This window comes from Suncus etruscus, chromosome 11 (assembly GCF_024139225.1).
Source record: "Suncus etruscus isolate mSunEtr1 chromosome 11, mSunEtr1.pri.cur, whole genome shotgun sequence".
Classification (NCBI taxonomy): Eukaryota; Metazoa; Chordata; class Mammalia; order Eulipotyphla; family Soricidae; genus Suncus; species Suncus etruscus.
The window spans coordinates 2,507,023-2,577,829 of record NC_064858.1 but is presented as its reverse complement, the minus strand read 5'-3'; the positions used below and the strand labels follow the sequence as shown (position 1 = coordinate 2,577,829).

The following is a 70,807-nucleotide window of genomic DNA, read 5'->3' as shown; positions in this document are numbered from 1 at the left end:
CCCCAGCAGCCATCAGACCCCTCAGCTGGCTTCAACAGTGCCCAGGCCCCAGCTGGGCTACTACTGGGGCTTCCCCAACCCACTGCATGGTCCTTGAGCTGTGTCCTTAACTTCTTGAGTTCCTGCTCACGCATGTGCCCCACATCCTGGTCCCAGACTGCACTGCAGAACATGCAAAATTCTCAATGAGTTTATGCTAAAGACAGGCCACAGACAGTCTAGTCGGTTGCAAGGACCTCCAAAGACTCCTGGAATATACATGAGCAGGGAGAACCCTTGTTTTCCACTGGACCTGCAGCCCCCGAGCATGCCCCCAGTGTAAGTGGTGCTGAGCATGGGGTCCTTTGCTTCCACGACACTTTCAGAATAGTGGCCACAGTGGCAGGGGACCCAAGCACATGGGATCAAATTCGAGGTGCTCTGGGCTAACCTGAGCTCAGGGATCACACCTGGAGGAGCTCAGGGAACCATATGGGCTGTTGGAGACGAAACCCAGGTCCACAGCATGCAAGGCTAGTGCCCTCCCTGGTGTCCTATGGCTCCAGCCACTGCCTTGTAAACAGGCCACTAATCGCTGATTTAAAAGTAAGGGGGCTGGGGGCCAGAGAGATAGCACAGTGGTAAGGTGTTTGACTTGCACGCAGCCAACCCAGGAGGGACAGTGGTTCAAATCCCGGCATCCCATATGGTCCCCTGAGCCAACCAGGAGTGATTTCTGAGTGCTGAGCACAGAGCCAGGAATAACCCCTGAGCGCCGCCAGGTGTGACCCAAAACCATAAATGAATAAATAGGTACATAAATAAACAAACAAATAAATAAAGGGAGCTAGGGGCGAAGAGATAGCACAGCGGTAGGGCATTTGCCTTGCATGTGGCTGACCCAAGAGGATCCCGGTTTCATTCCTAGCATCCCATATGGTCCTCCAGTCTGCCAGGGGTGATTTCTGAATACAGACCAGTTGTAATCCCTGAGCAATGGTGAATGTGGCCCCCAAGTCAATCAATCAATCAATCAATCAGCCAATCAATTAAAGTTTTGAAAAAATAAAATAAAATAAAGTAAGGGGGGCTGGAGTAATAGCACAGCAGGGACGGCATTTGCTTTGCATGTGGCTGACCTGGGCTTGACCCCTGGCATCCCACAGGGTCCCCCAAGACTATACCAGGAGTGATTTCTGAAAACAGCCAGGAGTAACCCCTGAGCACTGCTGGGTGTGGCCCCAAAACAAAAACAAACCTCAAAAAAGTAAGGCCTGTCTGTTAGGTAAAATGTTGACAGGCCTAAGAGCCTTGTAAGACCTGCCAAGAGCCAACTCAGGGACTCTTCCTACTCCATTCCAGAACAAACAGAGCATGTGAATGTCTTTCGCAGGAGGACAGGCGACTAGGGCTCTGTGGTGACCGTCTGGTCCAGAGGTAGAAGAAAGATGAGAGGCGGCAGTCATCCGCTCATGCTTTTTTGAGAAGCGCTTCTCTCACCACAGTCTCCTGCTCATCTGGCGACTGCTGTGGTCACATCAGGACCGAGTGCACCCAGGGACAGCCCCAGAGGCAGGCAGGCAGGTGGGATAAGTTAAATCCCACAGGCTGGTACTGGAAAGATAGCACAGCAGTAAGGCATTTGCTTTGCATGTGGCCAAGCCCAGATCAACTCTGGTTCGAATCCCAGCATCCTATATGGTCCCCAGAGCTAGCCAGGAGCAATTTGTGAGCACAGAGCTAGGAGGAACCCCCGAGCATCACCGGGTGTAGCCCAAAAATCAATCAATCAATCAATCAATAAACTGCTTAAATCCCACAGGCTGGAAGAGGGGTGGGGCAGCTGGCAGAGTCAAGGCCACTAATTCTGCCCCCCTCCCTCCCCTCTATTCCTCTTCATGACTTAACGAGTCTGACACGAAAATTACTAGCTAGTTCCAGGGACCCAAGCTATCGCAAGGCAAAGGCATTTAACCCACTTAACATGTGCGCTTCAGAGCTCCCCTGGTTAGGTGGGGTGTCTGCTCCTCTGCCCTCCTGCCTGGCCCCTGAGTCACCCCTCTTGCACCAGATTACCCTGTTATTAGCAGTCTCAGTTGCAGCAGGGCTGGAGGGGCAGAGATGCCTACAACTTTGAGTCACCCCATTCAGGGTCAGCCCCGGCTTTCCTGCCAAGCCCAGAATAGAGTCAACCACTGGGGGAAGGAAGCCTTGCTCAGCCCCTCTGTGGGTAGGAGTTTTCCACCCTCCAGGTCTGGATGGGGCTGAGGCAAATCTTGCCTGTCACCCTTGCTGGGTCTCCAGAAAGAGACTTGTCCCCTGCGGGCATGGGTGGGGTCAGGAGGAAAGCCGCTGTGGTATCCAGGGGGTGTGGTGGCCTGCCAGTCCCCCAATCACCCACAGCCCTTAGGTCGGGGAGGCAGCCAGACCAGCTGCAGCGGGAGGGCGGTTCATCTTTGACGTGCCAGGCTCATTCCTTATGTTCCGACCCTGTCTCCGGTCAGGCCCGGCTCGTGCCAAAGGACTCCTTTGATGAAAGAGCTGGGTGGGAGGGGGTGGGGGGGTAAAGGTGACCTAGAAAGAATCTTGACTCTTCCTCTGCTGCCCCATCAGGGAAGGGCCTGATGTTGCAGGAGTAATGGCGGAGTCCCCACCCAAGGGTGTGTAACAGATGTGCCAAGGAAGGGTTTCCTGTTGTACCAAGCCCTGGGGACCTCGGGCACCTCAGGGGCATCAGGGAACAGAAAGGTTCTGGCCATCAACAGACCAGCCAGAAAGATGCGGGAAGGAGAAAGGAAAGAGGGAGAGTGGGAGGAAAGAGGGAGAAAAGGCCACCACACAAAAGACCTGCTGGGTGTCTGAATTGTCACTCTGAAATCCTTTTAAAACTTCCCACAGTGGTAGAGCCTTTGCCTTGCATGTTACTGGGATGGACCTGGGTTTGATCCCCGGCATCCCATATGGTCCCCTGAACCTACCAGGGGCGATTTCTGAGCGCAGAGCCAGGAGTAAGTGCCGAGTGGCTGCCAGGTGTGACTCAAAAAACCAAAATAATAATAATAATAATAATAATAATAATAATAATAATAATAACAAAACCCAACAACTTCACAACAGAGGCTCAGAAGACTGGAGTCTGCATACTCGCACACAACACACTTGCAAACACTCTGCATGTGGGAGCCCGAGGCTCAAACCCTGGACCACGCGGTCCCCAGAGCACTACCACACGCAGACTATGCCCCACACAGGGAAGGCCCCAGAGACAGCTGCCATTTCCCTCATGGCTCTGGCCGGGCCTGGACCTGGTGCCTTCACACACCGCTGAGGTCCCACAACCACGGCCACATGGTGCTGTCATTCCAGCTGGGCCCCCCCAGCACAGAGCGCGCAAGCACCCGGGGACAGACACACCTGCCAGGCCCTGGACACACAACGGCCACCCCGTCCACCCCGTTCACCGTGTTCCTGATGGGATCCATGGGATGGCTTCTCCCGGCCAAGGCAGCCAGAAAGAGCTGGAGATGGAGCCCGTTCTTTGAAAGGCAAACTTCCCCTTTGTGGGGTTGGAGCTGCAGGACAGAGGGGAGGGCCTTGCTTTGCATTCTGCCTAGTTTTCTCCCTGACACCCCTTATCTATACCTCCTGCCAGCAGGAAATCCCGAGCACAGAGCCAGGAGTAGGCCCTGAGCACTCCGGGCCGTGGACCAGACACCAGAAGTCAATTCCAGGTGGCTCCCCGTAGAAATCCCTGCACTTCCGGTCTGTGGAGGGCGTTAGCTGCGTGTCCTTGTCACCGCTTGCTTCATTCTGCCCATTTCTACCAGGTCAGCAAGTCACAGCAGTGAGTCAGGAGACGCACCTCCAAACCTGGTAATGGGGAGGGAGACACCTTGGCCAACATCATTCCGCATGGGGTCTATGGATTCTTCTGGAATTCTTTCCCTTTGACGAAACACTTGGCTGCATATTTCTTCCAGGTTGGCCTTGCAGGGTTTGGGGTGTGTTTTTGTTTGCCCCTGTCCGAAACGTGGTGAGCACGTGTGTTAACCATGACTAGCTCGTGGGAATTTGGAAAAGCAGGACCAGCCGGAGAGTGCGAAGGGGACTAGGGCAGAGGTGATATTTATTGTGTGAGTATGTGGGAGGGAGGCTGAGGGCCAGTCCCTGCCCTGTGCAGACCTCCCACATGCAAGGTGTGGCCACTTGGTCCCTCTTTCCAGCCCTTCATATGCTGGTAAGATTGAAGTCAGAAAGATTTGGGGGTTTAGCAGGGAGAGAACGGGCACCCGGCAGTGCTCAGGGATGACTTCTGGGGTCAAGCTGGGCGTGGCCTTGTGCGAGGCCAGCGCCTTAGCTGTGGCACAATCTCTCTGCCAGCTTCAATAAAAAGGCTTTCAAGATGCTGAAAAAGAAAAGGATGTTGCTTTGACGGCTCCTTCTGAGCTGAGGAACTAGGTTCTCGAACCCTAAGCCCCAGGACTGCCTGCATTGCAGTAGACATGCGAGCTGTGAGGCACGCCCAGGGCAGAATGGCGACTGCCTCTCCCCAGAGATTTGGGGTGCTATGTGTTACCTCCCAGCACTAAACCAGGGTCAGCCCCACCCTGAGCCCAGCTGAACTCCTTTCCAGGACATCAGCTCCTGCCTGGAAACTGAGTCTCCCTGACAGCTCCGCCCCTGCAGGTGGGACCCCACGGGGAAACATGGGCTCATTGTGGGTCACATTTAACCAACCTGCTCTCAGAAGGGACAGGAAACTGTCGGCTGAAGTGAGGGACTCCCTGGCCACGAGCCCCGCTGAGTCTGAGCTGACCCTTGGGAAGCAAGATAAGGGGGAGGAAGCAGGGGCTGTGACTGGCCCGGGTGACCCTCCCCAGCAAACGAGAGCCAGAAGCATCCCTGAACACCACTGATGTGGCCCTAAAATCAAACATCAAGCAAAGAGGTATGGGTGACCCCTGTGACTATCTGGATGGTGGCCTCTGCAGCTGTTGAATGGTGGGTCGTGCGTTCCACAATCCCCACAGAGGGAGAGGGATCCCTATGCCCCGAATCTGGATAAGACAAGAGACCGGCCCAGCAGCAATTTTAATGTGGAAAATAATCCACATGCAGTTGGAAGGAAGAACAGGCCAGAATCTCACACCGCTAGCTGCTCACCACAAGCCAGTCGCGAACCAAGATGGCAGCTCCTCCTTCAGGTCGCCTGAGTGGCCTTTGTTGGGAAAAACAAAGCCCACCCCCAAGAGGAGGGGAAAGAGCCAGATGAGGAGGCGATGGGGAAACATCTTTTAACAGGAAAACCAAAGGAACCGATAGAGAGACGTCTCAGTAGAAGGCAATGTGAGGACCGATCCAAAGGCCTCTACTAACAGCAGCTGCCTCTGCACGCTGCACTAAGAGTTCCAGCCACCAGCACCATGGAGAAGCGACGAGGCTTCTTTCCTGCACGTGTCCTGGTCCTCCAGCGGCAGGACCGGTAAAGGGCGCAGTGAGGGTCTGAAGGACAGAGCACAGGCAGAGCTCAACTATAGAGTCATAGCCATGAACCACATGGAGCCACGGGCCACACAGCCATGTCCACAGAACCACAGCCACGGGCCACAATGCCACAGCCACAGCCATAGCCACGGGCCAAATGGCTCATCCACAGAGCCACAGCCATGGAACACATGGCCGCAAAGCACAAAATCGCAGTGTCATAGAACACATGTCCACAGAACACAGAGCCACTTCTCTGGCCAAAACCCCCATCCGCGGGCAGCTCACCAGGTCCTCATGGGTTCACCGTCTCTCCATCCATTCATTCGTTTAATGTTTGGCTTTGGGGCTGATTCAGTTATGGGGGGTTGTCGCTTCAGGTGGGGCTCCTGGGACAGAACTAGATACTGTCTTTTTTTGTTTGTTTGTTTTTGGGCCACACCCGTCAGTGCTCAGGGGTTACTCCTGGCTGTCTGCTCAGAAATAGCTCCTGGCAGGCACGGGGGACCCTATGGGACACCGGGATTCGAACCAACCACCTTTGGTCCTGGATTGGCTGCTTGCAAGGCAAACGCCGCTGTGCTATCTCTCTGGGCCCTGGATACTGTCTTTAATCTTCCCAAGAGCATGACAAGAGCCATGACTGGCTCGAGGCCTTTCATTTGGAGCTCTGCAGTATGCACTGACATCTGTCACTAGTTTGTTTGTTTGTTTTAGATGAGATTTAAGAAAACATAGTGGTTCTGGAGCAGTATAGTCTGGACAAAAGGGAAATCGCTGGCCTTGCACGTGGCCAACCAGAGCACCACCAGGAATGATTCCTGAGTCCAGAGCCAGGAGGAATCCCTGAGCATAGCTGGGTGTGGCCCAAACACAAAAACAAAGACCGAAACACAACAAAACAAAACAACACAAAACTCGGAGACTGTTGCGAGTCAGCCCTTGATGGGGTTGACTATGAAGGGATGGAGGATGAGGTCTTTCCCCTCCAGCTCAGACCACGCATCTGCCACCCAGTTCAGCCGGCGGTTCTGAGGTGAATGCGGCAGGTATAGAGCTAACAGGCAGTCAGGCTTATTCCGAGGATAAGGCTGAAGCCAAAAGCCCCAGAATCAGCACCAGAATCAGCACCAGGAAAAAAGCCTCCACTTTCCACAGACCCTTGCTTTTATACATGAGAATCAGGTACCACCCTAGGGTGGGAGCAAAATCAGGTACCACCCAAGGATGGAAGCAGAATCAGCAGAATGCCAAGTCACACCCTAGGGTAGGGCACAATCACGGATCAGGGTAAGATCAGTAACATAATAATCCCATGGAAATGTTTACATACACAATAGGAGACACCATGTAAGTTCACCTGTTCTGGCCTTGGAACAATCTGAGCAGATACTGAAAATCAGGAATTTTCATGTCAAAACTGCAGGTTTGCAGCCTCCCTTGAAAAATCTCGGAGGCTGGGACCAGAGCAATATCACATCAAGTAGAGCCTTTGCCTTGCATGTCGTCTACCTGGGTTTGATCCCCGGCGTCCCAGAGGGTCTCCCAGCCTGCTAGCAGTGTTTTCTGAGTGCAGAGCTAGGAGGAACCCCTGAGCACCGCTGGCTGTGGCCTTAAAAACAAAACAAAAAAAAAAAAAAAAAAAAAAGAAAAGAAAAAAAACCCTATGTCTGTGGGAATGAGGTCAGGAGTTGTTCCTGATACAATCAGCCACAGCGAGTTCAGCCTCCTGTCTGGCTGGCTGAGGCCCCTCAGCTCACTGGGCTTCTGGTCATCGCTGTGAACCTTGTTTCTGTGGCTTTCAGCGCTGCTGGAGTCAAGACTCTCAGGGCGGTGCTGGGCCTGACTTGATGTGCTGATTAGATTCGCGCAGGGCTGATCCTAGGAGGGGAGCTGGGCTTCAATCCAGGGGCTGGAATACCAGATTTAGAACATGGGTTTTATCTGGGCCAGCACAGCCCCCGCCAGGACCCCCAAAAGTACTGGTTCCTTCCCTCAATGGCATGGAAATGAGCTGGGGGCTTTCCTGGGGGGCTCTGGATGTATATGGTGCTGGGGGAACCAAGACCCTTGGGAAGATTTCCCAGCCCTGCAGGGGAGGCTTAATCCATGATTTGGCTCAAATGAAATCAGGATTTATTTCAGCAGGGCTGTCTCAACCGGAGCACTGTGAAGGGAGCAGGACACCACGTGACTTGCCACGCAGGCCCGTGACCAGCAGTCGGACTGCAACAAAGACACGTGCTTCCAGCCAAGCACTGTCCCCAACTCAGCTGAACCCCAACTGCAGAGACTGGAGCCAACCTGATGCTTGCTGGGTCCCAAGGCCACAATGACAGCGATTGTGAGGGTGATGGCGGTGGTGTGTTTCTGGTCACTGTTGCCAGGGACAGTGTGTGACAGACAGCCCCATGGGGGGGCTTTGCTTTCCCAGCTGATGGCAACTGGGGTGTTTGGAGTTTGAGGTTGTTTGCTGCCCCCGAATCTCTGGCTAAGGCAAGAGTTTGGCGTGCAGACAACCTGGCCTCTGATATACTATCCACTCAGGTGCCTACAGGGCCCCTAGCCTGTTCCCCACCCTCCGACCTCTCTGGGGTCTTTATCTGTCCCCCACTGGCTGGCAGGGCTGAGCCTGTTCCACATTTCCCAGCTCCTGAAGGTGCTGACTCGTGAAGCCTCATGTTAGTTGCCTCACTGGGACTTGCCCATGACTCTGCCTTTCGGGAAGAATATCCTGGCTCATCCTGGCTATCTCAGCCTCGACTGGGGACCTGCCCAGCCAATGTCTCCATTTCCCCGTTCACACCAAGCATGGGAGTTTCTGACCATTTCTGCAGTAGGAAAGGCCAGTTTTTAGCTCTTTTAGAGGGGTTCCATTCGCATTTTGTTTCTTGTTTAAGAAATTGCTACTTGGTGGGCCAGAGTGAGAAGGCAGCGAGGAGGGCACTGCCTTTACACAATGGGAATCCAAGTTTAGTCTCTGGTACTCCATTATAGTCTCCTGAGCCCTGACAGAAATAATCCCAGAGCACAAAGCTGGGAGTAAGCCCTGAACATTGCTGGGTGTGGTCCAAACCCCAAGAAAAGAAAAGAAATGTTTGGGGTTGAAGCAACGGTAGAGCGGGGAGAGAGTTTGCTTTGCAGATGGCCAAAATGAGATTCAATCTCCGGCATCCCATACAATCCCCTGAGCACTGCCAGGAGTGATTTCTGAGCAGAGAGCCAAGAGTAACCCCTGAGTGCCACTGGGTGTGGCCTCCAAACAAGACAAAACAAAAATTAAGATGCTGGTCATCACTTATTCTCAGGAATTCTTAAATCCCCACACCATGGGGTGATCACCATGCAGGCAGGCAGGGACACAGGGTGACCAAAGGCTTGGGAACAATGTCGCTGACTGACTGTTCCATGTCCAGGTTCTCCGTTGTAAAATATGATCCACAAGTTGTGAGATCACCCCAAGCAATGTGTTTCTAAAACCCCACAGAGGGGTCTGAAGAAGCAGAGTAGCAGTGAAGAAATGATGAGCTGAGCCAGTCAGGAGAGAGCCGTGGAGTGAGTCACAGCTTCTTTGGCTTCTCCCTCATGGCGTCTCCCAGAGCCCTACCTTCATTGCTTTCACCTGGCTGGATTGACTTATCATTTTTCCACTGCTACTTTGCTTCTTCAGACCCCCTTGAGTGGCTTTTAGAAACATAAGTGCCTGGGTGATCCCACAACTCTGAATTATATTTTACAATTGGAGCCCAAACAGGGACCCAGGGACCTAAGAAGACCCCCTCCCCAATGATGGTGAGTGCCTTGACCCTCTGGTGGACAATCACCATCATGACCTCCTTGAACTGGACTGAGTATGCAGTGCCCAGCACCAGGACATCAGTCCACATCGCCCTCTGTTCTGAATGCCGTAGAGGCCCCTTCAGGGGGGACAGAAGCAGGTGGTGAAAGGGAGAGAACTGAAAATTCCCATAGGCCGAGGCCCACCACATTTCTTCTACCAAAAGTATTTTGTGAGAGATTCTCAGCCCCACAACCTATAGCAGATCATTGAGGGCACTGAAGGGGTAGAAGCGAAAGACAAAGCTCCATTGGAGGGGGACCCACAGAAGGAAGATGAGTAGGTACCCCTACTCATCACCAGATTCTAGGTCAGGAGCAGAAGGCCTTTCTGTCCCAGACAACCTCAGTAGCCTAACACCGAAGAAGATGGAGACGACGGAACACCCAAGCCTAGCCGAATCCCGTCGGAGGAAAAGCTGCTTTCAGAACCTCCTGCAACTTTCTTCCAGGTTAACCTTTTGATCCTGTTTGAAGTAGTTATTCATTATATTGCTGGTTAAATTGTGTATTCTGGTTAAGCTGTGTGTTCTGCCTGTGCGGATCTTAATTGCACTTTTTTGTTCTATGCCCACTGCAAACAGATAACTGTGTATCCAACTCCAGTGGTTTCATATTAGTTTGCACAGTTCTGGGAAATAATGCATCATAATAAAGGCGTGACGTTGTTAGGTTTTAAGAGGTCTCAGTTATTCTAGTGAATGTCTCCCAATTGCTCCGATGTCGCATTATGTATGTTATGTAGCAACTGACTCTCAAATTGGGTCTGCAAAAATGTTCTAATGTCTTTGTCCATAGAAGTCGATGAAAAGTGCTCGCTTCCGCAGCACATCTACTAAAATTGGAACGATACAGAGAAGATTAGCATGGCCCCTGTGCAAGGGTGACACGCAAATTCGTGAAGTGTTCCATATTTAAAAAAAAAAAAGAAGTTGATGAAAAAGAAACGTGGATACTATAGAATCTTATTACAGTGCTCATTATAAGAATGTTTTAGCAAACTTATTTCAAACTGTATACTGTATTTTCTGGCGTATAAGACGACCCCCTAATTTTGAAGTTAAAACATAGGTTTAGGCCTATATTCGCTGTATCAGACAGAACGTTCCTATGCTGCAACTGTATGTCCCACAGTGAGTCAATCACAACAAGCAAAGGTTCAAAGGTTCTACTGTAATAGACTTCCTCTCTGACTCTGGCCAATCTGAGCAGGCTTTTGACAGTGTAGATTTGGGTCCAGAGCATTGTATAATTTGCATGCATCAAAAGCCTGCTTGGATTGGCTGAGTTAGAGAGGCGGTCGAGCAGCCTGGCAGTGATTGGTGCAGGATTGAGTTGGAAAATTTGTTTTGTGGCAATATTCAGACATTTTTTGTTTAGTGGCATATTGAAACATTTTTCGAGATATACTCGGCATATAGGACGACCCCCGATTTTCGGTTGACTTTTTTTTGTTTCAAAAGTCGTCCTATATGCCGGAAAATACGGTATATCTCTGCAGAAATGTTCGTGTGATTTTGTTTAGGGAAATTTATAAAAGGGAACCCCGATATGCTAGACTTGTATTACAGGGCTTGGTGTAAGAATGTTTTAAAAGATTTCAAATTAAGTGTATCTGCAGAAAGGTTCTAATGATCATGCTCAGAGAAGTCTATGGAAAAAAATGCAATATGTAAAAGGCAGAAATATGGGAAAAGATAATTGTTTTTGTTTTTGTTTGTTGGGCCACACTGAGTGACTCGCAGGCCATACCCTCAGAAATTGCTCCTGGCTTGGGGGATCATATGGGACACCGGGGGGATCGAACCTTGGTCTGTCCTGGGCTAGCATGGGCAAGGCAGATGCCTTACCACTTGTGCCACGGCTCCAGCCCCCATGAATCTCTCTTTTGATATGTAAAAGTCCACCTGGATATCTTGACCTTCCCTCTCCTGGTATTGGAAATTGGTTTAATCAAGAAAGAGGAGTGTTGAATGGTGGGTTGTGTGTTCCACAATTCCCAGAGAGAGAGAGAGGGATCTCCATGCCCCTTGTCCAGGTAGGACAAGAGACGCAGGTCTGGCAGCAACTCCGACGCAGGAAATAATTCACACCCGGTTGGAAAGGGATAGCAGGCCAGAAACTCACACCCCAAGCTGTTCCCCCACAAGCCAGTCGCTCCCCTCGTGGAACCATGAGCCAAGATGGCAGCCCCCTCCAGGCCTACTGAGTAGCCTTTATTGGGATAAACAAAGCCCACACCCAGAGGAGGGGGAAAAAAAGCCCGTCCCCAAGGAAGGGGGGAAAAGCCAGATGAGGGGGCCGGGCATGGCGCTAGAGGGGTAAGGTGCCTGCCTTGCCTGTGCTAGCCTTGGACAGACCACGGTTCGATCCCCCGGCGTCCCATATGGTCCCCCAAGCCAGGAGTGACTTCTGAGCGAATAGCCAGGAGTAACCCCTGAGCGTCACCGGGTGTGGCCCAAAAACAAAACAAAACAAAACAAAAAATAAAAAAAAAGAAAATCCAGATGAGGAGGCAATGGGGAAACATCTTTTAACAAGAAAACCAAAGGAACCAATTGAGAAACATCTAATTAAGAAGGCAATATGAGGGGCCGGGAAGGTGGCACTAGAGGTAAGGTGTCTGCCTTGCAAGCACTAGCGTAGGACGGACCGTGTTTCGATCCCCCAGTGTCCCATATGGTCCCCCCCCCCAAGCCAGGAGCAATTTCTGAGCTCATAGCCAGGAGTAACCCCTGAGCGTCAAACGGGTATGGCCCAAACCCCCCCCAAAAAAAAACTAAAAAAAAAAAGAAGGCAATATGAGCACCGATCCAAAGGCCTCTACCAACAGGAGTCTGGCTTTTGTCTCTGGCAGACACCACGAGGGAGAAACCAAGGGAAGCTCTGACTCCATGACTCTCTCCTGACTGGCTTGGCTCATCCTTTCTTTGTGCTTCTTCAGACCCCTCTGCACGGGCTTTAGAAACACGGTGCCTGGGGTGATAACAGAACCAGTGGGTTTTATTTTACACTCCATCCTCAGGAGTAGAACACTCTGGAAAGAGCAACTCATCCTTCCCGACTTCACAAATACAGAGACAACCTCTGAGCCTGGCCGGGTGAGCAAGTGCAGAAGAAGCCAGTCAAGGAAACACAGTCTGTTGGATCGCTCAGGCCAAGCTGAGTGCTGGGTGACAACAAGGACTAGCAAGGCTGACTCGAACGGTCAGGTCTGTGAGGCACAGGAGTGAAGGAGCAAAGGTGAGAGACGCAAGTAGAGTGGTCAGAGCATCTGCTTCCATTCCCAACAACACACACACCCCTGAATATGACCAGATGCTGCTTCCTAGTCCCTTGGGCCCTTTGTTTTTGTTTTTGGGTCACACCCGGCAGCGTTCAGAGTTTTACTCCTGGCTCTGTGCTCACAAATCGCTCCTGATAGGCTTGGGAGACCATATGGGATGCCGGAATTCGAACCACCATCCTTCAGCATGCAAGGCAAATGCCCTACCTCCATGCTATCTCTCCAGTCCCCCCTTTTTTCTTTTAATCAATTTTATAGTCTTGGGGCTACATCCCATGGATTTCCTGGTTAGTCCTGGTTCTGTGCTCAGAAATTACTCCTGGCAGGCTCTGGAGACCCTCTGGGATGCTGGGAATCAAACCTAGGACAGGCGTATACAAGGCAGCGCTCTCTTCACAGTGCTATCACTCTGGTCCTGTCCTTGGGCCCTTGATTGACCACTGGCCCAGTTGGCTGAGAATTGTGAGGTGAGGCCCCAGCTCTTCTGTGTACTTTTTGGATCTCCCCACAAACCTCTGACATACACATAGAGAACAGGCCAGTTGACAGATGGGAAGGTGATCAAGGGGCTCATTGCTGATGCAAACGAACTTTGGGGCAGTGCAGACAGATTTGTGAAAGAAGAAAAATGCTGAGTCGTGACAGTAAGAGATCAAAGGCCACTCCAGGAAATGAGGGCGGGTGGGCAGTCAGCGAGTGGCCACGCGATGCTGCACAGGAAAGAGGCAGGAGCCCAGAGGGAATTTTCAGTTTTCTAGTAACCATGTTTTCAAGCTTTATTTGGGGGTGGGGGGTGGCCACACTCAGAGTGCTCAGGGATTACTCCGGGCTCTACTACTAAGCTCAGGAATTACTCCTGGCAGTGCTCAGGGGATCCAATGAAATGCCAGAGATTGAACCCGGGTTGGCCATGTGCAAGGCAAATGCCCTCCTCACTGTGCTATCTCTCCGGCCCCTTCAAGTATTTGTTTCAAACAAGCAATGAGCATAGTTGGGTGTGGCCTCCCCCTAAAAAAATTCCACAACAGTGAAGTTGGGGGCGTCAAAGAGAACTCAAAAGGTTGAACACATGCTCTGCATCCTTTTTTTTTTATGTTTGGGTCACACCCGGCAGCGTTCAGGGGTTCCTCCTGGCTCTACGCTCAAAAATCGCTCCTGGGGCCGAAGAGATAGCATGGAGGTAAGGCGTTTGCCTTTCATGCAGAAAGTTGGTAGTTCAAATTCCGGCATCACATGTGGTCCCGTGAGCCTGCCAGGAGTGATATCTGAGCATAGAGCCAGGAGTATCCCCTGAGCGCTGCCTGGAGTGATCCAAAAAAAAAAAAAAAAAGGGCCCGGAGAGATAGCACAGCGGCGTTTGCCTTGCAAGCAGCCGATCCAGGACCAACGGTGGTTGGTTCGAATCCTGGTGTCCCATAGGGTCCCCCGTGCCTGCCAGGAGCTATTTCTGAGCAGACAGCCAGGAGTAACCCCTGAGCAATGCCGGGTGTGGCCCAAAAAACCAAAAAAAAAAAAAAAAAAGAAAAGAAAAAAGAAATCACTCCTGGCAGGTTTGGGGACCATAAGGGATGCCAGGATTCGAACCACCATCCTTCTGCATGCGAGGCAAACACCCTATCTCCATGCTATCTCTCCGGCCCCATGCTTTGCACCCTATTCTCCCCCAAGCACTACCTGAAGAGACCCCCAGACTTCACCAAGTATGTTCCCAGACAAAATAAAAATAAGTTACGTTGATGATCTTCCTTCCATTTTATTTTATACTTTTGTTTGTGGGTCAGACCCGGCTGTGCTCAGGGCTTATGTTTGGCTCTCTGCTCAGAAATCATTCCTGGCAGTACTTGGGGGACCCTATGGGATGCCAGAGATCAAACCCAGGTTGGCCGAATGCAAGACAAAAGCCCTGCCCACTGAACTATCGCTCCAGCCCCAGATTCTTATTTTTAAAATTTTTCTATTTAAACAACTGTGATACACAGCTGTTGTTAATTGAGTTTTCGGACAAATAATATTCCACCCCCACCCCCACCCCCAATGCTCACTCGCACCCAAGCCCTCCCACACTGTCCGTCACCCCCACCCCTTTCCTGCCTCCTTTGCAGACAACCCCAGAGTGGTGCGTTTCCTGCTTTGATCTCCTGCTCTCGGGGTCCCTGAGTCCGTGCTTTGGGTTTATGGTGCAGGACTCTCCCGCATCCCCAATGGACGCGGCCTAAGTCCTGATCCCTCATGACTTCCCTCTTTCGCCTTCATCCTTCCCACCTTGATTTCTCTCCTCCTCCGTCCTCCTCCCCCAGCTCTGGGTCTGGGGTGACTCCGTCCCATTTCCTCGTCCCGTTATTCCTGATATCACAGGTAGGCGAGACCATCACATGTTTGGACTCTGGCTTCCTTCACTCAACATGAGACCTCCCAGTTCCACCTCGATTGCAGCCTATCATGCTTTCATCATACCTTGAGCTGCAGGTGTTCTGTTGTGCGCACGGACTACATTCATGATCCATTCACCTGTTACAGGACACACAGGTTGATCCCAACTTTTGCTTTTGGCGAAGGGGGTTGGGGCCACACCAGGCAGCACTCAAGGTTTACTCCTGGCTCCGCACTCAGAAATAGCGCCTGGCAGGCTCGGGGGACCATATGGGATACTGGGGACCGAATCGGTCGCGTGCAAGGCAAATGCCCTACTGTTGTGCTATTGCTCCAGCCCCACTCTTTCTTTTTTTTTGCCAGTTAGGCCACCAAGTTATATGGCACATCTTTCTTTGAGGGGGGTGTGTCTCCTCAGCCCTGTCAGTCCCACAGTGTCTAGATCTGAAAGGAGCCTGGGAGGGGAGAGATCCAGGGTCCTGCTATGCAGGATGTGGAAGAGGCGTAGAAGTGGTGTCCAGGACCCGGGGTGAAGGGTGCCCCTAACTCTTGGCTATTGTACTGAGCCTGCAGCAATGAGTACTAAGTACTGCGATGAGTTTCAGTGTGTATCTGTCCTTTTCAATTAATACTTTTAAGTCCTGGGGTGTTGACACCCCAAAACGGAATTGCTGGGTCATATGGCAGCTCGATTCTACATTCACTAAAGACTCTGAACTGTTTTCCGCAGGGCTCGAACCTCCCACTTTCCTTCCTCCCTCCCTCTTTCCTTCCTCCCTCCCTCTTTCTTTCCTCCCTCCCTCTTTCCTTGCTTCCTCCCTCTTTCCTTCCTTTGTTTACACAGTCAGTCCACAAACTCCCCTTTCCTGGCCACAGGAGGTTTATAGCCAGAGGCCCGGCTATTTTCCTCAGCCTCTGAGCTCACTTTCTGCCTCAGTAGCTTAAAACCCGGCTGCCCGGGCACAATCCCACAGAAGTAGAGCCCTTTGTTGAGGAAGGGGAAAAGTCCTGGCTGCAGGAGGCCGAGAACAATCTTTCTCTTCTCTGCAACTTCAAGCTCTTCCTCTGCTTTCTGTAGCTCTGTCTGCAGAGGCACGCAGACGGCTTGTCCATCAGCTGGGGCCCTCCGGGAAAGCCAAGAGCCAAGTCTGGATAAGCCGTGGACAGGCCCGAGCTGGTGCCCACAGGCAAGTGTGTTTCCTCCCACAGAGCAGGCCTGTGTTCCCACCTCACTCTTGGCCGCTGCTCCTCGGGGTTCCAAGCCTGGCACGAGATGCCAGCAGCACATTTCCTCATGTCAGCTGGCCGCCCCAGTGAACGTGACTGCTGGCTGCAGGCCCGAGAGGCAGACAAAGGCCTCCGCTGTCTGTGGGGAGATCTCAGCGCCTCATCACTGCACTCCAAGGGCTAAGGATGGGTCCTCACATTCCGGCTTTCCCTACAACGGCTCCATTATGGAGCAGGGCACCCCAGGAAAGCTCGTTCCCACAGAAACACTTGGCAGGCCAGAGAAAGAGAGCACAGTGGAGAGTGCGCTTGTCTTGCTCTCCTGTGGCCCAGGTTCAATCCTCAGCACCCCAACAACCAAGATGCTCCCCTGAGCACCACTAGGGGTCACAGAGCTGGGAGTAGTTCCTGAGCACCTGAAAGGAATACCAACATTGAAAACTTTGCAGTGGGGCTGGAAAGACAGTCCAATGGTTAAGGTTCTACCCTGCATAAGTCTGATATAGATTTGATCGGCAATACCCCATCTAGTCCCTGGCATTCACCAGGAGGGATCCCTAAGTGCAGAGCCAGGAGTCAACCCTAAGCACTACTGGGTGTGATTGCACCCCCCCCCCAAAAAAAAACCCCCAACATCTACAATGATTAGCACCACAAACAGATTTCAGCAAATGAATTCTCTGACATTGTGACTCTGGGTGCGATTTTGTGGGGTTTTATGAGGCTAAAAGGTGGTTGGGACTGTTAGCACGCAGCCCTGGGGACCATCAGACACTGGCTACTAGGGAAAGTAGCTTGGCTTTACTTATGGTGCAAAAAAATAGCACCCTCATCACCACGGCTGGTCCCTGTCCTGTCCTCAGTGCCACCCAGGAACGGCTTTTATTCGGGACGTAGGGACAACCTGGCCCTTCTCTTCCCACTGAGGCCCCCCGAGATGGACATGGGAGTGGTGACTTAGAAACAGGGACTGGGGTGAGGTGAGGTGGCCCTAGAGGTAAGGTGTCTGTCTGCCTTGCAAGTGCTAGCCAAGGAAGGACCGTGGTTCGATCCCCCTGTGTCCCATATGGTCCCCCCCAAGCCAGGGGCAATTTCTGAGCGCTTAGCCAGGAGTAACCCCTGAGCATCAAATGGGTGTGGCCCCCCCAAAAAACAAACAAAAAAAGCAAACAAACAAACAAAAGAAACAGGGACTGGGATGTTTGATTGGGCCAGCTTCAGAGATTCACTCTTTTCTTGTTTTACCCCTCCCCAAAGGCAAATGCTAATCTTTTTCTTTTTTGGGGGGGCCACACTCAGTGACACAGCTCTGAAGCTGCTCCCAGCTACATGCTCAGAAATTGCTCCTGACTTGGGGGACCATATGGGATGCAAGGATGGAATTGAGGCGGTCCATACTGGATCAGCCGCATGCGAGGCAAACGCCTTACCGCTGCACTACTGCTCAGGCCCCACCGAATGCTACTTTTACCTGGATTGTGAGGCCCACCCACAGTGGGAGGGGTGTGTGGTTGGTAATCAAGAGTGGCCTGGGGGAGAGGGGAGGGGAAGATGCTTCGAGGAAGGAGATCAGAGATAGGGGATGGATGCAGAGGAGCAGGAAGAAGGGGGCTTAGTTTAGAAACCTTGTGAGATGGGACCGGAGAGATAGCATGAGGTAGGGCATTTGTCTTGCATGCAGAAGGTCGGTGGTTCAAATTCTGGCATCCCATATGGTCCTCCGAGCCTGCCAGGAGCGATTTCTGAGTGTAGAGCCAGGAATAACCCCTGAGCACTGGTGGGCGTGACCCAAAAACCAAAACCCAAAAAACAACAACAACAACAAAAAAATCCATGTGAGGAATATGCACATGGCGGTTAGGGCCTTGTAATAAAGCTTAAACTTCAACTGATTGCCTGCGAATCATTTCTTCACCTTTTTCTTGAACCGACAGACCCATGGGCTGAAGGGGCTGCAGGTGCCGGCTGGGCTGAGAAAGGCCTCCCCATCCATTCAGACACCACTAGGACTCAATAATTAATATTTAATTCTACATTCTTTTTTTTTTTTTTTTTGGTTTTTGGGCCACACCCATTTGACGCTCAGGGGTTACTCCTGGCTATGTGCTCAGAAATTGCCCCTGGCTTGGGGGACCATATGGGACGCCGGGGGATCGAACCGCGGTCCGTTCCTTGGTAGCGCTTACAAGGCAGACACCTTATCTCTAGCGCCACCTTCCCGGCCCCTAATTCTACATTCTTGGACAAAGTATAAACCGAGAGTGGAAGATGAGGGGTACACGGCCCACCTCGGCGTCTCAGACGAAGCTACACCTGCTGTTTCCATCCCCTAGAATCACAGTTTCTCCGATGGCCTGCCTCATCACTGACCCTCTAGGATTCCCCGTGGGATGGTGATCTGACCGAACTCCAGGTATACTGGTTCTGGGGGCTGAAACCACCAGGGCTTCTTGGAGCAAGTGCAGGTACCCTCTCCCTATGTCCTTCCTTTTCCAGGAGGTCTGGCAGCAGGCAGGGTACAGGCCCCTAAAAGCCCCATTATCAATACTAGTGCTTTGCATCTCTGATGCTGTCATCCCTATAGGAACACCCCTATTTCGCAGAATGGACAGCAAACAACCAGAGTGTGACTCCACCCCGGATTTATGTGTAACTACCTGTAAGACCCGCCCTTTCCTGGGAGGGGTCTCGGGAAGGTTAGATAAGGCCTTTGACCAGAGGGATTAAAGACTTGGCCAGCATGGAGAGGTAAAAGGAGGGGACATGGCTGGAAAAGCTAAGACGCAGGGCAAGCTAAGGATAGCATGCGTAAATGGTTCAGATTGACCCCACATGTGGTGGCTAGGGCATGAATAAAGCGGATACTTCCTGAGCCTGCTTGTGAGTGAGATTTCTGCCCACTGCTCTCCTGGACCCAGATACCCACCGGCTGAAGGGGGTTGCAGAGCCACGTGGCCTGGGATGGCAGAGAAAAACACCTCCATGTGTCCACCACCATCCAAGCCCATCCTAAGGGCTGGAACTCTACACCAGAGCTTATTGAATCTTCTGCCATTGTATTAAAGACTTCTTTGGAGATATGATCATTTTCACATATGAGCTTGCTACTGTACTTTTTTCTTTTCTCTTTCCTTTTTTAACTTTCTTCTCTTCCTTTTTTTTCTTTTTGATTTTTGGTTTGGGGGACACATCAGGTGGTGCTCAGGGGTTACTCCTGGCTCTGCTCTCAGAAATTGCTCCTGGTGGGCTTGAGGACCATATGGGATGCTGGGGAGGGGATCAAACCCAGGCCTGTCCTGGGTTGGCCGCGTGCAAGGCACTAGCCCTATTGCTCCACCCCCCTTCTCTTTCTTTCGATATTTTGTTTTGTTTTGGTTTTGGGGGTCACACCCGTCAGCACTTAGGGTTACTCCTGGCTCTACGTTCAGAAATCGCTCCTGGCAGGCTAGGGGGACCATATGGGATGCCGGGATTCTAAGTACTGTCCTTCTGCATGCAAGGCAAATGCCATGGTATCTCTCTGGCCCTGATTTCTTTCTTTTATTTTTCTTTGTTCTTTTTTTTTTTTTCTCAGTAACTTTGCTTTCACTTATCTGGAAACAAACATGTTATGATCAACTATGTCATGATGTGATGTATTTTCTTGAAATAAAATTTCAAAAGAAACAAAAGAAACAGGAACTGGGTGTGAGGACTGTCCTGCCTGGTCACACCCCAGAGGAAGTCACTCACAGTTTCAATGGCAGAAGCGAACTCCCAGCTCCCAGGAGCACTCATGCTGGCAGATCCCAAGGAGACCAGGTTTCGAGGGCTATGGGCAAGGAGGGAGGTGCAATGGCGTGCATGTGGGCAGAGAGGCCATGGGTGCCCGGTAGTCCCTTTTTACCAGGCTCCATTTCCTCCTCCAGCCCACATTCCCCAAAATGCAGAGGAAGACAACACTGGGGAGATGGGGCTGGTGGAGACCCCATCCAGAGGTCACTCTGTTCAGTGGTGACCTTGTTCCAGCTCACCCACTCACAGAGAGCAGAGACTTAATCCGAGACCAGTCGACTGGCACCTGTTTCCCATTTGGCCAACACAATCCTACTACCGAGCATAAGCACCACTAAAGAGTAAATTGGGGGGTGTCATACCTGGAAGCGCTCAGCGGTTCCTCCTGGCATTGCACTCAGAAATCCCTCCTGGCAGGCTTAGGGGACCATATGGGATGGCGAGGATTGAACCTAGGCCCATCCAGGGTCAGCCGCGTGCAAGGCAAAAATGTCTTACTGCTGTGCTATCTCTCTGGCCCCAAGAGTAATTTTTTTTTAATTAAGAAAAAATAAGGGGCCAGGAAGGTGGCGCTAGAGGTAAGGTGTCTGCCTTGCAAGCGCTAGCGTAGGACAGACCGCGGTTCGATCCCCTGGCGTCCCATATGGTCCTCCCAAGCCAGGAGCGATTTCTGAGCGCATAGCCAGGAGTAACCCCTGAGCATCAAATGGGTGTGGCCCAAAAACCAAAAAAAAAAAAAGAAAAAATAAATCGGACCCGGAGAGATAGCACAGCGGCGTTTGCCTTGCAAGCAGCTGATCCAGGACCAAAGGTAGTTGGTTCGAATCCCGGTGTCCCATATGGTCCCTCATGCCTGCCAGGAGCTATTTCTGAGCAGACAGCCAGGAGGAACCCCTGAGCGCCGCCGGGTGTGGCCCAAAAACCAAAAAAAAAAAGAAAAAAGAAACCAAAGGTTCAGCAAGGATTGGTGATGTTTACAGTGTGAGCCAGGCATAAGGCAAAAGACGACGGTTGGGAGGAAGTGCTTGACCCTTGACACCCCAGACAGTTCCCTGAGTCCCTCCAAGGGGGATGGATCCCGGAGCACAGAGCTTCGAGTCAGCCCTGAGCACTGCCAGATATGGTACCAAACCCCCCCCCCCAAATAAAACTAAAGCCTGAGCCTGTGAGGTTGGACTCTGCAAGTTGGCGTTCTGGGGTTCCCCTCGGCACCCCACAGCCCCGAGCACAGAGTAGGGAGCAGCCCAACAGCACCACCAGGGGCGAGCCATGCACCCACCCCATAAAAGTTTGGTCCCTGAGGAATGCAGAGACAGCTCAAGTCTGGCACTGTGAGGCCTTCGAACACTTCGCCAAGAGTAACCCCCGTGCAAGGTAAATCCTTGAGTGAAGTGTTGGGCTGGAAGAAGGGCTCAGCTGTTCCCAGGGCTCCTCAGGGAGGAAAAGGGCTGCATGGAGCAGGCCTGCGGCTGGACACTCCCACCGGGCAGGGCTCTAGCCCTGTAGGACAGGCTCAGAGCAGCCACTCAGGGGCAGTGCCTCTTGCCTTCTCGAAAATGGGCTCATGGGGCCCAAATCTTCCCTGCCCGGACACCTGGCAAGTCCTAGTTCCCCCGTGGATCGCCCAGACGCCCAGACCTGCCAGCACCGAAACTGAGGGGGCGCCACGGAACGGAAGAATGGCTTGGGATCATGGCCCTGTGTCAGACTCAGCACTCTTCTCTCTCTTTTTCTCTCTTCCTATCTCTCTCTCTTTTTCTCTCTTCCTATCTCTCTCTCTTTTTCTCTCTTCCTCTCTCTCTCTCTCTCTCTCTCTCTCTCACACACACACACACACACACACACTTTCTCCCTCTCTGTCTCTTTCCCTCACTCTGTCTCTTTCTCTCCCTCTCATTCGTCTGTCTCTCTGTCTCATTCTCTCCTTCCTTTTCTATCTCTATTTTTCTCACTCACTTTTATTCTCTGTCTTTCTCCCTCTGTACCTCTCTCTCCCTTTCTGTTTGCCTCTTTCTTTCTTGGTATGTGTTTTTCTCTCTCACTATCTCATTCTCTCTCTCTCCCAGTCTCTGTCACTCTTCCTCTTTGTGTCTTTCTCACTTGTATCCTTGTGTGCTCTTTTCTCTCTCTCTGTCTCTCTCTTCTCTCTCCCTCTCTCTCTCTCTCTCTCTCTCTCTCTCTCTCACACACACACACACCTCACTGTCTTGCATTACTTTCATGTCTCTGCTTCTGATCTAGTCACCACTCTCTTTGTTACCTCTCCATGTCTGTTCCATCTGTCTTTCATTCTCCATCTCCATCTTTTGCTCTCTCTCTGTTTCCATCTTTGTTCCTATCAGTTATTCTGTGTCTCCATCACTTGTTCTCTCCTCTCTCTATCCATCCCTCAGTTTCACCATCTCTGTTTCTGACTCCATCTCTGTCTCCATCTCTCTCTCTCTGCCTCTCTTTGTCTCTTTCTGCTTGTCTGTCTCTCCTGCACACAGAGCCAAGACCGGCGAGGTTGTTCCCCACGGGAGGCACCTACCTTTCCAGCCGGCGAGTGGGCCCAAGTGGGCCAGCTGCGAGGTGTGGATTCGCTGTGCAGTGCTCGGGCCGGCGATTCCGTGTGAGAGCAACCCGCCTGCTGTGCCCAGGCTCGTTGGCCCAGACTCTGCTCTGACCCACCCTCCCAAGTTGCAAGTCAAGATTTCTGACCGAGGGCGAGGGCAGCACTGTGACGTAAGGCCCAGCCACTGGATGGCACCGTGGGCTCCTCCTGTTGCGTGCAACATCCTGTTGGGCCACTGGGTGGGCTGATGGCACAGGGGCTGGCCCGCATGCCCAAGGCCCAGGAGCGGGCAGGCAAAGCGTGTGGAGAAGCCGGCTCTGCACTTGCTCACAGCAAAGTCATCACATCCAGCCAGGCAGGGCCATGCGCCAAGTCAGTCGCCAACAGGGATCAGGGCCCTAGATATGTGGTTTCCCAATTCCAGCCAGGGGCAGACCCTTCTGGGGACCACTGGGCAGGAGGCAGCTCCACCCTGATCAACTGTCTCTTTTCTGTCTCTGTGGATCTTCCCAGGAATCCAGGAGGCCTGTCTTGTCATGAGCACTGAGGCCTTGGAGTGTTTGTTTCGGCAGAAACCTGCTGAGGTCTTTTCTCCTTTCTTGAATGGTCATGAAGGGACTCTGGGCTCCAGGGACTGGTGGAAGGTGCCTGGCAAGGCAGAGGCAGGCAAGTTGCTGCACGCATCGGCTGAGAGCCAGACCTGTGCTGCCGGAAGCAGGGAGGCAGCTGCAGGTGTGGCTGGCTGGTAGGTGCATCTTCTCCCGGGTGCAATGACCCGAGCGGCCAGAAGCAGAGGAAGGGGTGTTTCTCAGAGGACTCTGCTGACTCCTGTTCCCAAAGGAGGTTGAAGCTCTTTCCCGCCCGCCCACTCTCTCTCTCCCTCCATTCTGGTTTTTATTTTCTCTCTCTCTCTCTTTTTTTTTTTTTTTTTTTGGATTTTGGGGTCATACACGGCAGCACTCAGGGGTTACTCCTGGATCAGAAATGCTCAGAAAGTGTCCCTGGCAGGCACAGGGGACCATATGGGATGCCGGAATTCGAACCACTGTCCTTCTGCATGCAAGGCAAACACCCTACCTCCACGCTATCTCTCCGGCTCCATTTGTTTTTTTGTTTACAATTTATTTCTTATTCTTGCTGAATTTTTATATAAAATAATTATTTAAGCACCATGATTACAAGCATGGTTGTAGTTGGGGTTCAGTCACAAACAGAACACACCCCCTCCTCACCAATGCCACCCCCTTTCCAATCCTTGCCTGAATTTGAGACTGGCATTCTTTTCCTCTCACTCATGAAGATTGTCGTGATAGCTGTTTGTGCAGTTATTTCCCTACCTGCACTCAACTACTCTTTGTGGTGAGCTTCATCTTGTGAGCTGGTCCTTCCAGCCCTCATCTCTATTGTCTCTGGGCATTATTACAATAATGTCTTTTATTTTTCTTAAAACCCATAGATGAGCGAGACTATTCTGTGTCTCTCTCCCTCCCGCTGACTTATTTCACTCAGCATAATAGATTCCATGTATATCCACATATAGGATATTTTCTTTTTTGTTTGTTTTGCTTTTTGGCCACACCCAGAAGCACTCAGAAATTACTCCTGGCTCTGTGCTCAGAAATTACTCCCGACAGGCTCAGGGGACCCTATGAAATGCTGGGGATAGACCGATTGGTCTCACGCAAGGCAAATGCCCTCTCGGTATACTCTCTTGCGCTCAGGTCCCTGGCGCTTTTTTCCCCTTTTCTTTCTTCTTCTTCTTCCCTCCTTTCCTCTCTCCCTCCGTGTTGGGGGGAACATGGGGTGAAAATGTTTTATCAGTAGACTTCCCAAAGGAAGCAGACCTCATTTCCTGGACTGGCTGGGATCTCCCCAGCTTTGCAGCCTCGGGAAGCTGAACCCCTACTCTGATTCTGGTGTCCCCACTTCCCTAGCAAGTCGAAATCTTTCTGTTCAAAACTTTTGGAGACAGTCTCCATGTCTCTCTCTCCTGGCCCAGTGTACTCCGAGCAGACTCAGGGGGTGCAAAGGGCTCCCAGGGCACCTTCCTGGGGTGAGCAGAGAGCTGTTAGGCCCTTCATGGTTCTCTGCCCCTCACCCACCCCAAACATGTCCCTGCCAAGCACCCCAATCCCAGTGCCCCCTGGCCAGTGCCCTGAGAAGACACTTCAGGGCTGCTGAGACAATGCATTTCCACTGGCCGGGACCACAAAAGCAGAACGGGCAGGAGGCGCACCAGTGAACACCCAGCCTTGAGCCTCTAACACCACTTTCACCCCAATAATATCTGGGGCTGCGTCCTGCTTTCCCACTTCCCCAGAGTGGAGCCCCCATGACTCATATATGATCTCCGTGTGTCACGGAGAGATGCAGGAAGACAGGTGAGCGCTGGGCTCTGGGTCCATACCCAAGTCCTCCGGACACCGGAAAAATGTCACATCTGCTCTGGCCGAGCTGTGGTAGGTACCAGGGACACCGCGAAAGGCAGGGCGAGGGCTGTGTCCTGTCTCCTGGGGTCCCAGACAGAACAGAGTCCTATTCAAGCAACTCCTCTGAGCAAGGAGAGCCCAGACAAGCTTGTTCTTTGCTGTTTATTTTGGGAGTACACCCACGGCTCCTCAGGCCTTACCCCTGGCTCTGTGCTCAGGGAAACACCAGCAATTTGAGAGAGAGAAGAGGAGGCAGCCACTGTGAAAGAGGCCAACAGCCCACCCAAAAGCTCAGTTGACAGGAAGAGGCCCCGTCCCTTCATTCTCCAGCACCCCAGACGACAGGTCTCGCTCCCGGGACGGAGCAGTGTGGAGCTGAGGGAGCGGCGGCTGCTGCAGGGGAGTGTTCTGAGAGCTTGTGTAGAAGTGACTGAGGGATGATGCGGCCTGAGAGCTTATGTGGGTGTTACTGAGGAACGGGGAGTTGTGAGAGTTTTTGTGGGTGTCACTGAGGGACGGGGAGTCCTGAGAAGTTTGTGTAGTGTGACTGAGGGTCGGTGTGTGGTGAGAGCTGACTGCATGATTTAAGAGGAACGGGGAGCCTTGAGGTTGTACAAACTCTAAGTCTGAGGCAGTCTAGGCCCTTTGCGGGACTCAAAGAGAGCCCAAGAGTAGATGGGGCCTGGGACCAAGAAACCGGAAGCGGATAAGGCCTGGACCGGAAGTAGATGGGCCCCTGGACAGAGAAACTTTGGCCAGACCTTCTGCTTCACTGCAGGCCGGGACACAGAATCCGGACAGGCATCTGTATTGGGTTTGGGGTCTGGGCTGAAGCAACCTTCGCCTTGCCTGGTCCCAATGTCCTGGGGGGCATGTGTGGTCCTGGGTCTGACCCTGGATCCTGCCCAGCATTGCTTTAGCCCCATTTATTTATTTTTTAATTTTCTTTTTTTTTCTCATAACCCTAATTTTTTAGAGGATAAAATATAACTCAAACATCCTCTGAGGCGACTCAGAAACCTCTTGATGGACCATGACTGGAAATCCTGGCTTCCTCATTTCTGGCTTGCTGCCTTGAAGGTTCATCTTGGCACCTGCGCTCTCACCCTCTTCCCCGGCCCTGACGATTCCCTTCCTATCACTGACCGGAACTCATGTCTATCTTGAGTGCACAGACACAAACTCACAACCACACACACAGACACAGATACACAGAGACACACAGAAGGACACACAAACACACACACACACATGCAGTCTCAGGGGCCCCCTACATGGAGCCCTGCTAACACACATCGGTACCCCAACGGTCAAACTCTCTGCCTCAGGCTTGCCAGAACGGTGCTTCTCCCTTCGGAGTCACCCCGGGGTAACCCCTCAGCCCCACACCTTCACAGGGTTCTCCATGAAAGAAAGCTTCACGCATACACAGCAATGTTCCTTCAAGGAGTGTGTCCTTGAACGAGTGAGCAAAGGCCTGGGCCACCCACCCTAGGGCGTCTGCCGGACAGAGACGAAGTGTCAGCGAACCAAACATGTAATCCCAGCTTCACCCAGCCCAGCACTGGGCCTCGGATAACCACAGACCTGCATCTGGGGACCCACTCGGGCTCCGCGTGTCCCTGCTCCCCCCCCCCCACTCTCCTTCTCCACCCACGTTTCTCACTGAGCTGATCTACCTTCCTCCATTCCCGAAGCCTGAGCCAAGCAGCCAGTACCTTCTTCTGCTGCTGCTCTTCTCCTTCCATGGTATTTTCATTCCTTCCACAATTGTTTCTTGAGCCTGAAAAGTAGAAAGGTCCCAGTGAGCTTGGGACCAGAGCCCCACGTCCCCAGCTCATAGGAGTTCTGGGACTCCCATGCTAGAGGTGAACTCTTCCGCCAACTTCCTCTATCCCTAACCTCTTCTTTTGGTATGTAAAAGCCCACCTGGATTACAGGACCTTCCCCACCCTGGCAGGGGCTGTTGGTAGAGGCCTTTGGATCGGTTCTCATATTGGCTTTCTCCCCTTCCCTTGGGGGTGGGCTTGGTTTTTCCCAATAAAGGCTGCATTGGAGGCCTGGAGGGGAAGCTGCCATCTTGGCTTGTGGTTCTATATAGTGTAGCTACCGACTTGTGGGTGAAGAGCTTGCGGTGTGAGTCTCTGGCCTGCTGTTCCTTCCCAACTATGTGCGGATTATTTCTTGTATCAGAGTTGCTGCCGGACCTGCGTCTCTTGTCCTACCCAGATTGGGGACATGGGGAATCCCTCTCCCTCTCTGGAGATCGTGGAGCAGAGCACACACCCATGATTTAACAGGTGGGGTTCTGGATAACAAAGAGAGGAATCAAGCTTTGGGCTCAAGAGAGACTGAACTCCAATGAAATCTTAACTCACTGGCTTGGTGTATCATTTCTCGCTACCCTGCTTCATCAAACCATCCACTTGAGGGGTTAGAACATAGTGCTTGGGGCAGACTCACCCAACTCATGGATTTTATCTTTTATTTTACAACTGGTGCCCAAACAGTGACCTGAACCCTGGCTGGGGCTGGAGAAACAGGCCCAAATTCCTATGCCTGCTCATCGGCTCAACTGAGCCATTGTGCAAGTGCAGCAATGGGACATTCTGAAGGACACTGGGCTCTGAGCAGAATAGCGCAGTCCAAGGGGCTTGGAGGCCTCATAGAGGTTAAGGTGCTTTCTCTCTCTGCACGTGGCTGTCCCCCACTGGGTCCTTGGCATCACAGAGCACGGTGCCAGAAGTCACCACTAAAGTCACCACAAAGCTAGGAGTCACCTCTGAGCAATCCTAGGTGTGTCAAGAACCTCCACCTCCACCAGAAAAGAAAGAAAAAGGAAGTGTCCCAAGCTGGCTCTGCTGAAGCTTCCCACGAACATCAGTCTCATTTCCTCAGTTTTTCTTTACATCAGCCAGGCTCAAATTCACACACAGATATACTTATAACATGGCCAAAATTTCAGGCAGGCTCGAATTAGATACTCAGCTATACATACATATAAGGTGGACAGAATTATAGACGTGTTCAAATTAAGCACTCAGATATACACATGATGTGGCTGGAATTATAGAAAGGTGCAAATTCAACACTCAGGTATACACATAATGTGGTCAGAATTATCAGCAGATTTAATTTAAACATTCTGATGTACACATAATGTGGCCAGAATTATTTCTATTCACCTATCTCAGTTGCAAACCTTTCTGAAATCAGCCTACCTGCCACATATTACTTTCTCCCCCTCTCCCTCTTCCTCTCTCTCTCCCTCTTCCTCTCTGTCTCTGTCTCTATCCCACACCCAGCAGTGATCAGGGGCTGACTTGTGAGAGCTCTACTCTCAGGAATCATTCCTGGTGGGTTTGGGAGACCATATGGAATGCCAGGATGGAACCCAGGCTGGCCGTGTGCAAGGAAGCCATCCGTACAATTGTTCTGGGTCCAAATATTAGTTTCTCTTAAGAGCAACCCAGTGTTGCACCATGCTGAGGGCCCCAACCAGAGCACTTGAGGTGTGCAACCTTCTGAGGTTGGGTGACAGCTCTACTCAACAAACTCCGTGCCACTCACAGCCATTCTTTCTATCATCCTGTGTGGAGAACAGAGAAGACAGAGCAACCTCCAGCTTCATCCTGAGGCATCTTTGTGGGTTCTGACTACAAAGACTCTCCCCCAGCACAGTGACACTAGAAAATTAGTGTGTGTGGTGGTGGGAGGAGGAACACATGGAAGCTCAACAAGTTCAATGAATTAAAATAGTACCACTGAAATTGGAAACACCAGAGAATCCTCCGACAGTGTCTTCAGTGCCACTGGGATGAGGATGTTCAACGAGTTCAGAGAAATAATAGTACAGGCAGTCAGCAAAGCACAAGGAGGTAAGAGAGTCAAAATGTCAAAAGAACTTCAGTCAGAAATACCAGCGCTGAAGAACACGATAGCGGACATCAAAAAAAATCAATCATGAGCTGAAGAGAGAGCACAGCAGGGAGGGCGTATGCCTTCAAAGCAGCCACCCCAGGTTGGATCTCTGGTATCCCATAGAGCACCCACCCCAGCGCCTGCCAGGAGTGACTTTTTTTAGTGCAGAGCCAAGTGGAACCCCTGAGCACCTCTGGGTGTGGCCCCAAAACAAAACAAACCAAACAAACAAGTCAATCGCTCTGCACAGCAGAATCACAGGAGCTGAGCAAGAGATTAGGGAGTGCAAGATGAAAAGGAGGGAATGGTAGAAGGTAAAAAAAAATCATCTAAACAGAAATGAGCAGCATATTAAAGAACTATGGGTGAGTTCAAGTGGAGCAATCTATGAGTCATCAGAGTCCCTGAAAAACAGAAAGGCAAATGTGAGGAAGAAGCAATAATTTAAAGCATCATCCGTGAGATGATCAAAGATCTACTGATAAGGATCACAGTCATGAAGATCCAAGAGACCAGAAAGGTCCCAACGAAAAGAGAGCCAGTTAGGATAACTCCAAGATATGTTGTACTCAACACGATACAATCCAGAGAGAGACAAAACACTGACGGTGGCAAGGTCAAAAAAGGAAAGCCCATGTGGTGTGAGACTTCACTAGCCAGAATAACTCAGAGGTTCAAAGACTCAAAGAAATAAACAGCTCATTTATACTTCATCCAGCTAAATTATCCTTCAGATGGGAAGGAAAGATCCAGAGCCTCAAAGACAGGCAAGAGTTTATGGACTTCACCACCTTGAAACCAGTTTGGCAAGAAGTGGTACTAAGAAGCTTGAATGGGCAGGAGAAATTTCCCAACAAGCGGCCTTGAGTGTGGCGCTCAGGCATGGTGCCCTCGGTCATCCTCCGCCAGATGAAGAAGCATCTTCATTTGCCTTTCTGTTTTTCAGGGACTCTGATGACTCATAGATTGCTCTTCTTGAACTCACCCCATAGTTCTGTAATCTGCGGCTCATTGGCGGAGAAGACAGGACATTGCTAATGGGGCTGGTGTTGGAATCTTGCATGCATAATGGAGATTGGAAACAGAGAGAGAGAGAGAGAGAGAGAGAGAGAGAGAGAGAGAGAGAGAGAGAGAGAAAGAGAGACAGACACAGAGACAGACAGAGAGAGAGAGAGAGAGAGAAAGAGAGAGAGAGAGAAAGAGAGACAGACACAGAGAGAGAGAGAGAGAGAGAGAGAGAGAGAGAGAGAGAGAGAAACCAGGTCTAAAAACTAAATTCGTCTAAGATAATAATCTCAATAATAATAATAATATTAATGCTTGCCCGGAGCCTGTAGTTGGTCTTTCGACAGTATGCTTCATGGGCGGAGACACCCTATATCTCTTAGGTCAAGGAATTTTCTTTCTAATTTCCCCAACGTTTGATGTGCCTATTAAAAAAGAAGAAAATTAAAAGCCACGCCTGCCACTCCCCCCTCTTTTTCTTTTCTTCTTTTAATTTCACTTATATACTAGATAGGAAAGCTCCCGCTTTTCCATAGACCCATAGAACTTAAATCACTAGTTCCGCCTCCTATTTCTACATCTTTTTACAAATTGAGAAAAGAAAAAATAAAAGGAAATGGAACCTTGGGACCAAGTGGTCTCAGGAACATTGAGTGGGAAAAAAATAAAAAGAGGTCAGATCTAAATATCCAAGCCAAAGTCAATGACAACACAATCAAGAGACCCAAACTATAACAAGCTAAACACAAAATGGACCTGTTACACTAGTAGTCCAGGGGGCTAAGAAGTAGAGAGGTATGGGAGGCATGCTTGGGAAGAGTGGCTGAAGCATGCTAGAAACTACGATGGACGAAGGTCAACACTATGCTGGGAATGACCCTCATTCACTGTCATCAAATACCTGAAAGACAGCTGTGAAAGGTTTGTGATTCACAATGGCCTTAATTAAAAAATGTAAAAGAAAATAATAATGCTTACTAATAAGCCAAATTTTAGGTGACAATTTCCAGTTTTCATATTCCTTCCTATTCCTTCCTTCCTCCACTGACAGAAGGCCTCCCAGAGCGGCTGTGAAACCAGTTCATGTGAAAACAGCTTGTTATCATGCAAAGATCTCTTTGCGAAAGAGAATACCAGCTCTTTACAATGAGAGACTGCACTTGGACGTTCAAGGATAAACAGTCCACTGGGAAATCGTGTCCAACAACTATAATTAAAGCATTTATATAAATACTGAAGATTAAAAATCAAGCAAACATCCAGTCAATGTGTAGCTACAAATAACAAACAGAAAACAAGTTATTTAAATAAGAAAACGAGCTTCAGGGTCAGAAAGCTAGAACAGCAGGTATGGCACTTGCCTTGTAAACAGCTGACCTGGGTTTGATTTCCAGCACCCTAGAAGATCCACTAAGCTGGGTGGGAATGGACCCAGAATGCAAAGACAGGAATAAGCCAGAGCAACACCAAATATGCCCCCCTCAACAAAAAATTAAAAAGACAAATAAAATAAAAATCTGGACTACAAGGCATGGAGAGAGGGTAACAGTGTTATATGTTACCGGCCCACATTTGACCCCCGGCATGGCCTGGGTTTCCCTGAACCCCACCAGTAGTGATACCTCAGTACAGAGCCAAGAGTGACCCCTGAGCACAGCCGAATGAGGCTCCCAAACAAAATCAACACAAACAAAAAATAACCCCGGGCTGGAGAGACAGCTTGATGGGTTGAAAATACGGTCTGCAGGCAGAAGGCCTGGGTTCAATCCTGACACCACATGGGCTTCCAACGTGCCAAGAAAATCTGGGTGCCAGGGAATGGTTTTTGCTATGTGGCACTGCTGGCCACATAGCAAACCAAAACAAACAAAAAAACTTTAATCAAACAGAAGAAAAAAAGCATCTGACTTATCAAGAATCACCCCTCTTTGACTTAGAAATATTCCCTTTTAAAGCCCTACAATTTTCAATGTTGCTTAGAGCCATACCCAGCAATGTATACAAGACTTCTCATTCTGAACTCAGGAATCCCTCCTGGTGGGGGCTTAGGGAAGCCTATGGGATGCTGGGGATCAAACCCGGATCAGCCACATGCAAGGAAAACCCCCTTCCCACCATCTAACCTCTCACTCTGACCCCTCAAAAGTTTTGAAGGAACCGACCCCATGTGTTTTCACTGTTGCATTTCTGCTGATTTTCAGCAGCGCCTGCCAAGGTCCCTGGTGGTGGCGGTGGGTGGTAGAAATTAGAACTGTGGTCTGTTTCATGGCTTCTGTGATGGTTTCCATTGGGCAAGTGCCAGAGTGCCTGGTGACCACAGTGCTATTCCTTACGTGGCACCAGTGACCCATCTCAGCCACCGTCATTAGATGCCTAGACAATGTACCAGGTGAATGTCCTGCCAAATTGGCACAAAGGAGGCCTGGGGTAGAAGCACCAGCTGCTGCCAAACCAGAGGACAGGAGGGACAGAGCAGAGGACAGGAGAGAGAGAGAGAGAGAGAGAGAGAGAGAGAGAGAGAGAGAGAGAGAGAGAGAGAGAGAGAGAGAGAGAGAGAGAGAGGAGAGAGGAGAGAGGAGAGAGGAGAGAGGAGAGAGAGGAGAGAGAAGAGAGAGAGAGGAGAGAGAAGAGAGAGAGGAGAGAGAGAGAGAGAGCAGAAAGCCTCAGACTGACCGAGCCAGACTCGCTTCGTTCCTTATGCCCAATGAGCACTTCGCAGACCTGCACTGAATAGAGCACTTGAAGATGTGTGACCCCAGCATAACCCCCCTAGACTGGGCTCAGGGGTGCCGAGAGCCTAACAACAGTGGCTGGCCTGGCCTGGACCAGCCTCCTGGGCTATCTCCCCTTTCAAGCCTTTTGTTTGTTTTTTCCTTTTCCCCCTGATTGGGAGAAAAGCAAAACTGGGGTGATGCTGAGGTGAGCGAGAGGGTGACGGAAGGTGGAGGCAGAGGGCAGGAGTCCCCAAAACCCAGTACTAAATTTTAGGGTGCAGAAGCTGTCAGCAGTCCTGTCTGAAGCCAGGGTGGTAGTGACTGGCATCGGACCTGAGCTTCGTCTTGGGAGGCTCAAGGGCTGGGCTGGAGGCCTGAGAGACTGTCACAGGAACGGGTGACCTGTGTGTCCAGGAGAAGTGGGGTGTGGGGGGCAGACAGGGACTGAGCTGCAGGGCAGGGGCTAAGAATGGGGGAGAGGAACCCCCCTGAGAAGGCCCAGGGCTGCCTGGCCCCTTCCCTCCCAGCTCTGATCTCACCACTGGGGGTCCCTGTAGGTTGCTCGGTGACCCCCAGGCACCCAAGAGGCATAGGAAAAGCAAGCCCCCAACTCGCCCTGGGTCCAGCAGGGCCTGGAGAGAAATCAGGGCCGAAGCTGGGCCTATGTGGGGGCCGCCCCAGCCCTTCCCCCGGCGGAAGGTCCCTGGGGTGGCCCTGGATGGGGCCCGGCTGTCTGCACCCCAGGCCTCAGAGACCCAGTGCGCACCTTTCTGGGGTCCCGTGGAGGCTCCACTCGGCCGGGCGCGGGTCACCCAGGGTCAGGCCCCTCAGGCCGGGCGCGGGGCGTGGTGGGGTGCGGGTGGGGCAGTGGGCAGTGCCCGGCCCACTGCCCCTCCCCGCGGGCTGCCCACGACGCCTCGTCTGACCGCTGCGGCCTGTAACCGCCGGGCACGTGCTGGGCGCTTTCTGGGGGGCAGGGAGGAGGAGGACACTTCTAGAACGGTGGCCAGAGGCCCCGGGAAAAGCAGGGAGGGAGAATGGATGGGGCCTTTAGCTAAAGGGGCATGGGCTCTGGGATGGGACAGGGCAGGTCAGGGCTGTGTTTATGCCGAGAGAGCTCCCGCCTGGGCTCTTATTTGGGGGAGGTCTGAGTCCTGCACCTTCAGTGCTTGGGGACCAGTGGCCTGGGGGGACATCCCACCGTCTCTGAGCTCACACCCTAGCCCAGGTCTAAACGGTCTAGGAGTTACTGGCTTCCACATGGGATCTGGGACGCTCTATTTTACTTTCTTTTTATTTATTTATTTTAGTTTGGGGGGGGCACACCAGCAACACTCAGAAGTTATTCCTGGCTCTGTGCTCAGAAATTGCCCCTGGCTGAAGGGACCAGATGGGATGGTGGGGATCGAACCTGCTTCTGTCCTGGGTCAGCCATGTGCAAGGCGAATGCCCTACAGTTGTGCTATCACTCCAGCCCATTATTTTATTTTTATTTTATTTCATTTCATTTTAGGCTTTTGGTTTTCATTTTATTTTATTTTATGATTTTATTTATTTTATTTTTTTAAATTATTTTTGGTTTTTGGGTCACACCTGGCAGTGCTCAGGGGTTCCTCCTGGCTCTATGCTCAGAAATCACTCCTGGCAGGCTCGGGGGACCATATGGGATGCCGGGATTTGAACCACCGTCCTTCTGCATGCAAGAAGCCATGCTATCTCTTCGGCTCTTTATTTTATATTTTATTTTATTATTTTATTTTGTTTTATACTTTTGGTTTTCATTTCATTTTAGGCTTTTGGGCCACACCTGGCAGTGCTCAGGGGTTCCCCCTAGCTCTGAGTTTAGGAATGACACCTGGCAGGCTGGGATGTGGGGGACCATATGGGATGTCTGGGATTGAACCTGGGTCAGTCCCGGGTTGGCAACGTGCAAGCAAAGACCTTATTGTGTTATCGCTCCAGCCTAACAATATTCATTTATTTATTTTTTAATTTGTTTTTAGAAGATTAGTCACGGGGTTCCCTTCCTGCTAGTTCTTGCTCCCCATGCCTGGGTCCCCGTTATTCTTGAACAAATTCTTACCCTCTGGCATAGAGTCTTGCTTGTCCTTTACTTCCTCGGATATAGTGTTTCAAAGAAGGGGATAGAAAGAAAAAAGTCTGGGGGCCGGCGAGGTGGCGCTGGAGGTAAGGTGTCTGCCTTGCAAATGCTAGCCTAGGAACGGACCGCGGTTCGATCCCCCGGCGTCCCTTATGGTCCCCCCAAGCCAGGGCCGATTTCTGAGTGCTTAGCTAGGAGTAACCCCTGAGCATCAAACGGGTGTGGCCCGAAAAACCAAAAAAAAAAAAAAAGTCTGGATCTGGAGTGATAGCACAGAGGAAGGGCATGTGCCTTGCACGCAGACGAGGGATAGAGCTGGGTTCAATCCTCAGCATCCAATATGATCCCTTGAGCCTGCCAGGAGCAATTCCTGAGCTCAACACCAGGAGTAACCCCTGAGCACCACCAGGTATGGCCCCAAACCCCCTACCCCCTAAAAAAATCTTTTTTTTTTTTTTTGGTTTTTGGACCACACCTGACGGTGCTCAGGGGTTACTCCTGGCTGTCTGCTCAGAAATAGCTCCTGGCAGGCACGGGGGACCATATGGGACACCGGGATTCGAACCAACCACCTTTGGTCCTGGATCGGCTGCTTGCAAGGCAAACACTGCTGTGCTATCTCTCCGGCCCCCCCCCCCCCCAAATCTTAACTGTAAAACACAAATTCGAACAAACACAACAAATTATATTCAATTTAACTTTTGGTTCAGTTAAAAGAGGAGGGGCTGGGGGCCATACCGAGGCTCTCAGGCTTCACTCCTAGCTCTGGACTCAGGAATTGCTCCTGGCAGTGCTTAGGGGACCCTCTGGGCTGCCAGGAATGGAACCTGGGTTGGCCATGTTATTGGCAAACATCCTCCCCTCTGAGCACCCGCTCAGTCCCTATGATGCTATTCCAGAGTTATTTGCTTTGGGGGTCACACCAGGTGGTGCTCAGGTGACAGTAGAAGGTGTCAGATCCAACCAGGGTTGGTCCGTGTCAGGCAGGTGCCTTGATCACCCCCGCGCGGTTTGTGCTGTGGCTGTTTGTGCCTCTTTTATTAGAGTTTGTAGGTTTTGGTTCTTGGGCCAACCCAGCGACCATCAGGGATCATCACTCCAGGCTGACTGTGCTCAAGGCTGACTCCTGGCTTTGCACTCAGGAGCTCACTCCTGCATCTGTGCCCAGAAAACACTCCTGGTGGTGCTTCAGAGATCATCCCGGGTTCTCGAGATAGAACCTAGGGTGGCTGCCTGCAAGGCAAGTGCCCTTCTCGGGGGCAGATAGGAAGAGCTTACAGGATCAGAGAAGAGCTTTGCTGGGCTGAATCCTCAGCACCAGCTAGAACTAACCCCTCCTGGTGATCCCAAAATTAAATAGAATTTTCAAAACACTTTTTTATTTTTTTGGTTTTTGGACCACACCCGGTGATGCTTAGGGGTACTCCTGGCTCTGCAGTCAGAAATTGCTCCTGGCTTGGGGGACCATATGGGACGCTGGGGGATAGAACCAGGGACTTTCCTAGGTTGGCACGTGCAAAGCAAAAATTCCCTACTGCTTGTGCCATTGCTCTGACTCCCAAAAGCTTTAAAAAAAAAAAAGTGAGAAAAGATACTGATGAAAATGGGCCCGGAGAGATAGCACAGCAGTGTTTGCCTTGCAAGCAGCTGAGCCAGGGCCTAAGGTGGTTGGTTCAAATTCCAGCGTCCCATGTGGTCCCCCGTGCCTGCCAGGAGCTGCTATTTCTGAGCAGATAGCCAGGAGTAACCCCTGAGCACCGCTGGGTGTGGCCCAAAAACAAAAAACCAAAAAAAAAAAAAAAAGATACTGATGAAAATGAGTGCAATGATTTCTCCTTATGGGGGTCCTAAAAACTCAAAGGAGCTCATTGGCTCCAGTGAAAATTAAAAACAATGTTTTATTTTTTGGAGTCTATTCAGAATGTTAACAATCTCTGAGTCTTTCTGACCTTTTTCTGTGAAGAATACTGTTGGGTTTTGCAGTGATTTGGTTTTGAGCATGAGGTTAAAAAAAAAAGACCATTTTATTCTTTCATTTTGCAAGCAAAGAGAATTTCAAAGAAATCCTGAGTAGGTTAAAAAAACAAAAACAAAAAACAAATACAGGGCCGGAGAGATAGCATGAAGGCAGGGCATTTGCTTGGCATGCTGAAGACTGGTGGTTCGAATCCCAGCATCCCATATGGTCCCCTGAGAGCCTGCCAGGAGCGATTACTGAGTGTAGAGCCAAGAGGAACCCCTGAGCGCAGCGCAAACAAACAAATACAAAATAAAAACAGAAACAAGAACCTGGAGAAATAGCACAGCAGGGAGTTGCTTTGCATGTAAACAACCCAGGTTCGATCCCTGGCATCCCAGAGGGTTCCCGGAGCACCACCAGGAATGACCCCCGAGAGCAGAGCCAGTCATAACCCCTGAGCACCACTAGGTGTGCCCCCCCCAATAACCCAAAACCAAAACAAAACTGGGGCTAGGGGCCAGAGCAATAAGACAGCAGGGAAGACACTTGCCCCGCATGCAACCAACTCAGGTTCAACCTCAGCATCCGATATGGCCTGCCAAGAGTAATTCCTGAGTGCAGGCTCAGGAGTAACCCCTGAGTTCCCCCAGGTGAGGTACCAAAACCAAAAACCAATCAAAACACAAAAAGTGGGGCTGGAGAGATATTACAACGAGTGGCATTGTTGCCCAAGAACCACACAAGGAATTTGGATCTCGTTCATTGTTAAAAATCCAAGTGGAGAAAGGAAAGTGCATTCCATAGTGTTGACAGGATTTGGCAGTCATGTGCTAAAGAAGTTTCTAGAACATGGTCTCACGCAAAAATTCATAATGGGGCCTAGACTTAATGTTAGACTGAAAACCATCGTATCAGACAACACAGGAAGGGGCTGGAATGATAACACAGTGAGGAGGGTATTTTCCTCATGCATGGCAGACCCAGGTTGGATCCCGAGCATCCCACACAGACTATCAAGAGTGATTTAGGAGCCTGGAGGAACCCTCGAGGGTTGCTGGGTATGACCCAAAAACAAAACAAAGGAAGACAGCACAGGAGGTAAGTAAAATCCTCCACAAGCATTTCAAGCATTTTTGGAACTGGGCAGGAAGAGAATGCAAAATTGAACAGAGAGGTCATAGACTCTTTTTTTTTGGGGGGGGGGGGTTGGGTCACACCCAGCGGTGCTCAAGGGATACTCCTGGCTCTGTGCTCAGAAATCACTCCTGGCAGGCTCGGGGGACCATATAGGATGCTGAGATTCGAACCACATGAATAATAGGTCAGCTGCATGCAAGGCAAATGCCCCACCGCTGTGCTATCTCTCCACCCCTGGAATAACTCTTGTCAACAATGAAGAGTTCTACTAGATGGGAAATATGTATGTCATCCACAAACAACATAAAGAACTGTGTGACTCAGCAGCAATTGAGTGACCCTGGTTTTTAAAACAAGTGGAGGCATTACATAAGAAACTGTGGTACATAAATATTTCTACAAGGAGTAAAACAGCTGACCCAGAGACCCAGGAACGATGCTCGGCACAGCCGCTTGTCCTTGAGCAATCGAATGTCAGCCAAAGCCCCAAGAGTTACTCCTTTGCACCTGGCTTTGGCTGCCGCCCAAAAGACAAGGGATACATTCTTGGACTCCTATCAACTCCCAAAGCTGAACCGAGAAGATATGGAATTCTTAAGCAGACCTATTACTCTCAAAGACATCGAAATGGTAATCAAAAGCATCCCTCAAGCAAAAGTCCAGGCCCAAATGAGTTCACTAATGAGTTCTTTTAGACATTTTGTTTGTTTGTTTGTGTGCCACACCCATCAATGTTCAGGGGTGACTGAGCTCAGGTGAGCTTGGGGGACCATATGGGACACCAGGGATCAATCCAGGTTGGCTGCTTGCAAGGTAAGTGCCCTACCCACTGTACTGTCTTTCCATCTTTCAGATCTCTAAAGAAGACTGACTACCAATTCTTTTCAGGCTCTTTCAGGAAACAGAAGAAACAAAACACTCCTAAATGGTTTCTATAAAGCTAATATTATTCTAATACCAAAAGCAGAGATGCCACCAAAAAAGAACTACATAGCAATATCCTTCACAAACATAGATGCAAAGATCCTCAACAAAATCTTAGCACTAAATAGAATCCAACAACTCATCAAAAAGCTCATAACCAAGACCAAGTAGGATTCATCCTAGGGATGCAGGAACTGTTTAACATGCACGAGCCAATCAATATAATAAAGCAATAAAAGAAAAGACAAAAATTAATAATCATGACATAGATGCAGAGAAAGCATTTGACAAGGTCCATTCGTGATTAAAAAAACTGAACAAAATGAGACTTGAGGAACTTTCCTCAACAGAGTCAAAGCCACTTACCACAAACGCATAGAAGCATTATACTAATTTGGAAAAACTAAATGCCTTTCTTCTAAGATCAAGCACAAGACAAGGTTGCCTCCTCTCACCACCTCTATTCAATATAGTACTGGAAGTACTTGCCAATAACAACTAGGCGTGAAAAAGATATCAAGGCAAGGCATTCAGATAGGAAACGAAGAAGCCAAACTCTCACTATTTGCAGATGACATACTATATTTAGAAAATCCTAAGACTCTACAAAAACGCTTTCAAGAACAATTGATTTGGTAATGTGAAGTGGCAGGCTACAAAATGAGCATGCAAAACTCCATGTTTTTCCATATGCAATATGAAATAGAAGATAGATAAAATAAAATAGAAGACAGAAATATTTTTTGAAATCCATTCACAACTATGCCTCAGAAAATTAATGTACCTAGGAATCATCTTAATTAAAGATGTGATAAACCTATATAGAGAAAACTATAAAACATGACTTGAAGAAAGAGAAGAGAACACGAGGAATGGAAACACATACTCTGCCTATAGGTTGGGATGATGGGAACATCATTAAAATGGTGATAGTCCCCAAAACACTGTACACATATAATGCAGTCCCCGTGATATTTTTGTTGGGAGTCACACCTGGCGGTACTCTAGGGTTACTCCCAACTCTGCACTCGGTAATCACTTCTTCCAGGTCTAGGGGACCATATGGGAAGCCATGGATTGAACCCAAATCAGCTGAGTGCGAGGCAAACGCCCTACCAACCCCTTCCCATAGTATTTTTCTAAGAAATAAACACTCCAGAACTTCATATGAATAATACCACCCCAGCCACTCAATAACTAAAGCAATCTTTGAGAAAAAGAGAATGAGAGGAATTACTTTTTCCAACTTCAAACTGTAGTTAAAACAATGTGATATCGGAATAAAGACACTCAAATAAATGGAATAGAGGTGAAAATCTAGATATAATCCCTTAGGTATATGATCAGTTAATCTTCAATTAAAAAAGCAATAAAATATAAAGCAGAGCAAAGAAAGTATCTTCAACAGTGGTGTGGTGTAGGGTAAACTGGTCAGCTACATGCAAAAAAAAAGAAAGGAAGGAAGGAAGACAGAAAGATGAAGAAAGAAGGAAAGAAGAAAGAAAGAAGGAAAGAAAAAAGAAAAAGAAAGAAGAAAGAAATTAGTATTCTTTCTCTGCACAAAAATAAAATCAAATTGATTAAAGGCTTTGCTATCAGATCCAAATCTATCCAGAGATAGCATGAAGGTAGGGCATTTGCCTTGCATGCAGAAGGACGTGGTTCAAATCCTGGCATCCCATATGGTTCCCCTGAGCCTAACAGGAGTGATTTCTGAGCATAGAGCCAGGAATAACCCCTGAGCACTGCTGGGTGTGAACCAAAAACAAACAAACAAACAAACAAATCTATAAGGTTCATAGAGGAAAACATAGGTAGAAGTCTCCATGACATTAAACACTAAAAATATCTTCAGGAATGAAATGCCACTAACCAAGCAAGTGGGAGAAAGGTAAACAAATGGGACTACATTAAATTAAGAAGCTTCTGCACTTTGAAGAAAATAAAGATTCAAATACAAAGACATCCCAGAGACTGGGAAAAATTATTCTCTCACAATTCATCTGATAAAGGGATTAATATAAAAGACATATAAGGCACTAGTAAAACCTTACAAGAAAAAAAAATCCAACCCTGCGCCCGGAGAGATAGTGCAGCGGTGTTTGCCTTGCAAGTAGTCGATCTAGGACCAAAGGTGGTTGGTTCGAATCCCGGTGTCCCATATGGTCCCCCGTGCCTGCCAGGAGCTATTTCTGAGCAGACAGCCAGGAGTAACCCCTGAGCACCGCCGGGTGTGGCCAAAAAAAAAAAAAAAAAAATCCAACCCTTTCAACATTTGGAAGAGAGATGAACAGAAATGTCCCTCCATGAAGAAATACAAATGGTCAAAACACACATAAAAAATGCTCTGCGTCACTAATCATGAGGAAGATATAAACCTAAATAATGAGAACTTACTTCACACAAAGACTGGCACACACAGACACACACACACACACACCTAAAAATACACAGTGTTGGCATGGGGGGGGGGGGAGAATTCTCATTCACCACTGATGGGAATGTCAACTTGTCCATCCATCCCTCCCAGAGAACAATATGGACATTTCTTAAAAAGTAAGCAAAGAAATAAATTTAGGAATTAAGTTTCCAATGAATCCAGTAACCCCACTTCCTGGAGTATACCTCAAATGCCCCCAAATCAGAAAAGACATTTGCATCTCTGTGTTTCTTGTTAGTTTCTCCACAATAGCCAAAACTCTGGAAGCAACACAGATTTCTGAGAACAGATGACTGGATAAAGAAACCATGGTACATATACCCCATGGAATTGTACTCAGTGAAAAGAAAAGATAAAATCATGCAATTTGCTGCTTCTTGGAGGGGCCTAGAGAAAATCCTGCTGAGTGAATTGACTCAGAGGGAAAGAGACTGATACAGAATGATCTAGAATATGAGAACTGGCCTTCAATAAGAAATAGGCCATGGGGGGGGGGGTTTAGTGCTAGGGGATAGAAAAGAGAAGAAGCAATGAGTATAGTGGAGGGAAATATTCAACCAGGTGTAGGAGGTGTTGCTGGGAGAAAGTGTTAGAGATTAAATTCTAGAGCAAGCACACTGTAAACTACAATGCAAAACGGACACACAAACACACAACCACACAAAAGCACACACCTCTCATAGAGGCAGACTGGTGTGTGGGAGGCAGATGAGGGCAGGGATGGCTTTGATGGACAGAAGTGGACACTTGGGGAAGCGATCAGTGTTGAGACATTATATACCTAAAACCTAGTCATAAATAACTTTGTAATTCACCTTCATTTAATATATTATTTTTAAAAAGTCAGTTTTTAGGAAATGTAATGGTCCCAAAATCCAACTCTATTTGATGCCAGTGAGTTACTCTACATTTCAGTATTTTTCAGAATTGAACAAAAACACCCAGAAATTCAAGGGCCAGGGAAAAAGCAGAATGTCTGGGGAAGATGTCTTGGGAGGACACAAAAAATACCCAGTAATTTAGAGATGGGAAATTTTTTCTTGGCACAAACACCAAAAAAAGCACAAAGCACAAAGTAAGTGTGGCCGTGGGAAGCCTGTCATTCCTTAGGAGAACTCCCTGAGTAATAAACAATCATGGGTGTTTCTCATGTGTTTATTATGACAACTGATAGGCGTCAAGACAGAAAAGCACATGTGCTGTAGGCCTGACAGGAAGTGGGTGTGTCTGACAGGAAGTGACGCTCCTCCACTGAAGTGGATGTCTCTGACAGGAAGCCATGATCCTCCACTGAAGTGGTTCTATCTCCAGCAGGAAATGATGCTCCTCTCCTAAAGAGGCCGCATCTGACAGGAGGCCATGGTCCTCCACTGAAGGGGCTGCATATGATAGGAAGTGAAGGTCCCCCACTGAGATGGTTGCATCTCTGACATCAAGCGATGCTCCTCTACTGACCCAACAGTAAGAGGAGGACCCTTCTGGCTCTACCACCAGCTCAGCCAATGAGAAGCCACGTACTTGGATTCCCTGCATCCTCCAATGGACTCACACTTTATAATGTCTATAGCAACAGCCCCTCTAAAATGTGTGCTAGAACTATTTCCCCCTAGGAAAGGGGGCCTGAACTTAGACTGACTTTTAGTAACAGCATGGCAAGGTAGGGCGACCATTTCAAATGGACTCTTGTGGCTCTAAAGTTTGGATAATTCCATGTGCCTTTGCGTTAGAACAAACAAATAGGAAGTCAACTTGTTTGGGTGGGCCTGCTTGGAGGTAGGCTGGGTGGTGGGTGGGAGCTTGGGAACACCGGGCAGGGAAAGTCACACCAGTGTTGGGGTTGGCGTTTGAATGTTCATTGTCTGAAATGACCTGTATTGTGAACGACTTGGTAAATGGGTGTTATAATAAACATTTTGGGAAATAATTTGGGAAATAATTTCACCATGAAATTAAGGTCTGTCTCCAAATTGCTTGTTTTCTCCACATAACCTATTTTGTGGGTGCAAATTTTATTTTGAGGCCAGTACACAGAGTTTAGACGCACACACATGCTATCAGTGGCTGTACACTATTATAGCCACCACTGCTGGAATTTCTTAGAAAATGTAAATCCGGGCCTGCAGAGATAGCACAGCGGCATTTGCCTTGCAAGCAGCCGATCCAGGACCAAAGGTGGTTGGTTCGAATCCCGGTGTCCCATATGGTCCCCTGTGCCTGCCAGGAGCTATTTCTGAGCAGACAGCCAGGAGGAACCCCTGAGCACCGCCGGGTGTCGCCCAAAAACCAAAACAACAACAACAACAACAACAACAACAAAAAAGAAAACGTAAATCCATAACTTTCCGAGATGAACTTTATGGTCTGGTTTGGGTGGTTTCTGGTCACACCCAGCGATGCACAGGCTGGGAGCACTTTTGGTGGGGCTCAGGGGACCGTCTGGGATACCAGGGATCGAATCCAAGTAGGCTATGTGCAAGGCTAGTAGTGTCTTCTTCACCTTTGTATGGACTCTCCAGCCTGTAATCGAACTCTGTGATTTAGAGGATTAGACCAACTATTATGTCAAACTCGGAATGTCAGGCTCTAAATCCCTGAGCCGTTCTCACAGGAAAGGAAATCACACTCCCCAATCCCATTTCGCATCGGTTCCTCAAAATATCATAGAATTGTCCTTTGTGGGGCTGGAGGAAGGGCGTTTGCTTTGCTATCAGCAGACCCAGGACCGATGTTGGTTCGAATCCCAGCATCCCATATGGTCCCCTGTGCCTGCCAATTGCCAGGAGCAATTTCTGAGTACAGAGCCAGGAGTAACCCCTGAGCGTCCCCAAAACAAAACAAAACAAACAAAAAAATAGAACTGTCCTTTGTGAAGACAATGCCAAAGTTCAGAAGGAAAAATGCAAGTGACCAAGGGTATCCACAAAACTCAGTAACTGAACGACAGTGTAGCCTAACTGGTTGGGAAAGTACAATTTATTTCCTTATGGGACTGGGATGGTGTTAGGTTTACATAGTCCTGGCTCTTTGCTCTGGAGATTGTAGGCAGTGCTGGGGCTGAAGATAAGTCCGTGGTATTCCATACATGATATCTTGGGCCTTTTCCTTTATATTAAAAAAGAACGTGTGAGCCCTGCAATCCAGAAGGCAATTAGTAGCATGAAGGCCGTGAGAGCTGAGAAATGGTGCTAAGGGCCATGATCTACACCCGATCCTCACCTCACACTCTTCCCTCAGGAATCAATGGGAAAACCCAGCCAGAGCACTCAGCTAAGGAGCAGCCCCCAAGCTAATGCATGCTCCCAGCTTCCCACCCCACTGTTGCAAATCAGCCCCCCGATGAGGTTGACTGATGGAGGGATGGAGGATGAGGCCTTTCTCCTCCAGCTCGGACCACGCGTCTGTTACCCTGTTCAGCCAGCGGTTCTGCGGTGAATGTGGCCGGAAGAAAGCCAACAGGCAGTCAGGCTTCCGAAGAAAACAGCTCTTTATTCCGTGAAGAGGCCGAAGCCCCGCCCCCCCCCCCCCCCCCCCCCCCCCCCCCGCCTTCCACAGACCCTTGCTTTTATCCCCCAGAATCAGGTACCACCCAATGGTGGGATCAGGTACCACCCTAGGGTGGGAGCAGAATGCCAGGTCACACCCTAGGGTAGGGTCAGTAACATAATAATCCCATAAAAATGTTTACATACACAACACTCCACAAAAACTGATATTTCCTACTTTAACTTGGATTTTTTTCATCTGGTCTGTCTTCAAGTCAGCAAGCCATTCCATCCAACACATGCTTTCAAATGGGCATTTAGGGCCGTGTGTGTGTGTGTGTGTGTGTGTGTGTGTGTGTGTGTGTGTGTGTGTGCGTGCGCGCGCGCGCGCGCAGCATCAGGGTTGGGTCCCAAGGGTGGAATTCACTAGCATGTGAAGTCTGTGCAAACAGGCATTAGCATTTTTATTTTACTTGATTATATTATATTTTATTGGCATGGAGGCCATACCTGGTAGCACTCAGGACTTACTCCTGGTTCTGTGCTCAGAAATTACTCCAGCTGGCTTGCGACCATATATACCGATATTGGGGATCAAACCCGGGTCAGCTGTACACACGGCAAAATGCCCTACTTACTGTGCTACTGCTCCAGTCCCTAAATTTTTATTTATGCTTTGATTTGGGCAGCCACACCAGTAGTACTCCCGACTTACACCTGCCTGTGCTCAGAGACCAATGTTGGTGATCCTCGAGGGATCCTATCAGTGAATGTGTCTCTAACCCAAGCCAGTGCTCTCTGCAGGGGACAATCTCCGGCCCCAAGTGGGCACTTTTGGAAAGTCACACAGTATCACCAGTGACCAGAAGTTCACTCTGTTTTGGGACCACACTCAGCAGTGCTCAGAGGTGGTTCCTGGCTGTGTGCCCAGCATCACTCTGAAAGAGCTTGGGTGAAACCAAGTGGTGCCAATGGTTGAACCTGGCCTGGCTCCATGCCAGGCAAGTACTCTTCCCATTGTGATATCTCTTTGGCTCCCAGAAGCTGTCTTTTCTTGGAGACCACAACAGGCTGTTCTCAGGGGTTATTCCTGGCTCTGCACTCAAGAATCACTCTAAGCAGGCTCAAGGGACCCTATGGGATACCAGGGATCAAATTTGGGTCCGGCATGTGCAAGGCAAAATGCCCTCACCATTGTGTTATCATTTCGACTCTGAAGCTGTCTTTATGTCCAGTTTCCTAGCACATCCAATTCCTGTTGACACAGTCCCAGTGGAGCCGTGTGGGTGCTGCCCAGAGGAGTGGGTGCCCATGCTGGGGTGGGGTCTCTACAGGAGGGGCCGAGGGGAGCTTGAGGTGACAGGCTGGAATCTGAAGGTTTGCAGACTTTCCACCTCATTCAAGGTGCCCCCAAAAGATCGAGGACTTTCACCCCAAGGCCTCACCTCTCTTTCTGAGCAGCAAGGGCCAAGTCAGGCTGTGACACTGGGTGTCCTGTGCTCTCTAGGGCATGACACCCCCCAGGGGCAGCTCTGCACAGATGCAAGGATTCCCCTCTCTGAAGAGAACCCTAGTGGCTCTCTCTTTCTCGGTGTCCCCCTTCTTCCTTCATCCCGGCCTCCCCCTGCCCTGTAGGGTGAGTTTCATCTCTCTGCTGCCCAATCTTTTGGGCGCCATACCCAGGGTACTTTAGGGACTCTGCTCTTCTTTCTCCAACCAACCTGCACTTCTTTTCCACATGGTTTCTGCCTGCAAGGGTCACATGCTGATGTGGGACCTGCAAGTCACTGGGGTGAAACAGGGCCTCCTTTCCCCACTCCTGGCCCTGTGTGCCTCAGCCACATGAGAACACAGGCTCTGTTGTCCTCCTCATTTCTTGGGTATCCACGGCATTGGGGGCTCTTCACAGACGTTTGCACACAGAACACTTCAAGACTATCTTCCAAATTGGGGCTTTTTTTTTTCTTCTTTTTTTCTGTTTTTTCATACCCGCTGGTGCTCAGGGGTTACTCCTGGCTCTGTGCTCAGAAATCGCTCCTGGCAGACACGGGACCATTTGGGTTGTTGGAATTTGAACCACTGTTGGTCCTGGGTCGGCTGCTTGCAAGGCAAACGCCCTACCATTGTGCTATCTCTCCGGCCTCGAGCATTTTTTTTCTTAACTTTTTTCATTAATCCTTTTTCCTCTAGATATATTTCCAATGTGGGGGCAGCAGAAAGTGTGTTTGCTTTGCATGCAGGCAACCGAGGTTTCAACCCTGGCATGTCATAGGGCCCCCTGAGCCCACCAGGAGTAAGCTCTGAGCATCAATGGGTGTGGCCCCAAAACAACAATAAACATTCAAATGTCTAGGGCGATAGCACAGTGGCAGGGCCATTTGCCTTGTACGTGTTCAACCCCGGAAGGACCCCGGTTGGATTCCCGGGATCCCATTTGGTCTCCCCCACATCTGCCAGGAACGATTTCTGAGTGCAGAGCCAGGAGTAACCCAAGCTCCAATGGATGTGACCCCTCCCCCTAATTCAAATGCCTCACTCAGTATACTTGCTAAAGATTTTTCCCGACTAAATTTTGTTTTGTTTTGCGGCCACACCCGGTGGTGCTCAGGCTTACTCCTTGCTCTGTATCCAGGGTTCACTCAGGCAGTGCTCAGGGAAACCTAGGCAGAGTTGGTGATCAAACTGCTTGCAAAGGTCCTCCAACTTCATGGTTCCCACGGGTGGCTCCATTTCTGGCCCTTCTTCCTAGGTCTCCTTTGATACTGGAGATCTCTTGTCACCTGTCACTTGGGATCCCCTCGACACAAGCATGTTTGTCTTTGTCAGAAACGCTTCCCCAGTGATTTTCCTCTGCCCTCAACGATGGGGCAATGCCAGAGTTGGCTGGGGCAATGCCAGAGTTGGCTGCCAGCAGATCAGGCCTGCAAGCATAGGCTGGAGATGAAGAGTGACTCTGCCAGGAGTTTCTTTGGGGAACCCCGGGTGACTCGTTCTCTTCTCTCAAGTTGTTTCCTGGAGATCAAGGCCAGCAGCGGTTCCCAGGTTGGTCCCAGAGGTGGCGGCAAATTTACTTCACTGTTCAAGGTTCACGACTCTCCTGTTCCCAGGATATCAGCCTCCAACCCACCTGGAAGGGGTCAGAGGACTTAATGGCCACGGCTTCTCAACAGGACAGTCAAGATCCCTGTTGGCACTCAAGGTCTTCTTACCTGAACATTAAAGGGCAGGTGGACAAAACACATTTCAGTGTCTGTTTCTCAGCTTCCCAAGGGCAGTCCAGAATTTGGTCCCCTCGGGGCTGCTGGCTCAGGCCTTATGGCTTCTTTTGGGGGGTGGGTGATATGTCTGACGGTGCTCAGGGCGTACAGGTCTTAATCCTGGCTCTGCACTCAGGGATCACTCCTGGAGATGCTTAGGACTTATTTCTGGGTCTGTGCTCAGGAATTATTCCAGGTAGTGCTTGACGAACCATATGGAGTACCAGGAACAAACCTGGCTCAGCTGCATGCAAGGCCAGCGCCCTCCATGCTGTGCTATTGTTCCAGCCTCCATCCAGCCTTGTGTTTTTTTCACTTTGGACCTTGACTCCTGTCTCTGTGGGGTGAGGTGGGGTGGTAGGGGACAGAGCATGATTGGGTTACTCAGTCAAGGGCTGGTAGCATCCCCTTTTTCCTTCCACTGCCTCCAAAACCAGTGGAACTTGCACTGAATGCTGTTCCAGCTGCGTGTCCGCCTTGACACGACAGCGATAGAATGAGTCATTTCCTTCCGACACCGATCCCTTCACTGATGCTCCCCGGCTGATCATCCCTAGTCCCGGCTGATCTGACCTCAATAAACTTTTCCAGCTTGTCTCCTCAGAGAGGTGGCCTGTGTGGGGCCCTGGGTGACGATGCGTGCCTGTCTGGCTCGGAGCCAGAATTTGGGCTCTTCCCTTTCCTTGTTAGGTAATCCGGTGCCACTTGCTTCGTCTTGGCACGTGTCCAACACGGAACTATGACAGCACCACGGCGGACACCGGCATCAGTGACTGGATCCACGCCTCTTGTTGCAATTCAGGTTGAACGTTCCAAAGTCCCCAGGGAGGAAAGGGGAATCCCAAACCTCCTATCCGGGGAGGACAGAAGCTGGGCCGGTTGTCATTCCCCATAATAAGTAATCCACACAGATATGTAGGTTTTAGCAGGCAAGAAAACTCATTTAGGAACTGCAAGCTGTTCACCCACAAGCCAGTCACTCCACCACGTGGAACCATAAGCTCACCACTCAGCTATCCTGCCTCCCCTTCACTGAACTCCAAGCAAAGCCACCCACCCCAGGGGGAGGGGAACAGCCAGATGAAAGGCAGTGGGAACACAGATACAAGTGGGAACTATTTCCAAGGCCTCCATTTACCTCACAGCCTGTCTGCTGCAGATTCCCAGGCATAGGACAGGGCTTGGCGTCCTTACAGCTTTGGAGAGGACCATTCCACAATAACCCAGTAGGGGCACCAGAGACTGGCCAATGAATGATACAGCGCAGGGGCATGGAGTACTGAACCCACGAGGTGGGGAAACAAGTCAAGCAAAGGTGAGGTTCACGGGAGGCTTGGCCCACTGCACAAAGCCCTGCATAACCTGCTTCCAGAAATAGCTGGCAGCACCGTCTGGCAATTTCACCATCTCGCTGCCTGAGGAACCAGAGCTCCTCCAGAGCTCCGAGCATCGGAGGACCAGAGATCATTCCGGAGCACCAGAGGACCAGACATCAAACCAGAGCGTCAGAGGAACTTTGTACTATCTCAGAGGAAGAGGCTGTTTTTGGGTGTCAAAGCACCCTCGGGCTCCTTGGCAGACAAGAGCCTCAGAATCCGCCAATTCTATTTCTGTCAGAGGTGAGACTGCCTGACTGGTTCTCTTGCACTTGGGGATTTCCCAGTATTAGGCTCTGTGCTCAGGGACACTCACGGTGGGGCCCTAGGGACCACACTGGGTGCTGGAACGTAAACCTAGGCTGGCTACGTCCAAAAGTCAGTGCCATTCCGGCTATACTATCTCTCCAGCCAACCTTTGGATCCTTAGGTCTGTGTGGTTACTAGAAGCATCTCATTGTAGTTTTCATTAGAATCTTCTGGTTTGCTTCCATGGGCTTCCCATTTCTATCTCGAATGAGTATGGACCTGTTTGGTTCTTAGGCTTGTGAAAGCATCCCGTGGGGGCTGGAGTGCAGCAGGTCTGTCCCGGAAACAGGCACCGTGTGGTTCCCTGAGCACCAAGAGTAGTACCCAGCCCACTTAGGAACAGTCCCCAAGCACTACTGCAATGGCCTCAGAAACCCTGTGCATCCAACTCTTTCAGTTCTGTATGCATTAAGCAAACCTATCTTCATGTGGCTTATATACGCTAACCAAATAAATCTTTCGTACAAGATGTAGAAGAAGACATATTATATTGGATATACAAAAAAAGCAATACATATCAAACCCAAAATATACAGAGAAATATATCCAATGCCAAGTAGGTTGTCTTTCCTATATTTCTCTATTAAAGGATCTCATTATAGTAGCATATGAAATTATACATTTCTATAGTACCTATAACAAGATCATGTACATTATATACATGAAATTATATGCATATATTGGGACATTATATATAAAATGAGATATATTACCAAGCTACAGCCATAGTTTAAAAACAATTAATTTAAGGGCATTTCCAGCTGTTTTAAGGGCAGACTCACCGGGGTACAGTGTTGTGTATGTAAATATTTTGGGGGATTACTATGTTGCTCACCCTAAACTGATTAGGTGATTGTGCCCTACCCTAGGGTGTGACCTGGCATTCTGCCCCCACCCTAGGGTAGGACCTGATTCTGCTTCCACCATTGGTTGGTATCTGATCCCACCATTGGGTGGTACCTGACTCTGGAGTATAAAAACAAGGGTCTGTGGAAGTCCGGGGCTTTTTGGCTGGCTGGAACTGAATCTGAGTCTTTGGACTTCAGTTTTGTCCATCCGAATAAAGCAAATATTTCCACGAGCCTGATTGTCTGCGAGCTGTTTACCCGCCGTTTCACCTCAGAACCGTGGGCTAGACAGGGTGGCAGACGTGTGCTCCGAGCTGGAAGAAAAGGGCCTCATTCTCCATCCCACCATCAGTCAACCTCTTCAGGGGCTGACCTGCTACAGTACAGCTGATGCTCTCATTATACAAATCTAACAAGTGCAAGAAACTTCAATCTTCCACTCCCCTCCCGAGAGTGACCATCTAGAATCTGAAAACCGAGGGACCGACCCAGTGCATGGAACTGATCCAAGTTGCTTCATCTGTGGGTCACAGAAGGAACATGCACGGGAGAGTTACAGCAGCTGGAGGAAGGCACCACACAAAATGGGTCCTGTCCTTAAGTCACCACTGGGGCCAAACAGGGAAGCCAGGAGGGTGCTCGCCTGGCACGCTGCTTCCCTTGATCCCAGCTGGGCACCCGATGTGGTCCCTGGAGCCCCACTGGGTGCCCACCATGGACACCTTGGCTTTGGATTTGGGGGGAGAACACACTTGGAGGCACTCAGGGGTTACTCCTGGCTCTGTGCTCACAAGTTTCTCCTGACAGGCTCCGGGGACTCTATGGGATGCTGGGATCCAACCTGGGTGGCTGCATGCAAGGCAAAAGCCCTCCTCGTTGTTATTGCTGTGACCCCTGGCTTTGGATTTCTAGACAACGTTTGAGATCACATATCCTGTGTGTAAAGTTATTAATGGAAGCAGCTGTACTGTGTGGAGTCCCAGACCACACTTGAGGAACTGTCTGGGCATCACAGGGCATATCCACTCTGCTTCGCAGGCCAGCTGCCTGTGGAAAGGCCCCTTAGAGACACAGGACCTAGCACCCTGTATGACGTGTTCTAGGGAAGTGAGCAGCCAGCCTCACCGAGGGCACCTGTCCCCCTTCCACCTACACCGAGGGCACTTGTCCCCTTCCACCGTGTATCGCCTCCACATGTCCTAACAGCCTCACCAGAGCTGCTGGGTTGTACGGGAAGAGGGTTTTCTGCTGCAGGCGCAAGATGGCCCCGTGGAGGTGGCTGAGACAGCGCATGGCCCTCGAGAGCAAGTCCCCACCCTCCCCAGCCACGTCTGCCTTAGGGGTCTCCTGTGCTTCCAGTTCCCCCGTTGAAAGAAGCTGCTCTGGAGACTCTCCAGACTCTGAGTCGTCGGAGCTGTCATAGGCCACCAGGCTTCGAGTCGCGCAGGCGGGTGACAGAAGGGAACCTGGGTCCCGGGCTCCCCCCACACCCTCCCGTCCAGGCTTGGCTGAGCTGTCCAGCTGGGCGCACACGGTGATGAAATGGCTCCAGTCTTCACGCAGCAGCTTCAGGTACCTGACGAGATACTCCAGGAAGCAGGTCTCAGAGGAAATGAGGAAGTCAAGCAGCGTGGTGGCATCGAAACCGAGAGTCCCCAGGAGGAAGAGGAAGGTGCAGTGTGGGTTGCAGCCACTTTCGTGAGAGTGACGGGCCCACGCAGCTCCTCCGGGTTGTCCCTGTCCAGGTGTGTTGTCCGCTCTGAAAGGGGGAGAACACGACATCCTGCATGAAGGGCTGTTTCTTCCGAGCCACAAGATGCCACCCGGCATAAGAGACCATCATAACACCAGGATTCACCCAGCAGATTTTTTTGTCACCAAGGTCAGTCTAAGCTCTTGGGTTCCTTTACACACACACACACACACACACACACACACACACACACACACACACACACACACACACACACGCTCAAGCTCTTGGGTTCCTTTCCACCCACACCCACACCCAAACACGCTCATGTACACAGTTAAGGGCCCACTGCCCATGTCCTGGCTGGCGCTGGCTCCTTCCTTCTTTGGTGCGAGGACAGGTCAGGACTCAAGCACACACCAGGGGCACTTTCCTGCCGAGTCACATGTGTTCTAGCTGAGTGGCCCAAGTTCTCTGTGCTTTCTTGGACCCAGTGGGATCTACTTCTGGGGGTGTCGGAGAGAGGAGTAACCCGCCAGCCCCATCTCCCAGAGGGAGGAGGAAAGGTCAGCGCTGGTGGCCCTGCCTGGGCAGAACTTGGCACTGTGGGGCAGAGGAAGCCCTTGCCAGGCTGAGAAACCCATTGAGGGTCAGTCAGGCCCCCTGGGCACTGCCACTAAGGAGAAAGAAGTCCTCTTCCTCTGGCTCAGACCCACTTGCTGGTGCCTCTCATTCCCACCCAACAGTTCTCAGGATGAGAATCGCATGTAGCCCCGGAGCCCAGGCCTCAAGGGACACGGGGGTGGTGAGGGCAGGCGGACAGTTCCTTCAGAGTGCCTGGAATCGCCGAGGACGACATGGCCGCCATGTCGGCTCTGGGTGCTGGGGTGAAACCTGGAGCCTCTGCCAAACCGGGGCCTTATGCTGGGAGGCGGAAGCGTGGGAACAGGAAGCCCTTTCTCTGTGGGGGAGCGGAAAAGGCCTGCGGGGCCTCAGGGTTCGTGTTGCTCATGCACCACTCCTGTCACGCTGGGGACACGTGTGTGTGTGTGTGTGTGTGTGTGTGTGTGTGTGTGTGTGTGCGTGCGTGCGTGTGTGTGTGCGCGCGCGCGCATGTGTGTGTGTGTGTGTGTGTGTGTGTGTGTGTGTGTGTGTGTGTGTGCGCGCGAACTCCCCACTGTACCCGTCTCTGGCCCAGCTCCCCAACTCCGAGCTTCCTGGCAGAGGACAGAGACGGGTCACAAGAAGGCATCAGCGTGACCTGTGCACTGAACACTGTGCTCACTCCTGCCCTGACTGCGACCCAGGCAACAACAATGACACGAACACAATCAGCAACAGGGCAGGCCCCAGGTCCTCAGGGACAGTTCTCCCAAGCAGCCACTCACGATGTTCCCTGGAGCCACGACCACCAATCCCATCCCACAGCCACATTTTTTTTTTTTTTTTTGGTTTTTGGGCCACACCCAGCGTTGCTCAGGGGTTACTCCTGGCTGTCTGCTCAGAAATAGCTCCTGGCTGGCACGGGGGACCATATGGGAGACTGGGATTCGAACCAACCCCCTTTGGTCCTAGATCGGCTGCTTGCAAGGCAAACGCCGCTGTGCTATCTCTCCTGTGCTATCTCTCTGGGCCCACACACAGCCACATTTGAGGGGGTGATTTTTTCCCCCTTTACAAACGTAAAACTTTTCGAAGAAGCTGTACATACAGAAGTCAGTCCAAGGGGTTGTGGGGGAAGGCTCAGCAGGCGAACACAGGCCTGGTGGGCACATGGTGAGCCTGGGCACCACCCCTGGCACCAGCCCCACATTGGCAGGAGACAAAGGAAGTCCTTGGGCTTATAATGACAGACACAGCGGATGCACTGTGCCACAGTGCAGAGTGGGACAGATGCTTCTAAAGGCCTCACTCCCCGGCAGGGCATTCCAGCCAAGCCCCTCACTCCCTTCCAGGACACCCTAGTCCGTCTCCAGAATAAAACCCCAAATGCAACTCCCTTTTGTGCTAGGTAGGAGCCCGAGGAAGAGTGGAAACAGTAAGGTAAACCCAAGACTGTGAGACTGTGAGAAATATTTTCTCCTCAGGATGGAAGTCAGTCTGAGGGGGAGAGAGAGAGGGAGGGAGAAAGAGATGGAGAGAGAAGAGAAAGAGAGAGGGGAGAGAGAAAAGTGAGGGATATAGAGAGAGGGAGGGAGAGAAGGAGGAAGAGAGGGAAGAGGAAGAAAGAGGAGAAAGAGAGGGAAGGAGGGAGAGTGGAACAGAGGGAGGGAGACAGACGGATAAAGGGAGAGGGAGAGAAGAGAAGAGAGGGAGAAGATAGAAAGGGAGAAAGGGAGGAAAGGAGAGAGGAGAGAGAGAGAAAGGGAAAGAGAAAAAGAAAGAGTAGAAGGGAGAATGAGGGAGGGAGAGAGGAGAGAGAGAAGAGGGAAAGAGAAAATGGAGAGGAGAAAAAGAGAGGGAAAGGAGAGACAGAGAGGAGAGGGAGAGAAGAGAAAGAGGGAGAAAGAGAAAAAGAGGGTGGGAGAGGAGAGAGCGAGTGATCCCTCAATGGGCCGAGCACAGGTCGTGCACGCAGGAGGTGCAGGGCCAACCCCCAGCACTACGCAGTCCCCTGAACACTGTGCTGGGAACACCCCAAGGCTACTGAGTGTGCGGCCCCCAGTCCTTATACCAACCGGGTGACCTTCAGGTAGATGCTCAGGGACACTCTGGCCGCCTCCAGCATGTCATCATCTTGCTCGATGAAGACCCAGGACAGCCAGGCACACGGGTGGCGCCGCTGCAAGGTGGGCGGAAGGTGAGGCTTCAGGAAGTCGAGGAGCTGGGCCATGAGTCGCTGCACGCCACCTGTGGCAGGAACACAGCTTCAGGGAGGAGGTGACAGCAAGGACATGGCGTTCCTGCTGCCTTTTGAGCACTGGGAACTACTATTGGTTTGAGTCACACTTGCTAGCGGTGCCACAAGTTACTCGTAGAGGAGGAACTGGCTTGAGATGACAAAGGGATGGAAAGTTATCTATTTGCCACCAAAAAAAAAAAAAAATTAAAAGGACAAAAGGCTGGACAGCCCTGAGAAACAGTCTTGCCTCTGTGGCACACATTTCCGTGAGAAAGCGGGAGGCACACAGCATCTGTCTTTTATTTTATTTTATTTGGTTTTTGGGCCACACCCGGCGGTGTTTGGGGGTTCCTCCTGGCAGGCTCAGGGGACCATATGGGAGGCTGGGGATTAAACCCAGGCCAGCTGGGCATAAGGCAAGCGCCCTCCCTGCTGTGCTCCAGCCCTACTTATGCTACTGGCATAAGGGATTTTAGGGAGTTCGGGGGAGACCAAGCCCTCAGTCCCCACCACTAGAAGGAACTCATTTGGCTTCTAAGCAGCGGAGAACTCTTTGGAGGCAGTTGAAGTAAGAGCAGGGAAAGAAGTTTTGAGTCGAGACTTGAAACTAGGATTCAAGCCGCGGGCACCACCTAGCGCCTAAAGTGATAACTGCATCGAATTACAAACCAGAGAGGGAAGGAAGCCACGGCAGGAGGGGGCCTTTCCCTGGAAGGACTTAGTCCTGGGGGACCTAAATTCACTGGGCAATCTCCGAACTGTAAGCTTGCAGCCTAGAAGTGACACAGATCGCCACAGCCATCAACTCAGGTTAGTGTCAATGTGGTTCCGGCCCAGCACGTACATGGATACAACAGAAAAGAAAGCCAATTTCCGAATGTCTCCTGGTAGCGTGGACTCAGAGGCCACACAGCCCCCCATCACAGTCCTGTCACTGGGGAAATATTCACTGTGCAAGACCAACATGGTTGGTCAATGCTTTCAGACTCCACAATCCCAGAAATGTACTTGTAAGCAGGGTTAACACATACCTTTGTGTTTTTGTATTTTGTTTTGTTTTGTTTTGTTTTGTTTTGTTTTGGCTTGGTTTTGGGGCCACATCTGGCAGTGCTCAGGGGTTACTCCTGGCTCTGCGCTCAGAAATCACTCCTGGCAGGCTTGGGGGACCACCCGTATGGGATGCTGGGGATCGAACCCAGATCTGTCCCGGGTCAGCCTTGTGCAAACGCCCCTCCACTGTGCAATTGCTCTGGCCCTTTATGATTACCTTTGATAAGTTGGAACCCCAGCCCTAAGATTTGACCAGATTGGTGCTATTCTTTGGTGTTGTGGGGGATCGAACCCAATGGGAAGCCAAGCTCTACCGCTGAGCCCTTAGAACTAGGATTTGAGATGACCCCGAGTGCAAGCAGGGAAGCTGGGAGGTGTCTTACCTTTCATCTCCTTGGCGGACGCACAGTTCTGAAGCTGGATTTCTAAGGATTTCGTGACGAGCAAGCTGGCCGCTCTGAGCAGCACCTGGTCTGTGCCCGGGCCGGAGGGGGTGCTGGGATGAATCTCGTCTCCCCCAAAGCGGGCCACTTTCCCGGGGGCAGGGAGAGTCCTCAGCAGACCCGAATCCACCGCTCGCAAAACCACATCGGCCAAAGCAGCTGTATCCACCTCTAAGTCGGGGTCTGGCAGCTGGGGTGCAGGAACAGAGGCAGGACCCAGGTCCTCACCCACCTTGCAGAGAAGGCACTTTTTGAGGAACACAATGCACTTCCTTCTCACGAAGGCAGGGACGGGCCACGTGACAATGTCCAGCACTCGGGAAGGGGTCTGGGAGACAAGCCTCCGGCAGGGGTCCAGCCAGTGCCCACGAATCCTGGCGGCCACGAGCAGCTCCAGCAAGTCCAGGGCCGCCAGCAAAACGTGGAGGCCTTTGGAAGGGTCAGGAAGCTGGGTGAAGAGGCCATCGTAGAACTTGTCCAGGGCGGTGGCCAGTGGGGTCAGCAACGGTGCCAGGAGCTCTGCGAGGACAGAGCATCGGTGAGCGGTGGGGTCAAGGGCAGTTCCAATTGTACTCAGAAGCAAGTGTGGCTTATTGCCCTTTCAAAGAAGGGGGAATAGCTGGGCACCCCTCTGGAAACCCACCTTCTGGAAGCACACAGACAAAAAGCCAGCCTAGACCCTGCCCTGTCCCCGGGGTGGTGCAATCCCCCTCCACAGTGAAGCAATGGACTCTGAAGCTGACTCAAGAAGTGCGCAGCTGTTCCTGCCTGTTGATGTATTAAATATTAGTCAATGTGGGGCCTGAGGGGTGGTGCAAGCGGTAGGGCGTTTGCCTTGCATGCGGCTGACCCAGGACAGACTGCGGTTCGACCTCCCAGCATCCCATATGGTCCCCCAAGCCTGCCAGGAGCGATTTCTGAGCACAGTGCCAGGAGTAACCCCTGAGCATCACCGGGTGTGGCCCAAAAACAAACAAAACAAAAAAAAGATTAGACAATGTACCTAAGGAGTGATGACATTCACCCCCTAACAGGAATGACCACCTGAACTGGGATACGCCCCCCATAACTGAAAACTGCCCTAAGAATAAAAAGAATAAAAAGTGGGGGGGAATGACTGGAGGGGGCCCAAGTTAATATGGGACCAGAGCCTGCCGGCCAGCTCAACTCCAAATACTGATGTCATTTCTCTCTCTCCCCCCCCCCTCATTTTTGAGCCACACCCGGCAGTGCTCAGGGGTTACTCCTGACTTTGCACTCAGAAATCACTCCTGGAAAGCTTGGGGGACCCTATGGGATGCTGGGGATCAAACCCAATTCGGCCACATGCAAGGCAAATGCCTTACCACTGTGCTATTGCTCCAGTCACCTTTCTATTTTTTTTTGTTTTGTTTTTCGGCCACACCCATTTGATGCTCAGGGCTTACTCCTAGCTAGTACTCAGAAATTGCCCCTGGCTTGGGAGGACCATATGGGACACGGGGGATAGAACCGCAGTCCTTCCTTAGCTAGTGCTTGTAAGGGAGACATCTTACCTCTATTATTTTCTTAATTTTGCTTTTGGACCACATCTGGCAATACTCAGGGGTTACTCCTGGCTCTGTGCTCAGAAAACGCTCATATGGAATGCCAGCCCAGGTCCGTCCCAGGTCGGCTGCATGCAAGACAAATGCCTTCCCACGGTGGGGCCCTGGAGCAAGAACACGGCGGGAAGACCCAGATTTGATCCCCAACATCCCATAGTGTTCCTTGAGACCACCAGGAGGAAGCCCTGAGCACCACCAAAACCAACCAACCCCAAAAGGTATCCTCGGCCCAGAGAAGAGGCTCAGTCTGCCCTGCCCTCCCTGTGTGCCCCAGCACAGACCCACGTCCTCTGCCATCAGCTGAGCTGCCACTCTGGGGCCACCACCAGGTTGAGCCCTGAGGTGCAGCACCCAAAGGTGTGGGCCCTAGACACAGCAAGAGCCAAAGGTGGGCACTGGTGACACAGCCTCGAGCAACCAGCTTCCCATCCTGCTTGGCTGTGAACCCCCGAATGTCAGGCCCCGGGGAGGGCAGCTGCGGTTATCGGGGTGCAAATATAGACCTGATTTCCGTGGACACGGGTCCCGGATGGCTTCTCTGATGATGGCTGACAGGACCCACAGGCAGGCTTCTGGGCGGCTCCCCGGGGGCTCACAGAGACTCTCGTGGCAAAAATTAACCCAGGATTGGCTCAGTGGGACCTACAGGTGAGAGGCAATTCAGAGGAGGGTTACAATAGCCTTCTCAGTCATTTTAGTCAGGGGGCATGTTTTGGGCAGGCCATCCACTGCTTAGTCCTGGCTCTACATGCCGGACTCACTCCTGGTCGTGCTTGGGGACCCTGTATGGTCCCAGGGATAAAATCATGCAAGGCAAATACATGCCCTATCTTGGCCAGCTTTTTGGCTCCTATTAAATTCTGCTGTATACTTTGCAACAGTGTTTTATTCCCTTGCCCAAGGAAGTATCATCTTAATTAAAAGAACAAAATGATCTCCTTTTTGTTCTTTACATCCTCTCCCAAATCTCGTCCTACAATATCTTTTATATTCAGAAAATGAAAAGGGAAATCAGCCCCCCCCCCACCAACCTTGGTGGGTGCCCCGCCCTTTAGGGAAGTTGTCACGGCTTTGGCCCCACCCTTAAGGAAGTCGTCACTGCCTCGGCCCCACCTCTACCCCTACCTCACGAATCATTGGTGTTATTGTAGCGGAAGTCCAGCCCTCAAGGACTCTTCTTCCCCTCCCACTTCCCATCCTATATAAGGGGGTAACGAGGGACCCACGAGGTCTTTGATTCTGGTGGGAATTCATAGACCCTGACCATTCATAATGGTCAGTATTAAAAGCACTTTTTAAAGCATCTGCTGGAACTCATAAGCCTCTTCATTTCTTTGCGCCGGGCAGCTAAAATTAGGACTTCCGGACCTTTCAAAAACAACCACCACAAAAACAAACAAAAACAAAACCCAGGGGCTGGAGCAGAGTGTGGAGCAGTAAGGCATCTACCTTGCTGGCACTCGCCTAAGACAAACTGCAATTTGATCCCCAGTGTCCCAAGCCAGGTGTGATTTCAGAGAGCATAGCCTGGAGGAACCCCTGAGCATCACTGGGTGTGACCCAAACAAAACAAAACAAAACCCAAATTCTGGAGCAATGAAAGAGTTAGGACACACCTTGTCTTGTTCCTCCTGTTTTCTCTTTGTTGGGCCCTTTCACAGGACCCAGAGTATCAAGGTGCCCTAAGGGTCTGTTAGGCTACACCTTATTTTGCCTAAAACAAAGATCATCCCTGGTTCCTTGGTACCACTATGTTTGTTTACTCCTTGGATTTACCCCAAAACAAAGATAATCTTCCTTGCAAATCTGGGTGGGTCTAGCTCAGGATAGTCTGAGCTATCTGTCCTTACTCCAGTGCTTCTCAATTATTTGCTGTCATGCCCCCCTAGGAAGAAGAAAACATTTTTGCGTCCCCCTGCGCGACTGTAAATAGTATATGAAAAAAAAAACTTTAACCTACTAAACAAAAATATATCAAATAATTTGAGCTGATTTTTATTTATTTTTATTTTTTATTTTTTATTTTTTTTTGGTTTTTGGGCCACATCTGGTAACGCTCAGGGGTTGCTCCTGGCTATGTGCTCAGAAGTTGCTCCTGGCTTGGGGGACCATATGGGACACGGGGGGGGGGGGGGGGGGGATAGAACCGCGGTCCGTCCAAGGCTAGCGCAGGCAAGGCAGGCACCTTACCTTTAGCGCCACCGCCCGGCCCCTGAGCTGATTTTTTAAGCAGAAGTGATGTCTGGATTAATGGCTACAATGAGCACATTTTGCAATGCATAGCTTTTCGAAGCGGGGTTTGAAGCAGGACACAGCAATTCTCAGCTCCAAAGACATACAGAGACATAAACATGGGTCTTTGTTATGACAGTGTTTGCCGATGTCAAACGCGCCCCCTTTTATGGAGCGCCCCACTATTTGAGAAGCACTGCCTTACTCTGTCCTTACTGCCCCACCCAGGCAGCAGTGGCCTCTGGACACAATGAAAATGGCAGTTCTGAAAGGCAGGTTGGTGTAGGTATGAGGTAGAAGGCTGCTAGACTACATGTTTCACCCTCAGCCTGGTTTGGATTATTTCATGCATGACCCTGATTCAGACTCGTTCACTTGGAGTTGAAGATACGGTGCATGGGACTAATTTTTACAAGGGTCTGTCTCACTAAAGGGGCTCCTGGCTGCTTTGTCAAAGATGGGGTCCTTTGAGACTTCAGGTTTGAAACCCACTCTTGAGGCTAAAAATATGACTCAGAATTGGCCATAAAACAAACTCTAGGGGGCTGGAAAGAGAGTACAGTGATAAATAAGGTGCTTCCCTTGCACACAGCCGGCCCAAGGTCAATCCCTGGCATTCCACATGGTGCCCAAAATACCGCCAGGAGGGAATTCGCGAGTGCAGAGTCAGGAGTAACCCTTGAGCACTGCCAGGCGGGAGTCCTTCCTCAAAACAAAATCAAAATCTCTTCCAAAAACCTGAACCCCTAATCCTGGCTACAAACTATCATTCCCGTTGGGCACTGGATTTACACAGTTTATGGCGAGCACACACGTTTCACAGGCACGCACATCAGAAAGGGAGGACCAAGCCCCAGAGAGAAATCTTATCGTTTGTCAGTTTTGACTCTGGAGCTAGACGTGGGGGTGCTGGTTGAACCAGCACAAGGCCAATTGAGTTCGCTTCTTAGAACCTTCTTTCCAGCCCCCGCAGAGGTTGGATATTCGAGAAAACCCAAGAGAATGCAGAGAGCGGCTGCTTTCACTCACCTCTTCTCGCAACTGGAAATACAGAAGCAGCGCCAGGCACTTTGCAGCCATGTGAGACAGCAACTTCTCCGGGCCGGGGAGCAGAGAGGTCTGCGGGGAAACAGACACATTCACCCACTGCAGTTGGGGTCGGTAAGTGCCAATTTCGTGCAAAAACGAGCTCTTCGAAGAAGAAGAAGAAGAAGAAGCAGCCAACAAAATGCCAACGGGCTTACTAATTTCAAATCGAGCTCGGAGGATTTCAGGAGACGGTTAAGGATCTCTCGGTACGTCTCCCTGGCACGGGGATGGGTCTCGGCAGACAAGACTCTGGTCACCATGACCTGGATCACTGTTAACTGAAGAAGCACTCGCTCATGGGCACCAGCATCGGGTGAATGTCCCCCCAAGCCCGGAGGTGCAGTGGCGGCGGCTGGCAGAAGGGGACAGCAGTGACCAGGAATGGCTGGCACGAGCTGGCAGACATAATCGACGCCCTCATTCTCCAGCGAGGCTCCAAGGACCACTTCCCTGTACAGCTGCGCCAGGACGTCTGACACGGCTTGTGCTGTCATCTCGGGTGCGTCTTCCTCAAAGGCAACCAACTCTGGGAGGTCAGTGCCCACGGGTCTCAGACGTTTCCTGCAGAACAAAATGAAGTGGATACCAGAGCTGCAGAACTCGCTGCACGACACACATCACTGCCGGTTTGTTTCTGGGGATCCCCACGGTGGAGGGGGACAGAAACCAGGCCCTGGACTCGTCAGCCTCCTACATATTGTTTCTGCGGGAGTGGCATTTGTTCCCACTCAGTAGTTCAGTTTCTCAGGACAAAAGTACAGCCAAGGACCTAACTTCTCAGAACTGAGGAAGATGAGTGATGACATTATTTTAAGGTCATAAAAACCAAATGCATATTTGAGGCAACAATTTGTTTCTGTTTTGTGCCAAACTCAGAGATCTGCTCCTGGTTCTGTGCTCCCAGTGATATCGGGGACCATCTGGACCCAGGGCTTGAACAGCGGCTCTCCCATATATTGCTTGCATTTGGCCTGCCATGTCATGCCAGCCTTCCATGTCAACTTTTGTTTGTTTATTGGAGGGCACATGGCAGAGCTTAGGGCAGAAGTAATCCGGCTGTGTGTTACTCCCCTTCCTCAACTTCCTATTTTTGCTCATCTTTAGAGGCAGATCTGCCCACATCAGGAAGGGGTCTCTAGCTTCCTGTTTTGCTCACTTTGAGGAGGGGGATGTTGAGGAAACATTGAGAAAGGTTTTCAGCAAGAGAGGTGGCTGGTAGAGGCAGGTTTGAATGCAGGGCTACTTATGGAGCAGGCTTAAAACATTTAAAAAGCTTAGGAGCCACCCAGGGTGACTTGGCCCTTAATAAAGTTGATGTCTCCTGGAACCTGAGGGCCTGTGGATCATTTCCTTGTGGCTATCCTGAACTCTCAGGCACGCCAGCTGGAGGGAGTTGCAGGTGCATGGCCCAGGCTGGAAGAGAAAGGCCTCTCTCTCCATCCATCTCGCCATCATCCACCACCATCAAGGACTTCATAATTAATATTAAATTCAACAGCTGTGTACTCAGGAGTCACTCGTGGCGGAGTCCCGAGGGACCATTTGGGATCCTGGCCGTGTGCAAGGCCAGTGCCCTCCCAGCTGTGCAATCGCCCCTTCCCCCAGAATTTCTCATCTGCTGGGTCCCATGTAACAGCCCCTCAGCGAGCCATGGTGTTGGGGTGCCCCAGATTTGTACCTAGGTCATTCCTCGGGTTCTGCCAGGGACCTTTCCCGCCAATGACAGAGCCTAGGTGTGAACTCATGACATGCCCAAGTCTATTATTACAACTTTCATAAATTAAAAAAATGATTTTTATTTGGGTGCTAAGGCAATAAAAATACTTTTAATGCTATTTCTGTAAGTTATAAATCCTCAAGTTTTATCACAAATGAGGAATAGAACTGTTGCCTACCAGCCAGTTTAGGACTAAAAGGGGGTGGTCCTTAAATGGTCCCGTGATTTCAGTCCACAATGCTAAAGGGAATTGACAGGAAGAAAGGAAGAAAGAGAAAGTTACAAAGTGGGAAGGAGAAAGGAAGGAAGGAGAGAAGGAAAGGAAGGAAGGAGAGAGGGAAGGAAGTTGGATCGCAGGGGAAGTGGGTCCTCAATGCTAGGTTCGATGTGCTGCAATCATGTTGCACAGCTGCAATCCTCAGAAAATACAGGCTTCGAGTGACCTTGTCAAGGGCCAGGATGGGTTCACAGGACTGGGCTCCACTGTGGGATAGTGGGGGTCAAACCCCAGCATCCAGGATGTCCCACTCTACCTCACCCACATGCTCCAATAACACCATCCCTGCCCATCATTGTCAGGGGGGCCCTAAAGCCCACACAAGCCTTTCTGGACAGGGAAACCAGGCAGTAAGTGAACAAAGCTTCCTCATGACTAAACAGGCCCTTCCTCACCCCAGGCTTTCAAGGCCCAAGAAGTCAGGGAAAAGAAATGTCTTCATTAAAATTAACTCGGTCTGCATTAGATCAAAATAAGTAAGGATATCAGCTCCCCCATGGCTGGGGGAGGCCCTGAAACTGGGGGTACCCTCCCCAACCAAAGAGGCATCTAGGATTGACTCTAGATGTGAGTGAAAGTGAGATAAAAGAAACGCTGACAGCTCAAGGCCAGCCCAAGGCCCCCATGTTAGGAAGCTGCTTCCCGAAGCCTGTGACTGAATGGAGCGGTCTGAGCTCAGGCCTCACGGGGAAAACCTGCCCTTTTCTGACCAGAGAGCAGCTTCAAACTACCACCAGCCACTCCTCACACAGCTTGTCTTTCAGAACTGCCCCCTTTTAATCTCTTTAGAAAGCAAGAGACTGTTGAAAGGAAAATGGCCAAACCCTGAGGGCAAGCTGGAGCTTTTCGCCCATGATGCTTTTTCTTCCCTCTTTTTGGGCTACTCCTGGCAGTACCCAGAGCCAACTCCTGGCTCTGAGCTCAGGGGACCATAGAGGTTGGCTCAGTGCCAGGCAAGTGCCCTGCCTGCCGTCCTCTCTCTCTTGGGCCCACGCGACTCTTTCTCTTTTCTGGAGTGGGTCTTGCCTACAGGTTGGATCAGCAGTCTGGGCGCAGGGTCCTCCTCACGGAGTCTCTGAGTCCAGGGAACTTGGGGAGAAATGAAATGAGCTAGGTTTGTATTGCTGCAAAGGAGACAGAGGACAGGGGAGAGACACATACACACACAGGACAGGGGAGACACACACACACACACACACAGTCACAGAAATATGCAAGTGCCAAGGGAGGGACACACAAACACAGACACACAATGCACACACACCCAGAAATATGCAAGCACGCACCCATACACACAGAGAAATATGCAAGTGCCAGATTTTATTTTGTGTCAAATAATTTCAAACTTTTACAAATAACTGGGCCCGGACCCTGGGTTTTAAGTTTTGAAATTCAAGGTCAGGATGCAGGGCAAGAACTACAAGAACCCCTTCCACCAATCATCCCAGAGCATGGGCCAGATCATTTTTCAGCTTGGTTCCCTACGTTGACAGTGAGCGTCCAGAGCCACCTCTGCCCATAGCTCAGTGATAGATTACTTTGGAAATCCTGATACCTCCAAGGAGAATTCTAGAATGTCCCATTCAGGCTCAAAGTTTAGTTAAAATAAGGATGCTAACTCTTGGGCCATGGCTCAAAGAAATGATGCACAAGGTCCCGAGTCCAACTCCTGGCTGAAGCCATTTCTGTTCCCAACAAGTCCTTAGACAAAATGTTTAACTTTTTTTTTTTTTTAATCAAAGTCAATTTTGGGTGGCCGCTACAATAAGGTGCAATAGTAGCACCCAGGAAGCATCCAAAATATCCAGAGAAGGTGAGGAGGTTTGGAAACTTCTCCAGTGACCAGGCCCTTATACCAACCACACACCACCTTTTACCAACACGTCACCTCTTTTTCACAGGCTCTGGCAGCCACCTTCCTTGCAGCTCCTGGGCAACACCGAGGCTTCCCCAGCCTCCAGAAAACAACAGCTGAGCCAGAGCAACTGAAGACCACAGCAGGGAGGTTGACCCAGGTTCCTTCCAGGTATCCCATAGGACCCCTAGAGCACCACTGGGTGTAGCCCCCAAACAAAAGCACAATCAAAAAACAAAAGACAACAACAGAGGAAGGTGGAGCTGGCTCCTCAAGGGCTTCCTAGGACCCTGGCTGAATCGACCATCCAGGCCTGAAAGCTCCCACTGGGGGCACCTAGTTGTGGGGCTTACTGGGCAAAAGCCTGGTGCCCGAATGCCTGGCAGAGGGACAATTCAAAGAAAATTCAGATAAAAGAAGGCGGATGCCACACGGGTCCTGTGCAAAAGTGTGTGTGGGGCCATCTATGCAAAAAACAATGGAGATGAGGGGCTCTGTCTATGCTAGGACAACGGGTGGGTGGGATGGGGGGACCCCATCTATGCCAAGACAAGGGGGTGGGGGATCCCATCTATGGGAGAAATGGGGAGTGGGGACCCCATCTATGGAAGATAATGGGGGTGGGGGCCCCCATCTATGCAAAGATAAGGGAGTAGGGACCCTGTCTATGGAAGACAAAGGAGATGGGGGCCCATTTATGCAAAGACAAAGGGGACGATGGACCCCCGTCTATATGAAGACAAGGACGGGTGGGGGAACCCCATCTATGGAAGACAATAGGGGTGGGGGGACCCCTTTATCAAAGGCAATGGGGGTGGGGGGACCCCATCTATCGAAGAGAACGGTGAGTGGGGGACCCCATTTATGCAAAGACAAAGGGGGCTGGGGACCTCATTTACGTGAAGACATGGGAGAATGGGGGACCCCATCTATGCAAAGACAAGGGGGGCGGGGACCCTGTCTATTGAAGATAACGGGAAGTGGGGGACCCTATTTATGTGAAGACGATGGGGATGGGGGACCCCGTTAATGAAAAGACAAGGGGGGTGGGGACTATGGAAGTGGGGGGGACCCGTCTATGGAAGACAAAGTAGGTAGGGGACTCCGTCTATGTCGAGACAAAGTGGGTGGGGGATCCCCATCTAGGGAAGACAACGGAAAATGGGGATCCCCATCCATGGAAGACATTTATGTGAAGACAATGAGGATGGGGGACCCCGTCTATGCAGAAACTATGGGGGTGGGGGAACCCGTCTATGCGAAGACAGAGAAGACGGGGGACCCCACCTATGCTAAGACTATGGAGGTGGGGACCCCATCTATGCGAGGACAAGGGGGGCTGGGGACCCCGTCTATGCTAACACCATGGGGGTAGGGGGGACGTTTATGCGAAGCCACGGGGGGCGGGGGACCCCATCTATGCTGACGACCTGGGGGCATCCCCTCGTCCGTCACCTGTGTCCTGCAGCCCGCCGGGGTTGCTCCTCCGCTCCTCCAACCCCAGGCGCCGGCCACAGCGACCCTCGGGCCAAACGCCCCTCGCTCCTCCGCGCAGACCGGGGCTGAACCCGCTAGGCCCCTCCGGGCCGCCGTAGTCCCCGGAAGCGCCCGCCCCCGCGCATGCGCAGCAGCCCCGCCGGGCGGGAGCGTCTCCTAGCAACCGCGCGCACGCCCGCCCCCGGAGGCGGGGCTTCGGGCGCTCGGCCAATCGGAGGCCGCGGGCGCGTCGCGCTCGGGGCCGCGCCTTCCGGCAGTGTCGCGCCGGCGCGCGCGCTTTACGGCCGCCGGGGGCCGGAGCTCCAGGAGGCGACGGCGAGCGAGCGGCCAACCGGGTCGCGGCCGCCTTCCCCTGCCCGCCCCGCGGCTGCTGCCCCGGCGCCGGCTCCGGCCGCTGATTGGCCGCGGCGCGCCGCGGTCCCGCCCCGGTGACCCCGAAGTGCGGCGGGCGGGCGGGCGGCGGAGGGGCGGGGGCGCGCCCGTGCAAAGTGCAGCCCCGGAGCCAGCCCGACTGCAGCCCCGCCGGCCGGCCTGCATGCGGCGGGCCCGCCTCGCACCCGAGCCGCGGCCCGACGGGCGGGGGCCCCAGAGGCCCCATGGGGAAGCCGGGCTGCGGAGGCTGAGCAGCAGGTAGGAGTCGGTCTTGGGGTCCCCCGGGTGTCCCCCGCCCTCCCTCGAGCCCCAGGCCCCTCACGCCGGGCTGCCTTCCGGGCTGCCTTCCGCGCTCGCTCGCTCGCTCGCTCTCCAGGTCGCAGCCGAGCCCCGCGTCCGGGGCCGCTGGACGCCCGCAGCCGCCGCCCCAAGACACTTCCTGCGCCCCAGGTAGGCCCCGGGGGGGCGCAGCGCACCCTCTGCTCCCCCAAAGCCCCCCGAGTCAGTCCCGCCGGGCTGCTCCCCTGGGAAGGCGCCGGCTTCAGCAACCCCTCAAGGGGAGGAAACACAGCACACTTCCCCGTGCGCCTCCATACCCCCCCCCCAAAAGCTGGGAGCCTGGTGCCAAAAGGAGGGGGGAACCTGGTGCAGAAAGTAGGGGGAAACCTGGTACAAAAACTGGGAGAAACCTGGTGCAAAACCTGGGGGAAGCCTGGTGCAAAAAGTAGGGGTGAACCTGGTGCAGAAAGTAGGGGGAAACCTGGGGGAAGCTTGGTGCAAAAAATAGGGGTGAACCTGGTGCCAAAAGTAGGAGGAAGCCTGGTGCAAAACCTGGGGCAAGCCTGGTGCAAAAAGTAGGGGTGAACCTGGTGCAAAAACTGGGGGAAGCCTGGTGCCAAAAGTAGGGGGAAACCTGGTGCAAAAAGTGGGAGTGAGCCTGGTACAAAAAGTGGGGTGCTCCGCTCCACCCTACATCTCCCTATCCGATCCTCCCCCCTGCCTCTGTCCTCTGATTTCGGCCACACACATTCCCATCCATCCCCCAGGTTTGGGTGGCCTCTGTCTAGGCTCACAGTGTACCTAGCTGCTCCCAGAGTTTGATTTTAACTCTTTTTTGGGGGGGGAGGGGGTTTCTTCTCCCCTCCCCGAATTCTCCAACAGAGTCGGAGTTCCTAATTGCTTGTTGCTTCCAGAAGGTCTCCGCTTGCTTTTTTTCAGGAAGCCAAAACTCAATCTCCGGGGTGCTCGCTCTCTTGCTCCTTGGCCTTCCACCAGACCTCTATCCAACACCTGGAGAGAGAGAGAGAGAGAGAGAGAGAGAGAGAGAGAGAGAGAGAGAGAGAGAGAGAGAGAGAGAGAGAGAGAGAGAGAGGGAGGGAGGGAGGGAGGGAGGGAGGGAGGGAGGGAGGGAGGGAGGGAGGGAGGGAGGGAGGGAGGGAGGGAGGGAGGGAGGGAGGGAGGGAGGGAGGGCGCTCTGGAGTTGCTGGGAAGTGGAGGCCTGGATGATAATGGATGTGAATCATTTATTTTTATTTCGACTTTATGATCTAGTAGACGACTGACCGTCACCATCGAAAAGTTGAGGGCAATGCACGGTTGGCCCAAAGGACTTTTGTGAGTAACTCTGGAGAACTTTGATGTGTTTTTGGAGGGCAGGTGTGGCCAGGCCCTGGACTCCCTTAGGAAGGAAGAAGTAAAAGTTGAATCTTTGTAAGATGTTGTTTGGAAACTTTTTTATGCTTCAGCCAGTGGCCATGGGAGCATTTTGAAGAGAGCCCTGTTGGGGTGTCTTTTGAATCAGGGCTTTTATCGTTGGCACATAAATAAGATTTGTCACCTTAGGACCCCCCCCCCCCCCCCGCAGGAAGTTGACTGGGTTGAATGTAGTTTTCAGCAGGTTGTGAATTTGCTCGATGCCCCTGAAAACATCAGTGAGGGCGAGTGGCAGGTCGGTGAATGATTTTGTTTCTGGCCCAGCAGGACCTGAAGAGATGCAGTGATTTGAGCATCGCTGGTGGTTTGTGGCCTTTTAGGTTCAAAGAAAGACACCCTATAGCAGAGGAGGCTAAGTGGGCTTTTCCTTCCTCTCTCCTGGACTTTCTCCTAGCTGTGACAAAGAAACGAATGTTCGAGTGTTGTGTCTCCCAACTGCCCAGACAGAGCTTGGGAGGGGCGCTGGGGCCTTCTCCACCTTCAGGGACTTAACATAGGTGGTGCCTTGGAGTTTAGAACCCCCCATCTCCCCACCTCCCACCCAGGGAACTGGGCAGTTAAGGGCCTGACTGTGGAGTTCTATTAAGCTCAGCAGTATTGGGGTGGGGGGGGGCATACCTGGCAGTGCTCAGGGCTCACTCCCGGCTCTGTACTCTGGGATTATTCTTAGAGGTGCTTAGGGGACCATATGGGGTGTTGGGGATTGAAGCTGGGTCTGGTCACTACCCGTTTGTTGTGCTATGATTTTGGCCTCCAATTCCCATTGCTGAAGTACATGAATGATCAGGGATTTTTTTTTCCTCTTTTAATCAGATTACAGAGGGCCAGGACTGTGGTTTACTCCCCCACACAGCCCACAGCCATAGGCCAGCCCAGAGTGGTCTCTCACCAGAAAAAGGCCTAATGGGGGTTGTACGCCTGGCCTTGGGGTCAGTAGTACTGCAGGAGCATAGAGACCACTAGAAGCACCTGCCTGACTAGCCACAACATCAGGGTCCCCACCGAGGTTGCTGGGCTCAGAAGGAAAGTCCGTCTGTTTTCTCCTCGGGCCTTTCCGTCTCCGTTGTCTGTTCTGTGCGTCACTCCATATCTGGGGATGCCTTCAGAGGATGGTTGCATCTATTTCCTGGGGTGCCCTCTCACCTGATGGTAGCTGTGTTCATTTCCAGGGGGTACCTAGCCCAAAGGATTGTTGTGTTTATTTCCTGGGGTGCCCTCACCCACTATGGTAGCTGTGTTCATTTCTAGGGGTCCCTCAGCCCAGAGAATCAGCTGTGTCTATTTCCTGGAGTTCTCTTATCCCTGGAGGGTTGTTATTCATTTCCTGGCTGTCCTCACCACACTGGGGTAGGGATCTGGTCTACAGGGAATTGGGTCCGTGGGTCTCTAACCCTTCCCGGCCCTGCTCCTGCCCCTGGGTTTTCATCCGGATTCTTTCCTCCACCTTCTCCACTGTGTTGTTCTAAGATTTGAGCACTTGTATGAGTTGTGTCTGTCCCAGTATAGCACCTGGACAGTGCTCGGTATTGGTGATACCTGACAGTTGGGACTTTTAACTTGGGTCACTTGAATTTGGGGCCTCACCTGGTGCAGAGCTCAAGGGTCCCTCCCAGCAGTGCTTGGGACCCATGCGGACCCCCCCACCCCCACTCACAGCTTCTGCAGGCAAAGCCCAGGCCAATGTGTATGGAGGCTGCACATTCCCTTGGCTTGTTTCACTTTCATCTCTGCAGCTCACGTTATCAGTCATTTTGGTTGTTGAAAGCGCGCCCACCCCCCACCCCGCATACCCACCAACACGGCCTGTGCAATTCACATTGACCCTCTGGCCCGCCACTCACTCCGGTTGACCTCTGGCCCATCACCTACTCCTGGTTGAGCGCTGACCTTGCCTGGGTGACCTGCTGCCCACTCCTGCTCAACTTCTTTTTTTTTTTTTTTTTTTTTTTTTGGTTTTTGGGCCACACCTGGCATTGCTCAGGGGTTACTCCTGGCTGTCTGCTTAGAAATAGCTCCTGGCAGGCACA

At 51.2% G+C, this 70,807-nt stretch overlaps 1 protein-coding gene and 1 non-coding gene across 2 annotated transcripts; one reads left to right on the top strand and one right to left on the bottom strand.

Annotated features, from left to right (window-relative positions):
• Positions 1 to 10,111: 10,111 nt before the first annotated feature.
• LOC126023487 (U6 spliceosomal RNA) lies at positions 10,112 to 10,218 on the top strand. Its single transcript, XR_007500605.1, has one exon. It is a non-coding gene; the product is annotated as a U6 spliceosomal RNA (small nuclear RNA).
• A 41,345-nt stretch (positions 10,219 to 51,563) lies between these two features.
• LINS1 (lines homolog 1) lies at positions 51,564 to 66,722 on the bottom strand. Its single transcript, XM_049783920.1, has 7 exons — positions 66,654 to 66,722; positions 61,505 to 61,910; positions 61,290 to 61,379; positions 58,532 to 58,670; positions 56,383 to 56,961; positions 54,786 to 54,957; positions 51,564 to 52,173 (listed from the first exon to the last, which is right to left on the bottom strand). Exons 2-7 carry the CDS (start codon positions 61,841 to 61,843, stop codon positions 51,564 to 51,566), a joined length of 1,929 nt encoding a protein of 642 aa, XP_049639877.1. The 5' UTR covers positions 61,844 to 61,910; positions 66,654 to 66,722.
• Positions 66,723 to 70,807: the final 4,085 nt, after the last annotated feature.

What these genes read in the sequence shown, in the direction of transcription:
- LINS1 (XM_049783920.1), bottom strand. Translation starts at nt 61,843, where the DNA reads ATGACAGCACAAGCCGTGTCAGACGTCCTGGCGCAGCTGTACAGGGAA. An exon ending in ATTTCCAGTTGCGAGAAGAG is followed by an intron (nt 58,671 to 61,289) that starts GTGAGTGAAAGC and finishes TCTCACCTGTAG; the next exon opens with GTCCCACTGAGCCAATCCTG. An exon ending in ATCTACCTGAAGGTCACCCG is followed by an intron (nt 52,174 to 54,785) that starts GTTGGTATAAGG and finishes TCCCCCTTTCAG; the next exon opens with AGCGGACAACACACCTGGAC.